Below are 72,089 nucleotides of genomic sequence, written 5' to 3' on the forward strand. Positions count from 1 at the left end.
AAAATCTACAGAATTTGTATACTTATCTGCGAAACCACGTGCTGAAAGGGGAACATATGTAAGCAGTACAGGCCTCACTGATAATCTACAGGATTCTGCAAAGAAAATAAAAATTCCAATTGCACTAATATGGAAGTAATGGAAGCACAAACAACAAAAACAAAACTTTCACAAATAACTACACCTGAGAAAGAAGTAAGTACAAAAAAACAAAGAACTGCAAAGCTGCAAGCAGAGAAGCAGACTGCCAAAATGGTGACTGAGCAATCCCTCTTACTGGAAGACCTCAAAACAGCTTTAATACCTCTGCAAGAAGAAATAAAATCCTTTTCCACAAAACTAAATGCCTTTGGAAGTACTTTAGATCAAATATCATCTAGGCTACAGAAAAATGAAGAGAAATCTCTAGAAAATGAATACAAGATAGAAGAAATCAAAAGAAGTAACATTGCCACAGAAAAAAAACAATATCTAAACTACAACAGAAAATAATAGACTTAGAAGCAAGATCTAGAAGAATAATGTGCTTATCAGAGGCATCCCTGAATCATATAAACAACTTTCTCTGACTTCTGCAATAACAGAAATATGTGAAATATTTTTGGATAAAAATGAGGCAATAGAAAACTTTGTAATAGAGAGGTCCCACAGAGCACTAAGAAAATCTCAAACAATTAATGTTCCAAGGCAAGTTTATGTGAGATTACTGAATGCAGCTCATGGTTCTACAAGCTGGCAAAACTAAAAAACAAATCATCTGGAAAGGTAATAGAATAACAGTTGCACAGAATTTGCTATTACTTATCAAACAACAGAGACAAATTATTTCACCATTTTGTGCATATTTAATAAAGAACAAAATAAAGTTCCAAATGAAGTATCCTGCTTTACTGCAATTCCAATATAAGGGGTCTGCATACCAAATAAAAAACAAAGAAGAAGCAACCTCAGTCTTCTTGAAAGTATTTAAAGAAATCCCTCCAAAATAATCAGGGAAATGTAAGTACTTTTATTCTGTCCCTGTCAGCATTTCTAATGCATTTATGGTATAAAAAAACCTCTCTGTCACATATCGTCTACTCTGTCGCATATCGTCTACTCAGAGGCGATCTCTGCTTAACATACAAGGCAATGTCAAACCCACAGCTGTTGGACATGAAATAGTGAAACCACGACAACTGCTTCGAGAAACCAGCAACCACACCAAGCCTTGGAAGTATATCTTTTAATATACACCGACTAAGCGCTTTCACCAAATGATTGGCTTCTTCAAAGTCAGTGTTACAAAAAAGCACAACCCTTTTATACAATAAACCTACTGACATCACAAACTCATTCAATTAAACAATAATTATCCCCCCATTTTTTAACCAAAAACACACCGATTCATTTTAACAATAAACGTTTCTCATTTTGATTTTTAAATTAATTTAAAATAACATTTAAAATATTACATATAACATTCACATCTAAAACATTACATTTTAAGCACTAGTGTGCCTGTTTGTTTACTTGGACATTGAACAAACATTAACTAATTATATAATACTGGCCCTATATTTCAAAACTGGTTTTATAGAAATGTAATCATTAATGCCCGGATGCCTTGTGGCATTTAATCTCAACTGCCACATTGTTTCCAACAAGGCTACTCTATTGCTAACATCACCTCCCTGCTCAGTAAACACCCTGTCTATAATAAAAAATACAAACTTTTGAAACCCCTTACAACTAGCACTATGAAGGTATAATGCATTGTGTGGGTCCTTGTTCTTAACTGCTCTAACATGCTCAATAATCCTTTCACGAAGTTTACGGGTAGTCATACCTATATAAAATGCATCACAGGTTATGCATGAGGCCACATATATTAAATTCTTGGTGTTACAATTACAAACACCTGGGCAAGGTAAAGTATGCCCCCACCCTTTTACACACACATATGTTCCCTCTGCTATATACCTGCAACATCTACAACAACCACATTTTGTCATCTTAGATGTTCTATTCCTTGCCTCCCTTTCCAAAATACCTTTCAAATTATCACCCTTACTAAAGACTATCCTGGGACTCATTCCTAATATCTCTTTCGTAGTGCTACTTAAACAATATTCCCACATCTTGCATAAAACCATTATAATTTCTGTGGCTCTTTCATTAAATTTAGTTGTAAGGGGTTTAAAAAGTTTGTATTTTTTATTATAGACATGGTGTTTACTGAGCAGGGAGGTGATGTTAGCAATAGAGTAGCCTTGTTGGAAACAATGTGGCAGTTGAGATTAAATGCCACAAGGCATCCGGGCATTAATGATTACATTTCTATAAAACCAGTTTTGAAATATAGGGCCAGTATTATATAATTAGTTAATGTTTGTTCAATGTCCAAGTAAACAAACAGGCACCCTAGTGCTTAAAATGTAATGTTTTAGATGTGAATGTTATATGTAATATTTTAAATGTTATTTTAAATTAATTTAAAAATCAAAATGAGAAAAGTTTATTGTTAAAATGAATTGGTGTGTTTTTGGTTAAAAAATGGGGGGATAATTATTGTTTAATTGAATGAGTTTGTGATGTCAGTAGGTTTATTGTATAAAAGGGTTGTGCTTTTTTGTAACACTGACTCTGAAGAAGCCAATCATTTGGTGAAAGTGCTTAGTCGGTGTATATTAAAAGATATACTTCCAAGGCTTGGTGTGGTTGCTGGTTTCTCGAAGCAGTTGTCGTGGTTTCACTATTTCTTGTTCTTCACCCTGGTTTGGGAGTTGTGGCTGTCAGCTGTTGGACATGCTACACGTAAAGAAATCCCAATCCCTCAGAGTCACACACTCCAGGGATCTAAACCTTGTCATCACAATAAACAAAACATGCTGGAGGGATAGGTTCCTGACCCAGAGACTCCCCAGACTCTGGAATAGACTGCCCATACATGTCAAGCAGAGTGCCTATTTGGCCCTCTTCAAAAGGAACCTTGACGATTGGATTTGAAGACAGTTAATGTTGAATAATAAAGTTACAGCTCTGGTAATCCATTTGTTACATAGAAGGAAGAAATTTTAAACAAGAACTGTGTAAGAAAGTTATGGTTTAAAAGATCCCTATAGAAGAAGAAGGCTTAAGAAGAAGATACAGATTTGGGAATGACTGTCAAAATAATGTTAACAGAATGACTATGTGCTCTCTCATCATATACATGTATATGTATATATATATATATATATATATATATATATATATATATATATATTTTTTTTTTTCTCTCAACAATGAACTAATATCAGTCGGAATATTAGAGGAAAGAAATAGTATATATACGTGATGCATGTTAAAGTGAAGCATATTGTGGAGATACATCTTATGTTACATTTGCATATGCCTAGTAATATATGGGGTACATAAGAAGCTTAAGGTATAAAATTATAAACATAATATCTTTACTTAACATAATATGTACTAGCAAGGTCAACTAATCAACTAAAAGAAGTTCTAATGTATGAACTAGCCATAAGAGTTCAGCTATAAAATGATATTTTTCTGTTTATCATTTACCTGAAATACAAATTGCGAACCACACTACCCCTACTGCCTACTTGGGTTAAGAACATACTACTTGCTATTTTAGTTAGGTTGTTGTCTGAGTGGTGTTTACCCTAGCAGTGTTGTGATGTTTTTTGGAATGCAAAATAATTATTGTATGATAGTTAAAATTGTAGATAGGGTTTGTTTTCTCATGTTTAGAATGCTGTTTATGTTACTTGTTTATTGGGTCAACCTTTCTCTTTCAGAGGCTAGAAGTAAGTGGTTAGGCACTAAGGAAATTTTGAAAGAGATATATGTCACCTTCTCCTTGCATGTTACTATTTATCAGTTCACAGTAAAACATACTCAAAATGCTCTGACAAGAATTCCCCCTAATACATATAGTTATTACAGGTATAAGAAGAACTAAAATAACATTCACATGATGGTTAATATAGCCTCATGGAATGTAAATGGCTTATAGGATAATAAGAAGAAAAAGTTAGTCATGCCCCTCATATATAAATCAAAAACTGATATAACCTTTTTGCAGGAAACACATATGACTATGGAACAGTGGGACAAGGGTACAGAAAAAAACTTTAAATGGATTCAGAATATAACAGCAGCTGGGGACAGTGCCGCATCAAGAGGCACAGCTATAATTATTAAGAAATCTTTTGAAGGAAACATCATTAATTATAACTATGATGATAAAGGAAGATGGTGCTATTTTACATGCTTATGACCAACACACAAAAATCCTGTATTATTGTGTAATGTTTATGGCCCATGCAACTATCAGCTCGATTTCTTAATTGAAATATCTATAATTAACTAAATAAGCACTCAAATCATCTGATTATAATTGGCGGGGACTGGAAAATAACAATTAATCCACTAAAAGATAGGTCGAATAAAAATCATACTCAACCTCCCCAAGCCACAGCATTCCTATCAGAACTAATTGAAGACTTCAACTTAATAGATCCATTTGAACTCAACAACTAAGACAGTCTAAGTACCAGATACACTTACTTTTCCACATACCATAAATCCTGATCTAGGATTGACATATTTTTGATCTCTCAATGCTTTGTTCATTATGATGTGAGCTATAAATCAGATCATAGATCACTATCAGACCACTCTAAAATAAATCTAAAAATAACACAAAATAAAATTGGAAATAATATACACACTACAGCAAACTGGACATTAAACACAAATTTGTTAAAAAATAAAGAAGTGGAACAAGAGATTATAAATTCTCTAACACATCTAAATTAAGTTTTTTTGAGTGATGATATCCCTCTGGACATTCAATGGGCAGCCTTTAAAGTTACGGCTAGGGGTACCCTCATCCAAAAAGCATCATATTTCAAAAAACAAAGAAGAGAAATATAGAGCAATTAGAAAACAGGCTAAGACATCTTGAAATTGAGCTACAAAGAAATGGAACTCCTACTATTGAGAAGCAAATAGCAAGCCTACAGAAACAATTAAATAAGATTATAAGACAACAATTTACATTTACAGAACTCAGAATGCTACATAAATATGCAGAATGGGTGCAAACACCTTTGAAAATGTTAGCAAGACTTATCAACATAAAGAACCCCAACTGTAAAATACAAGAAATAAAATTTAAAGACAATATATAAAACTCTGATATGGATATAATAGGGGTTTTTAAAGAAATTTTTCAAAACATTTACGACCCACAAGAGCATATTAATGAGAACCTATTCCAAACCTTTGCAAATAACTGAAAATTCCCTAAGATTAGTGATTCCCAAGCTAATAATCTTAAAAGCCCACTGACAGAAGATGAAATAAGTAGGGCTATTGACAAATTAAAACATGGGAAAGCTCCAGGCCCTGATGGATATGTTGCAGAATTTTATAAACATTTTAAACCTCAAGTAACACCAATTCTTTTAAAACTATACAACTATATTATAAAAGTTGGGATATCAGACCTCTGCATCAATAACTCCAAAACCGTGCTTATCCCAAAACTGAATACAGATCCCACAAATCCAGCGCAAAGAATACAAAAAGTAGCCCCAGTCATAATATCACCAGAACAGCTAGGCTTTATGAGTCATAGACAAATAAAAGACAACACATTAACTATAGATGATTTAACCCATTTATGTGCTAAGGACAAATCCCGAAGTATGCATTATCAGTTGACGCAACAAAAGCCTTTGACAGAGTAAATCAGAATTTCCTACTGTTTATACTAGATTCCCAAAGGAATACATAAAGATGATCAAAACATTATATACTAAGGCAACTACAACTCTTTATATTAATAAGAAAACTTCTAAACCAATACAAATAGTTAACGGTACTAGACAGGGGTGCCCACTCTCACCAAACCTGTTTAATTTGTACATAGAAACATTACTACTGCAAATTACACAGAGAACTTACCATCATCTTATTTCCGTCTCTAACACTCAAGTTAAATACACAGCATTTGCAGACAATCTCAATATTTACTTTCAATACCCCAATACTGATTTAAATAAAATCCTAACATCTATAGAAAAAATTTTCAAGGTATCCAATTACGAAATTAATCCCAAGAAATCAATCATATATCCAATTAACCCACTGGGACATAAGAAATTTTACTTTCCAGAGGCTAATATTAAAGTGCAGTACACCCTGAAGTATTTAGGTATAAATTTTAGTAATACACAAGCAGAAATGTTTAATAATAATATTGGCAAAACATGGTCAAATATAGTTGAGAATATTAATAAATGGGAAAAGCTTAAACTATCTACCTTGTCAAAAGCCTCAGTCATAAAAATGAACATAATGCCTAAAATGTTATACCATCTTAATGCCATATTCATAAAAATACCAGTTACCTTCTTTAATAGGATGAAAGTTAGACTAGCAAAGTTCTTGTGGTACCCAAAAAGTAAAAGAATTAGCTATAATAAGCTAATACACACAAAAGAAAAAGGACGCCTAGGCCTTCCTGATTTTCAGTTATACTATGAAATTATCAATGCAAACCATATCATGCAGATAGCAAATCATGACCCAGTAAGGAATGAGTGGTACCCACTATGGATTATATTACTGTACAGGGACATAATAAAATATAAAATCAATCCAAAAACAATTCCCTTCTTAAAACAGGAAACTCTTAAGACAATAAAAATTCACCCAATCTTAATAAACAACTGTGAAATTTTCAAAAAGCTACTGATTTCATTAAACTTAACGGACACAATCACCCTTTTGCAACCAATACACAACAACCCAGATATAAAACTAGCAAACAATATGGTAAATCTAGACAAATTTCCTTTAATAAAAAATTATACAGTTTGGGATTTTTCCCAAATAAGAATTTTATCAATGGAAAATATCACAAACTTAATTAAAGCTAGCAAAAAAATATAATATGATAATTAAACAAATCTTATACCTAATAAGCAATATAACCAAAGATATCAAAGTAGTCGAACAAGAGGTTAAGTTGGCACAACAAATTATAAAAATATTATTAAGTAAAAAGAAAATGATATCAAATACATATAAGTTGATAGTAACTGTTAAATATCAAAACACCATTATCTTTTCAAAGTTTTGGGAAAGAAAAGATAACACCATAACAGATAACCAAAAGGAAGTAGCTATCAAAAATACTATGAAATTGACACCATATAAAAAATTAATATACAGACAGCTCATGATTTTTAACAACGCATACCACACACCTGTACACCTTAACAAATTTCACCCATCCAAGTCACCTTACTCTTTCTTTTGCCCTAAGAAAGAAGCAGATATCCTTCACATCTTCTGGAGTTGTAAAACCGTCTATAAACTATGGTGTTCACTTAGAATCCTATTAAAGAAATCAGGGTATTCAAAATTTACACTCTCATGAGAAAAATCTATATTACATATATTTAAAGATAACATTAATAATGTATCTAAACATATTACAACAACTCTATGCACCCTTTTGAAAGCTTATATAGCAAAAAACTGGATTGATAGATCAAAACTAACTTGGTCAGAATACAAAAGCATGGTGAAAAATCACATATTAGCCAAGAAACTATACACAAAAAGTCGGAGAAATCAAACATACTACTAAATGTACTGTAAAACATTAATTGAGATCTTGTCACAAACACTTTGTTAAAATCTAGGTATTTTAAGGATAGTAACTCATCTGTGCTGGATTAGCAATCAAAGTATTAGGGTGGCATTTGTATATTTGTACATATATCTTTTTTTCCTTTATTAGTAGAGTAGAATATTAACATAAAATAAGTTGATGTTTTACATATAATAGTGCTCGTAGATGTTAATATGTTACAAGAAACTGCCTCATGATAATCTGTTTAATATGAATGTTAATATGTAAAATGGGCAATAACTACTATTACATATTTATGGCATGTACGATATAACATCAACTGTATTACATGGATATGACTTGTATTTATTTTATTTTCTCTCATGCTTGCATACTTAATAAATAAAAGAAATTTGAAAAAAAAGATATACCTGTCCCTCCAAACCTTCCTGTTTATTTGCAGAAGAGGTTTAAATCCCTATACCAAGTATTTCTGATGCCATTTGACTTGCTGATGTGAAGTAGGTCCATCACTATTGGATCAGAGAATGTCTTATATTCCAGACAAAGGTCACCTCTTGGCAGTCTGCAGGATATTGAGTATAGTGACAGGGTAATTAGGCTGTTTATATAGGACATGTTGTTTAGGCCCTGTATCCTTTTAGTAAATTATCTCTGTAGGCATTCCAGTTGTTATATGTGCCAGGACAGATACTTGCCAGAGGGGGCAGTATACTCAATGACTGGCCTAATGAGGGCTGAGTAAAGGGGGACAATGTCATCTCTAGATCTAGTCATAATCCCTTTGTTTATAAACTGCTCAGTATGGAGGGACTTTCTTATGACAGTGGATGCATGTTTTTAAGTTTCCTTATTGCTAGCCATCTTCAGTAAATCCATTATGACACACAAAAAATACAGTTTGATCAAGACATTTATTTATCAGAATAAATTGGCAGTAAATCTAAGCTAGACTAACTAATATGGCAGAACTAAAAACTCTAAGTACATGGAAATGGTATTGTGGAAAATTCTTTCCAAACATAATTTACATCCTTGATTGACAGTAGAAGTATGCAGTTTTTATTTTATTTTATTTAGTGTTTGTTGACTAGGCTAACCCCACTAGGCTAATAGCTTCTTTTCAGGTGAGACCTGAAATGGTATTTTTGTACTAGGAGAACTTTGGCCAAGCCATCAGGGAACTGTCGTTGTGAGTGGGACCCATTTTGCAGGGGCACTTCTTGTTTCCATTCCAGGTGCAGAGGTGGGCCAGAGAAACAAGGAGCCAGATGGAGAGAAAAGAAGATAATGGAGTGGTGAGAGAAACTGAGGAGAAAGCAAATACTGAGACCAGAGAATATGTGCAGGATTCTGAAGAGATGTTTCAAAGAAATTGAAATGATGGAGGTGAGTCCACAAATGGTGGATTCATAATCATAACCCTTCAATCTAGAGGGTTGCAGGGTTATTTACTTAAAGAAATTGTGATGCAGAGTGAGGTAGAAAATGAAGAAAATGTTTCCAGGGGGGGGGGGTTATGAAGAAAAACACAAAAGGAGGATACACAGACAATCTTGGAGACTAGTGGCAAGACGGAAAAGAAAACCTATGTAGAAAAAGTAGAAGAAGGCAAAAGGGGAGCAGCAAAAAAGAAGACAGAGGAAAATAAAAATGGAAGTATGTGGTAAGGATTCAAAGCAAAGAAGGCAAATAAATTGACCGGTATGAAGTGTGGAGCAATTTAATAGCTCCATTGGGTATAAAAGCACATAAGGAAAGAGCATTTATTCTTATTAACAAAGAGATATTTTGTGGCATTATATCTGAGACTTTTTTTTCAATGGAAATTTTTCTTGGAGAATATAAAAAACAAGAAAGAGTAACCTATGGAATGTTTATGTGATAAAAGCATTTAACAGGGAAACAAAAAAGCATATAATATAATATATCACTGTTACTTATTTTTGTCATCTGTATATTGTACATTCTACTTTCTGAGATACAATTGTTTTATGACTCTATGTACCCAAAAAATGCTGTTTGACAAGATTTACAAATGTTCTTATGTCTATTGTATATCCTTATGCTCACTTGCCTGTTGATCTATAGATGTACTAGTTTATATATGTTCTAGTGTTTTCAGTTTTTCTCTGTATATAATAGATGCTACTTCTGGATGTGTACCATTGTATACTTTCTATGTGTTATTGCTTATTTGACACATGCACCATTGTATACTTTCTATGTATTAATGTGGAGCTTTTCTCCCTGGGCCTCCACTGAAAAAGGACACCTTGTCCAATCAGACTATCCCAGTAAACAAATGTAAAATGAATGAATGAATGAATAAATGAATGAATGAATGAATGAATGAATGAATGAATGAATTAAAATTCAAGTACATTTTTGAACAAAGCTGGAAAGGCAAACTTTGAAAGGACACTTGAAAACTTTATGTAAAGAAGTACTGGATATTGCAAAGGTTTATGATAAAAGGGGTTTATGACTTGGTGAATGGGATTGTAATATTGTTTTAAAAATAGAAAGAGAAAAAATTCTACCTATACCAAACACGATAAATGTAGAGGTGAATAGGGGTGTTATAAAATACTGGGGACCACCCAAAACATGTTGTTTTTAGAAAAGAATGACATTTAATAAGTAACAGTGAGAAAAGAAAATGTTATATTAGCGGGGAAATGGGTCATAATGCAAAAGATGTGAATTGAAGAGTTATAGATGTAACAAAATCGGACAGTTATGGATGGATTGCAATGAAAATAAGAGTAAAGAAAAGTAAAAAGAAAGAGAAGAGAATGAGCAAAGAGACAAAATAGAAGTAGTAGAAGAAAAATTAGATGACAAAAACTAATAAAGAGGACATAGAATAAGGTTTTAAACTAAGTGATGAAGAAGGCATAAACTGGGAGGTAGTAAAAGAAAAAAAAAAGAATTATGTAGGTAAAAGGGTAAAAGACAGAAAAAAAAAATTAAAGGGATAAGTAGAAAGAAAAAAGAAAGGAAATGGTTGAAAAAGTATGCATACCACTAATGATTGTGGGTTGGTATAATGGGTAAGGTCTCTGATTTACAAACACAAAGTACAGTGTTTGATCCTCACCTTTAGCAGGAAAACTTGATATGTTTAGAATGGCCTATTAAGGTAGTTAGCGTAGTAATTAGTTATGAAAGTATGAAACCAACCATGAATCTAAGGAAAAGGGAAAATGAAAATTTTAGAGTACTTTCTGTAAATGTGAATAGTATTAAGAGTATAGTAAGAAGAATAAGGATTTTGGAGTGGTGTAATACATATGATATAGATGTAATTATATTAGAAGACTCAAGATTTTTAACAAATGAAAAAAAGATTACAAAAAGAGAAACCATGGGGAGGAAAGATAATCTGGAATTTGGAAAATGAGAGACATTCTGGAATAGCTGTATTCTGCAGAAATACAGTAAAGATATTACATGTCACTTTAGCAAAAATGGGAAGATTAACCACTGTGGATTTAAAATGAAAAGAACACGTATGTAGAATTATAACATTATATGCTTATATTAATTTTAAAGAAAGGGAAAGCTTATTTTATCAGATTTTAGATAATAAATATGAATATAATAACAGAAGACTTTAACTGTGGTTTAAGAGTAAGTATAAATAGAAAGAAAATGATATAAGAAAAATGTTAGAAGTTATAAGATGTGTAAGTTAAAACTTTGGGACAAACTTTCATAGACTTACAAAAGGAATACATATAGAACTGAAATAGATTATTTTATAGTATCAAAAGGTTTAGTTATAGGAGAATGGGGGTAGTTGAAACCAGATTTTCTGATCATCTTGCAATATGGCTTGAGATAAACAAAGATATTTTACAAGGAAAAAGAGAAGAAGCATTGAGTCACTTTAAGAGATTAGTAAAGGAAAAGATGGCAGAGTAATGAGAGGAATAAAAAAATAGGAAAAACAGGCAAAACTCAGGAAAAGATTATGAATACTGTAGTAAAATATGTACAAGAAACGTCTAAAGAATAAAGAAAGTAGTGAAAAAACATGGAAAGTAAAAAAAGTAAACCAAAAAAAGAATAAAGAGATGGAAAAGGAGATTTCTTTAAATGAGCTAGATAAAGTATTAGGACAGGTAAATATAGATTTAGATATGGGACCAGATGGAATAGTTGGGGGTATATATATATATATATATATATATATATATATATATATATATATATATATATATGGTTCCCTATTAGAATCCCGAAACACTATAAGCCTGAAAGTCAAAATCCTGAAAACTAATGACTGAAAATGCAAAATCTCGAAAATGCAAAATCCTGAAAGTCAAAATCCTGAAAACACAAATAATGCAAATATGTCACTATAAAGACACTAATATCTACCAACTGACCCTGACCCTAACCCTAACCCTAAGGTCCGTCACTATCGCACACTCACCTGACCCGCGCCCTAACCCTAACTCACTTAAACTGCCCCTAACCCCAATATTTGTCACTATTGCATACATGCCTAACCTGCGCCCTAACCCTAACTCACTTATACTGCCCCAAACCCTAACATAAAACCAACCGCACACTCACCCGGACCCAACGCATGACCTAACACCACAGGGCTAACAATAGCAAAGCCACAATGACGTCAGTATGTCCATTTTGTATTTTCAGGATTTTGACTTTCAGGATTTTGCATTTTCGAGATTTTGCATTTTCAGTCATTAGTTTTCAGGATTTTGACTTTCAGGCTTATAGTGTTTCAGGATTCTAATAGGGAACCATATATATATATATATATATATATATATATATATATATATATATATATATATATTTATTTATTTATTTATTTTTTAAGATTTTCAATGAATAGCTAAATGAAACTTTTACATATAAAGAATTATGTAGTGGAATACATAAACATGGAGCTAGAAGACAGTTAAAAAACTGGAGACCAGTAGTATTAAACAACAATTATTATAAGATCTTTATGAAAATAATACAAAAGAGATTTGAAACTAAAATGGAAAATGTAATGGTTGATAGTATATATAGTATAAAATGGAAGGGTTGTCAAGAATTATCATTGATTGTTAGAGAAATTGTGGATGATGTTGTGAATAGAAAAGTAGAAGCAAAAATCATGATTGGAGACATCAATAAAGCATTTGATACAACTGGACATGAAATCTTATGAATAATAATGAAAGACTATAATATAAGTGCTAAAGTTAGGAAATTATGTATGTCAGCATATAGTAATAATAAAATAAAAGTACATGTAAATGACTGGTTAAGCAAGGAGGTACATATGAACAGTGATGTAAGACAGGGATGTCCAATGAGGTGTATACTGTTTGCATAAGTTATGAAAGTGATAGTTTGTGAAATAAATTACAAAATGAAGGAGGCAGGGTATATAACACCTGAAGGGTTAAGAATTCCAGTTTTGTTAACACATGCAGATGACATTATAATAATTGCTAAAAACAAAATGTGGATAAAAGAAGTAAAAATTGGCAGAAATAAGTGTACAGAGGTGACGGAGATGACATGAAATAAAGAGAAAAGTAAAGGTTTAGGGTTTGTAATAAAGATAAGGATATACATTTTACAATGAATGACATTTCTATGTTAAGTATAAAATTTAGGGATAAAGATGTAAGTGGAATTTAATGGGGAAAAACAATAGAAGAAATAAAACAAACCTGTGTTTTCTGAAGAACATATAAATTATCTTTCAGAAAAAAAATGGCTTGTTTGCTAAATTCAGTACTGGTGGGAAAATATCATACTTACTAAGTTTATTTATGTGCCAACAATATTTGAAAATGAATTATTGCAGATATTTTTGTCATTTATATGGGATTCTAGATTAAACCTATTAAAAAGTTGTGTTTGTATGTAAATAAAGATGAAGATGGTTTAGGTTAATTAACCTAGTGATATATGCTGCTTCATTAAATTTGTAAAAGTGTTAAAGTGGATAAATGCAAAAGATGAGAGATTGGTTGTAAAACTGTATTTATACAATTATGGTAAATTTTAGGGTATGATAAAAAAGAATAAAAGAGAAAAACAGTGTATAAATGAAGAAATAAATGTTACCACAAAAAATATTTTTGTGGAAAATAAAAATGTACTTATTTATTTATTTAACATTTGTTGACTGGGAAAGTCTGACTAGGACAGAACCTATTTTCAGAGAAGTCCTGGGAAGAAATGCTCCAGATACATGTCTTTAAAATGTGGGAGGAAACCCACGCAAATGCAGGGGGGATATGCAGACTCCACACAGAAGGCACCCCAGCCAAGAATCAAATCATAGAACCTCTTGCTGTGAGGCAATAACATTAACCACTGTACCACTGTGATGATATAGAAAAAGATAGGAATGTGTAGTATAAGAATGTAATGATAAAACATTATTATGTAAAACTATGGGAAAATCTTCCATATTAAAAAAATAAGATATAAAAATAAAAAGCAAATGGTGTAATCAGAAAGTAGAATGCCATTTTTTTTTTTTTTTTTTTTTTTTTGTGGAGGCTGGTAATAGATCAATTACCAGTAAAAGTAAATAATGCCGCATAAAAAGAAATTGATAGAAAATGTTTAGATTGCCAATAAGAAGAAACTACTGAATATGTGTTTTTGAAATATAAAAGAGTAAAAAAGTTGTGAGGAAAGCTATGCAAAGATTATTTTTGCAATGACATAAAGGAAGTGGATAAAATGGATATGATTAAATATGGATATTAAAAAAATAGATAAAAAGTTATACGATGTTATATGGGTTATATGGAATATAAGAATAAACAAAATTATGTTTAATGGTAAATGGATTTTAGCAACAACAATATTAAGTAAAATCAGATGGTGGTTATGGAAAAAAATTGAGGGACGAAACTTAGTATGATTATAAATTAAACTATTCATATGTGTAAATATATTTATATATCTATACATTTGTACTTTTGTAAATATTTGTAAATATGTAAATACATTGTAAATAAGATGATTTTTTTGTACATAAACAAAGGACCCCTATTTTTTGATAGGTACTCTGGGAGCTTTTACATCCACCTGTGCTACTATCAATTCAAACAGATGGGGCCTTAGTTTAATGTCTCATCCAAAGGACAGTAAACTCAGGAATATAACACCCTCTTAGGCTGCACTGCAGTGCCAGCAACCAATCTAACTGGTGTGGGAAAACAACCCAAAAACTTCTACACTAAAGATGAATATGCTACCGATTTGGCCACTGACACTACTAATGTCATTATTCAGAACCTACCAGTACTGCTACATCTCTTCATATTCTCATCACAGTACTATGTTCCCACCATTTCATCCATGCAGTCACACAAACAAGGTCAGATTCATTATAAAACTTGTAACAAAATAAGGCCAAATGTTTCTTAGACAAATAATGTTCCATAATACTCCTTTGTTTCATAGCAAAGTAGTACTATGAGCTTTATCTAGCATGTAGTTGTTGTACCCATGGCTTTTAGAATATAAATGTGTTTCTGGTTTGAAATACAGAAATCAATGTTCTCAGTTGCAATGTTTGAAATAGTTTTACTAGATAAAATTCATTTTGACGCTTACATTTTCTGATATTTCGATATTATGCTCAATAATGTTGATTGAAAGTTAGGTCACTTTCCACATAAGTTTCCAAAGCCCTCATAAGTGGGTCATCTCTCAGGTGTGTATTGTCAATATGGTAGTTATCCAGGGTAGATGGTTTCCTAAAGAATATGATAATGCATTTTTGGCATTTAGTTTCAGTCCCTGATTATGGCACCAGTTATTTGTTTGGGACAAACCTTCTTGCAGGATGGCTAAGTTATTTGGAAATTCAATAATTGCACTTAGCTTGCAGTCATCTGCAAACTTAGTCAGCCAGAGCAATTTGGTATTGGCTTTTACTTCCAAGAAGTAGATGCCAAATAGGAGAGGTCCCAGCAACAAACCCTGGGAAACTCAACTGGTGACTAGTCTCTTTGTGGAGGTAGCTTTCCCTATTTTGATCTCCTGCAGCTTATCTGTGAACCAGCTGACAATCTAGTGTGTGACACAGGGGTTTCTTCCCAGTTTATTTAGCTTGTCTACTATATCTGAGTCAGGTAGTGTATCAGAAATGTTGTCTAGGTTGATGTTTGTGGTATGTACCATTTTACCTTCATCCATTGCTTTGTTGACTCTTTCAAAGAAGTCCACAAGGATGAGTAAGCATGACCTGCCCTTAATAAATTCAAATTGAGATTAGTCCAGTAATTAGTGATTATCCATGTCCTTATTTATTAGTTACAGTATATGATAGGTCTTGCCATGGCTTTGCATATAAGGCTGGTCAGACTTATGGGTCTGTAATTGCCTGGGTCTGTGGAAGGTCTGCACTTTTGCAGGGGAATGACTGTAGTTGTTCTTATTCACTTGGTAAAAAATGTAAGGAGGCTGAGGTTGAACAGCATTGTTGTGGGGGGCTAAATTGTGCTTCATGCTATTTAAGATATATCCAGGGATATTGTCAGGACCCATCAATGCAGCATTTTAGCTTTCAGGACTTGGTCTTGTGTGATAGCTGGGGGGGGGGGAGTCAGTTTCAGGTATATCTTGTGGGACAGATGGAGAGGAGAGAGGGATAAAGTTTAAGCTGAAGTTATTAGCCGGTAGGTTAGCTATATCTTTAGCCTTGGTGTAGATAACATCATTCACAATCAGCTCAGCACATTACTGCATTGTGTTTCTATGATTTTGAACATAACTACAAAAGGCCTTGAGACCGTCTTTGGCTTGGATGGCCATTTCTACCCTCAAACTTGGCCTTGGTTGAGTTATTTATTTCAGTGAGAAGGGAGCTGTCATTCTAGGAATTATTCTTCTTACTTGTGGCCAAAATTGCCTTCCTTTTATTGTAAAGCTTGTGGATATTATGCTTCCACCAAGGGGGGGGGGGGGTTGTTTCTGGAGTTTACCAAGTGCTTGTTCCGACAGAGTACAACTGCATAAATGAAGCTGTTTACATGCTAGTATAGTACTGGTGGCATACATTTTCAGATATTCAGAGGAGTTAACCAGGTTTGGTGGGGATTTGAAGCTTGCTAGTGTATCACTTAGGAGTAGGTAGTTTGTCTTAGAGAAATTTCTAAAGATACCCTGGGTGAAAGGTGTTTCTCGTTTCAATTTTATTTTGAAGGAAATGGCTTTATGGTCAGACCTAACAAGTGATGAGGATATGGAAGGGATGTTGCAAGATGCCCACCTATTAGTAAGAACAATATCCAAGATATTGTTTCCCCTTTGGGTACTCTGAATAATTGTTCCAGGGCATTGTTATTGATAAAGTCCAGGAATCTGTGTACTTGTGCACTAATGGTGGTGTAGGTTCTCCAGTTTATATCTGTATAGTTTAGCCCACCTAGGAAAATTGTGTTAGGTTTAATACTTACTGATTTCAATTCCTGTAGCTAGGTGTTGTGGCTTTCTTGGATCATACAGGGAGTTCCATAGCTAGCTAATGTATGTTACAGGATATTTCTGATGGTTATTTGGACATAAAGAAGCTTTAGTGCATCTTGCAGCTTTGATGTGAGTCTTGTTTGGATGAAGATTGAGACATCTCCAGCTTTTTTCCCCTCCTACACATCAGCGGTACTAAATTCATTGATGGTATTATAGCCCTGCACAGTTGGAGTACTTTCTGCCATATTAAGCCTTGTTCACTGCAGTGATGTCTACATCCTCCAGGGAGAGAAGGGCTTATAGGAGTGGAGGTTCTTCTTTAGACACCTAGCATAGATCAGTAATACCTTCATTTTTTTAGCTCTTGCATCAATATGTTGATAGGTTTATCAGGCTGGCATTGCCTAAAAATGCACTATGACGATGGACAATGACCTTGCCTGTAATCAAAACCCAAGAGGAGAGATGCAGGCCATTCCTGGTGAAGCAGCATAGTCTGTCATTCATATCTTTCCAAGCTGAAAATATTGTACCCCAATAAATGACACCCAAAAATGCTCACATTGTGGAATCACACTAGAAGAACATGGAATGTTGCTTAGAGCTAAGCTCATACCTGTCTGGGACACACAGTGTGAGAGCTTCATCATGTCTCTCTTCATATAGCCCAGGGCAGTACATCTCAAATAATTGACACACACATGTACTATGACAGAGTCATAGTGATATTTACTGTTCATGGACTTCAGTGCATGTGTGATCTAATGGAATCTGGCACCAGATAAACAACTAACCATCACTCTTTCTTTGCTCTGCCTGGTACAGGGTACATCTATATGTTACTGCATGTGCCACATAGCTTATATGCATATATGTCTTACAATGGAGTCACTTAAAACTACAATGTTTTGTTGGATCATGGTTGCCAGATGTCCCTATTTGGGCGGGACTGTCCCAAGATCAGCAGTCTGATCCCAAGTCCCGCACTGCCAGTTTAAATGCTGGGCAGCCTCCGCTTTGTTTTTTTTTTTTTTGATTGGCCCGTATACTGGTATACGGGCCAATCAGAAATCGCTAAACACAGAGCTTCTTGTGTTTAATGCGGAACATCACAAATTAAAGACCGTGGTGTGAAAGACCTTTTTTTTTTAGTCTTCAATTTGTTTGTCCCTACCTAGTCAGTTGGAAATCTGGCAACCCTCGGTTGGATAGATGCCTGCCTTACTGGCTCAGCTTCTGTGACTTTGGGACTCCTTGCCCTGTGTGGGGTCATAGACTTAACTTGCTAAGTGTGCTTTGTGTCTGTGCTACATTTTGGAAGTCTCTGAGGTTTTGAAAACGTAATCTTTACAACCTCAGTATATGATGGAGTTTGTGCATTGTGATGACTTTGGTAATGTTCTGTGTGCGGTTCACTAATGACAATTTTGGTGTCTGAGTTTACTGTGTATGAGATTTTTTGCTTCCAATAACATTATATATGCACATCTCTCACACAGAGAATTATGCTGTTTGAGTAATAGATGTTGACCAGACCGCATAAGACAATTCTTAAACTGTCTCAGAATCCCCATCTCAATCAAGCTGGCTACAGTAGTTGTGGAGAGATGCTGGTCCATGGCTTTGACAGTAATAACTTAGGGGCACAGTAAACTATAACTAAGAGTGCAGTCTTTACAGTACTGTGTGGGTAGACTAAGTCATGGGGAAGTGTTTATTTATTTGTTTAAGGGTGTACTTCAGCCTAAGTTGTGTTCATTTGCATTTGGTGTAGGTTATTTGAGCATCAGATCTAGATTTCTAAGGTTGTATAGATCTTGCAGGGGAAAAAAAGCTCTTGCACAGAAAAATCTGGGTTCAGGCACCTAGGCAGTGTGACATTTCTCTGTGGTACATTTGGTTGGGGACACATAGCTGAAGTGACATTCAGCTGCATAAAAATGTGGCTGTTGTGAACTCCCTGTGGGCAGAGAGAAGCACACACTGCCATGCCCACAGATTTAATAACAAAGTGCATGGGGGCAGAAGAAATAATGAGTGCTGTGCTCAGTGTACATGCTTATGTAACTACAACATGTAGAAGTGTGCTACATATGGATGAAATCCTGCATGCTACTGTAGTCACATTTATGCTCCAGTATGCTCCAGTTTGCATTTTAGGTAATGTTCCCTAGACACTGCTGTGATGATGTGAGGTAGTGCCAGCTATGCCAGAGAGAGAGAGAGAGAGAGTAGGACAGTGCATGTATAACATATGCCAGCATAGCTAGGTGGAGTTTTGTAAATAATTTTATGTCATTTGCATATCAGACTGAGTTGTACATATGCTTGTGTTAAAAATGTATTTGCAAAGCTGCTTGTGTTAAAAATGTATCAAAAGTGGGTCCTGCTAGACAGAAAGAAAACATACATGTTTGTCAGGCTGTATTGTAGTAACTGCTAAAATGTATATATGTTAACACATTATGCTGCAAGGGAAGGAGTTAAGCTCAACCCAGCTTACCTTAAGGAAAATAGCTTGAAATTAACTGATTTGGTTTAGGTCATAAAGATTTTATCTCACAGACCTGAAAGCAGCTAGAGATGCAATGCCTGGTCTGGGATCCTGCTCTTATTGTCCTTAGTGGTGAACTAATCGCTACCCTGATTTGCCAGAGAATGGCAGGTTAGTCTCTACAAGAATGATGAAAATATTGGAATTGTTTTACAGTCTCTATATGCCTTAGCATAGCTCTAGGTGTGTAATGTGACACATCTGTGCTAGATTCCTATTCAGCTTCTAATCATGGGATAGAGTGGGAATCATAGAATCAGATGACCAGATGTGATGTCATTCTATTTCCAGCACTGAAATTATTTTAGATATTAGTGAGAGATGTGATAGTGACACTAAGTACTCTCTTATTGGAACTAACAACAAAGACATTCACCTACTTCAACTTGCCTTACTTTTGTAAGTAACTTAAGTAGGGAACAGTAATTCTTCAGTAAGTTAGGAAAATATAGTAAGATTAGTTAAATATTGTTTTTCTGGATCTCTCTCAATCTTTCCAACTGTGTTGTTTTATATTTAGAAAATATGTTACAACATTCTTAATGTGTCATATAAAAACCTTTATATTAACTTTTCTATAAACAGTGGATAATGAAGACATACCTCCAGTATTATACACTATTTTTAAACTCCTTAATTTTAGAAGACATATAATGTTACAATGGTCATTTTATTATGTTGGATTTGGTCAATAGCTTTAAAAGTAAAGTTATGGCCTGGGTACATTAACTTGTGTCTAGCAAGAGCATTATCACTTTTGTTAGTATTCATGGCATAAACCAACATAAATCACCATTCTTGAATTACAATTTAGGTTATGCTTCATATAAAATTTCCTACCATTTATATTAAATGTATAACCTGTGTTAATACATTTACACATACTATAACAACCACAACTAGTCATACCTGTCAGTCTGTGTATGTTCTTATGGTTTTGAGCTAGACACAAGTTAATGTACCCAGGCCATAACTTTACTTTTAAAGCTATTGACCAAATCCAACATAATATTCGGGGTGGGCCTTTTAACTTGTTACTTGAGGAGGGTGAACTTTCATGGCAAATAAGATCTAATGCCTTTGTGAAAACATTATATGTCTTCTAAAATTAAGGAGTTTAAAAAAATAGTGTATAATACTGGAGGTATGTCTTCATTATCCACTGTTTATAGCTGGAAATGTATTATATATACTTTTCTAGTTAGTGTCAAGAAACTTGTTATAATATATCATTTTATTATTCTTCATATATACACACTTTTACTTGTTATATATGTAAAAGGAGGTCTTTAGTGATATTTTTAAAAGTTAATATAAAGTTTTTTTATATGACACATTAAGAATGTTTTGACACTCTTATATGAAAGTATCTGATTAGTTAAAATTAAACCTGTTTTATTAAACTCCAGGAGACCTTTGTTGTTTTTCAGTTTATAATTTATCCAGTTTGTTTTTGTGTCTGCTATGGCTTCGGGTACTCCTACTGATTCCAACAGTCCAGTGTTGTTTATACCAACTCAACCACAAGATGAGCTGTTGACTTTAACAGCCCTTATTAATGCGTTATCGCAACACGTAGATGCTTTGTCTGCTCATTTTGATGAACAACAACAACCAACAAGACCAGCTGCAGTAAATTTGGCTAGCAACACGCCTTCATTTATAGCAAGCGACCAGCAACTTGAACCAACAGAACTATTGGGTCTCCACCACTTAATTTGAGTAATGGTGGAACTAACAACATTCATAACAGTGGTAACTTGAATGGAAATAACAGCATACCGACTTTGGCTCATAATATATCTACTAATAATATAAGCAGAGTACAAAACAACATTGTGGAGCTTAATAGTACCTTTCAGCTACAAGAGTGGATTAAAGACACGCGGAATTTGTGCTTTAATCAAGATAACTTAGAAGGGCAACGAGCTGACAACGGTAACAATGAGCAGGTATGTTCTGCCTTCATTAGAGATAATTTGAAACTGTTAGACATTAAACTTTTGAAACTCAAGAAATTACAACTTGAGGTTAATTACTTTCAAGAATGCATTAAAGAGCATATAGTTCCAAAAGGTCTGCGTCGACATATATACCCTACTGGTCTTATCGCAGACTCTTTATTTCATTTAGAATTGAATACGTTGTTTGACCAGCAGGGTTTAGCATTAATGGACCTAATGCTCAAGCATTATAACCTACAAATTTCACAACTATCACAAGAAGTATGTGAACTTAATTCTTTAATCATCTCCCATTCTGATTTTGGTCGATACAAATACGACCATGAGAGATGTTTTACTAGTATTGAACAACTACTTGATAGACTCAAACTTAATAAAATTATAAAAATTAATAGGTAAGCCACCTATATCACAAGTTGGGAGGGCAACAACTAATGTGGCAAACAATGGGGGAACCAATGCAGAGAACTCGAAGAACTTAACTGATGTGAACGATGAAACTTCTAATGACACCATCAGGTAGTAACAATAAAGGAAGTTCTAACCATTATGAAACATCTAACACTTCTAGCCACAACTCGAACAGTTTAAATTTTCACAAGGACTCCAATTCTGGAGCAATCCCGAAAAAAACCAACAAGTACTCTCAAAAAAACAAAAACTGCAGAAACAGCAAATACAAGCATTAACGAAAGACCTGCAACACGGGGTTGCGATTGTTAAAAACAAGACTGGTGACTTTCACATTTATAATTATTCTTCCATTGAGATTGATCCAATTTTAGTGGAAGTCCTAGCTAAAGGAAACACTTTTGTGCCAAGTCGCCAGATGGACATAGTCAGTGCTGTGAAAGACTTAAAACTGTTTGTAAGGAAACTTAACCTTAAAGTTTTATTTGGTAATTCATTGGGAACAACTAATTGTCCACCTTCCGCTTTTCGAGTTCCCAGTACTTTTAATCCTCCTCTACACCCTTTGTTAAACATGTTTGAAATGGTAACTGAATTAGACTTGAGATTTTTTGCCAACAATTACAGTAGTTTGTTCAACAAACGTGAAGCTGCAAATATTACTAGTGAAGAAATGACAGCACTTAACTTAAATGACAAGCTTTAGATCTATCCAATCATGTTTGCTTGCAGTGTATTTAATTTCAGCTTTGCAGTTGCTTGTTTAACACTGAGGAAGGCTGTGTCTAGTTTACCAGCCGAAACCGGTTTGTGCATACTCTCTGCTTTAATTTTTACATGTTACAATAAAAGTATTTTATTGGGTCATGTTCTGCTGGCTCCTGCTTTTTGTTTTGTTGAAATCCACCTTTTAGACCATTAATTGATGGTCGAGGATCTATTACATACCCATGTGCCAAAATAGTGGATGACATCTTAAAAAAATTTTTAGCAACTGAATTCCAGGTTTGTAAAGATTTTTGGACATTTTTACAGAAGATCAACGAATTGCCCTTCGATCCCCTTAATAACTTTTTGACTATAGACATTAAAGACTTGTATACGTCAATCCCCCATTTAGACGGCGTGGAATGGACCAGCTTATTTCTTCATAGTAAAAAAGCATCGAGTCAAGAAATATACTTAGTTGAAACCTTGTTAGACATCATTTTAACTAACAACTACTTTTCATTTCACAATGACATATATTTGCAAAACAAGCTTTGCTAACACTGTGATGGCATATTGGGAGAAGAACTATGTGTTCAATAACTGTAATCGTATGGTTAACATTCTTTACTACACCTGGTTCCTGGATGATATTTTCATCATGTTAGAGGCAATTTGGATTCTGCAACTAAATTGATGGAATATCTGAATTCTACAACAAGTTTCCTTAGATTTACATATAATTTTCAGGAAACCTGTATAGATTACCTGGATGTACACTTGCCTAAAGACAAGGTGAAGGAACAGTACTTTTCAAGAATACATCGTAAGGACACATATTGTAGTGCATTTTTGCATTTTTCTAGCTCCCACCCTAACCCACAAAAAAGATCCATTGTTAAAGGTCAAATGATCAGAGCTGCTAGAATGGTGTTGAGGGAACCTGACTTTCTTGATGAATGTAACCTATTAATTAGCATGTTCCAACAAAGAGGGTATCCCCCGTCTTGGATAGAGTCAGTTTCCGATGAAGTGTATAAGAAAAGGACAAGAGGACTTTTAAAACCGATTTTAGGGGACGAAGGAACGTTGGATACACTAGACCTTAGTCCCTTAAACTTGGATTTTAATAATGACAACTTAAGCAGCAACCAAATTACCAAGTTAAACAAAGAGGAGAATTTTGAATATAGTTTCATTACAACATTTAGTACAGACAGTATAGTTGTAAGAAATGTACTATTTAAGAACTGGGAACTGATAAAACAAGATAAATTATTGGCGGAAAAACTAAATTTGAGACCAAGAATTATTTTTAGGAACGGCAACAACCTAAAAAATATATTGGAAGCTCAAAATCATAAGAACATACACAGACTGACAGGTATGACTAGTTGTGGTTGTTGTAGTATGTGTAAATATATTAACACAAGTTATACATTTAATATAAATGGTAGGAAATTTTATATGAAGCATGACCTAAATTGTAATTCAAGAATGGTGATTTATGTTGCCCTATGTTCCCTTTGTAAAGCATTCTACATAGGGAAAACTGAGCGAAGGCTTAGAGATCGAATATACGAACATATTTATGCCATGAATACTAACAAAAGTGATAATGCTCTTGCTAGACACAAGTTAATGTACCCAGGCCATAACTTTACTTTTAAAGCTATTGACCAAATCCAACATAATATTCGGGGTGGGCCTTTTAACTTGTTACTTGAGGAGGGTGGACATTCATGGCAAATAAGATCTAATGCCTTTTGTGAACCTGGGTTAAATGACCATTGTAACATTATATGTCTTCTAAAATTAAGGAGTTTAAAAAGATAGTGTATAATACTGGAGGTATGTCTTCATTATCCACTGTTTATAGCTGGAAATGTATTATATATACTTTTCTAGTTAGTGTCAAGAAACTTGTTATAATAACGAATACAGAAATATGGCTTACGTTATTATATCATTTTATTATTCTTCATATATACACACTTTTTACTTGTTATATATGTAAAAGGAGGTCTTTTAGTGATATTTTTAAAAGTTAATATAAAGGTTTTTTTATATGACACATTAAGAATGTTGTAACATATTTTCAGAAATTTTTGACACTCTTATATGAAAGTATCTGATTAGTTAAAACTTGACCACATGATGGTCCCGCTTGTTATTTAAATGGTCTTGTGAATGTAATGTGAAATCTGAAGAAGTTGCCTTAATCAAGGTGACGAAAAGCGCTTTATTAAACCTGTTTTATTAAACTTGTTTTTGGATTGGTGTGCCGGGAGACCTTTGTTGTTTTTCAGTTTATAATTTATCCAGTTTGTTTTTGTTTTATATTTACTTTGAACTAAAATTCTGGTGTTTATTGTAAATAGATATTCAGTATTTTCATGTTTTCTATTTTATTATTTATTATTAAATATATCTATACCTTTCGTTGTGGCTGTTCTTTTAGAAAATATTTTAACCTTTGAGAGTAATTGCATTTACTTGGTGACACTGTGGGCTTCATGCTCTTGAAAGTCTTGCTGTTTAGCTTGGAAACACTACCATTTGTATAAATATTAATTTTACTAAGAGTAATTGGGTACCTTGGCAAGAGCCTTAAAGTACCTGGCTGGTGGCAGTGAATCTACCTTATAGTCTGGGTGAAGGGGGTATAGAGGGTAAATCTGTACCAGCCTTTCCCAGGTGTGTGTGTGTGTGTGTGTGTGTAAAAATCAAATCTCAAATAGTGTGTGTATCAGCTGCTAAGAACAGAGACATGGAGCACTGGTTTCTGCAGAGAGAAAAGTTAAGTCTTATTTGGGACCTGAAGAGGAAAACACAGCGACAGGTCTGGAGTGTGCTCCCTGTGTGCTCTTAAGGAGACATTGTGCTTGATGAGACAGCTGAATCTGAAAATACTGTGTGGATCCATTTTTCTTCTAAGTGGACATTCCCCCACCAGTGTCAGTGGTGATAATTGATGCTCCTTGATTACTGGCCAAGAAGAGGGACATCACATATTGGTGAGCAGTGGTGTGGATATTAATTGAACTTCTGTAGCTTGTAAGCAGTTGTCACTGAAGGTGTGTTTACTCTCAGCATCCACAAGGTAAACACACAGTTTCATTTTCACAACAGTGTTATTTATTTTTGTTAGTTTAGTTTAGTCAGGGAAAGGAGGCAAAGATGTCAGTGAGCATTATGGTAAGCTGACAGGGAACCAGCTGGCTAAGCTGTCCAAATCGAAAGAACTGGTGTATCCCAGTCTGACCAAAGAGGAAATGATTTCCACCCTTAATCGCAGCTGCAGCACGGACCAGCAACCAGGAAGACAACAAGTCTAACAATGAGGATGTATAGCCTTCAGAAACAGAACAGTTCACCTTTTTCTCAGATGATTTAAAAACCTGTGGAGTTAAAGACACTTGAACTGGAGGCCAAATGTTTGGAATTAGAATCTGCAGAGAGATTGTGGTGTTTGGAGGCTGAAGAAACTAAGAGACTGTGGTATTTGGAGGCTGAAGAAAATGAGAGCAGCATCAACATGAGAGGGACATGCTGACTCTTTGACAGGAACATGGAGGTAATGGTGAAGGGAATAACTGAATCCCAAAAGCAACAAAGGTCAGTAAATTTCTTCCACAGTATAAAGAAGGTGATAATTTTGATAGTTTTATTCATATATTTAAAATAGTATGTAGACAATCTGATGTTGACCAAGGGCTCTAGGTACAGTTATTATAATGTTTCAAGTTAACACCTGAAGCTTACAGAAAAAAAGTTTTGTGAGCACAAATGTAAGGCAGATGAAAGTATATGTGATTATATTGCTGAGCTAAGCACTTCTTTTCATAGTTGTGTGAGTGGCTGTCAGGTCACCACTTTTGCAAGGCTGACAGACATTTTGGTGAGGAAACAAGCCCTTAGCACTTTGTCTGAGGTCATGTGAATCTGGTTGGCAGACCGGGAGTGTAACTCTGCAGATGAGCTGGTGAGAATAGGGAATCTCTACTTAGCAAGCAGGGCACCACTGCACAAGTAGGGGATATCCAGCACTGCCCATGGATATAAGGGAACCCATGGTGGGCAGTCTACACCACCCCAACAGAGTCTACCAGTAACAGGGGAAGCCACTAGGTCAGGTACATGGCCAGGATCAAGGTTTAGATGTTTTAAATGTAACCAGAGGGGTCATGTAGCATACAAATGTCCACTGAAGCAAGGTGGGGAACAAAAAGTGAGGGAGCCAGCAAGTGGGAATAACAGTAGGCCAGTGATAAGTTTTCTGGAGACAACAGGGATCCCAAACTATCACCAGAGTTTGTAACCTATCTTAGTGGGTATAAAACAGGCCACTGCTATGAGAGACACAGCCTATGACATGACCATTGTGAAGCATGCAGTGGTTAAAGAGGAGCAGTATGTGCTTGGGCAGTCCACTCCAGTCAGAGCTGTGATGCCCGTGCACTGGCCCAGTAATCAAGGAGCTCAATCCTCACCACTAGTACAAGTGAGAGGCATCCACATTGGGAGGATAACATATACACACACAGTAAAGTACAATTTCCCTTAAGAGGACACAGAGATCACAGTCAGTCTGGGGCTGGTTTCTCCCTTTCTCTCCAGATCCCCAATAAGACTCCCCACAGGCACATATATAGGGTTCAGATCTTAGCAGAGTGGTCAAGCCAAAACCTCCAACACCCTCTCTGTCCAACCAGTGCTTCGTGTCCCTACTCAAGTAGCTGACACACACACACACACACACACACACACACACACACACACACACACACACACACACACACACACACACACACACACTCTTTGAGATTTGAGTTATATACAAACACACAGACACTCCTGGGGATGGCTGGCACAGGTTCACTAGCTATACCCCCTTTTGCCCAGACTATAAGGTAGTACCAACTGCCGCCAACCACTACTATCAACTACTATAAAGACCCTTACCAAAGGGTGTCTAATTCTACTGTGCAATATTATTATTAGCCAATTAGTAAGTTTGACTGAGACTTGAAGGCTATTTAGGAGTGACTTATACAGTATTGCCAAATACATGCAAGTATGCTAAGAGCTTAAATATCTCTACACAAAACAGCCACAGTTAAAACTTTAAAAATATTTAATAATAAATAATAAAAACACAAGACAATACTTATTAACTCTACACAATGACATTAGAGATTTCAGAAATCACAGGAAAATACTTTAAAACAATATTGTAGGACAGTCTGGCATAAATATAGAAAACGGCTAGACTAATCTGGTTATATTCCTATCTATCTCTAAGAGAAATACTAAGATGTAAATAACTTTACTTACAGAGCAAGGCATAGTACTGGCGAGTTGTTAACAGGTCTGAATACATATACAAAATGCTATCCTTACTTTCTCAGGTAGCCCTTAAATTGATAATACACATTACTGCTGAGTCGTTTCATATTACATCATTCTTGTTACTTCTACTTAAGTTCCCAGGCTCACAGAACTTAAAATTTAACATTTATTTTTGTAATCTGTACCTGCCAGGAAGTCACAGCAATAAAAGACACTTTACATGTGAAACCTAGCAATTATCTTGTCTTAAAACAATAGAAAGAATTTCTAGCTGCTGATGTTCTGTCTTTGAGCTTGAGATCAAACACAGTTGTAAAATCCTTTACTTATCAGCTTTCTTCCAGCAGTGATTACATTTTTGAAGCTTAGCACATAACCCAGTTTTCTTACATTTGTTAAACAAGCCTGTGGATCATATTAATATTTGCAAGGACATAGAATTAATTACAAAATTCTATCTAGCTAGGCTGGCAGCCTTCACAAGAACTTTAGGAGGGACTCCATTCCAAATACCTTTGGCCAGGGTTCACCTTGCCTGGGAGGGTAGAAAAGGAAGCAAGCAAGTAGGTGTGTTTGAGGATATCCCTGCAGATGTCTTGATAGGGAATGATTTTGATAATGCAGTACCTTGTGTGCATGCAGTTACATGTAGTCAGGCTTGGAGACAGGCATGTGGGTCTGGTAGCCTGGAGGAGACCCAGACAGACCCCATACCTGAAGGCGAGGCTGGTGATGTGGCTATTTCAGGGAGGGAGCTATCCTGTAGCAAGTGAACTGGGCATGAAGGTGAGCCACAGCTGCTGATAGGTACTGATGTTTCCTTGGACAGAGTGACTGCAAGGGCAGAGGTGAGTGGTAGTACTCAGGCTGACAGTGACACACCACTGTCAGAGGATACCAGACTTCCTGTGGAAGGCGAGCCTGAAAGTGTCACAAAGGTAGAGTTGAGACAGGCTCAGCTCTTGGACCCTACATTACAAGGCTTGAGGGAGGTAGCTAAGGAGGCACCTGATTCTCAAGGAAAAGGGGAGTATGTAAACTGGAACAAAGGGTTACTGTATAGAGAGTGGACCTCTTTGAGGGAGGGCGAGAGGGTGAGGTAATACAGCAGTTGGTAGTGCCTAGAGCCTACCAGCTGGCACTTCTAGCCATAGCCCATGACATTCTTTTGCAGGTCTTATGGGCATAAAGCATACCAAGAGACTTATTATGCAGAAATTTTATTGGCCTAGAATTGCAAGGGATGTAACAGGGTACTGCAGGATCTATGAGTGGTGTCAAAAAGTTGCCAAGGAAGGAGACAAGGTAAAAGCTCCTTTGATGACTTTGCCTGTGATTTAGGAGACATTTCAGATGGTAGCTATGGATATTGTGGGGCCTCTAAATACCCCAAGTTCAACAGAGAAGTGATATAGCCTAGTGGTGGTAGATTATGCTACTAGATACCCTGAGGTGGAGGCTCTGTCCTCCACTGAGGCAAAAAAGGTGGAAAATACTTTAATAGAGATTTTCATCAGGGTAGATTTCACAAGAGAAATACTAACTGACAGAGATGCCAATTTCATGTTAGACCTGCTGACTTGTCTGTGGGAAGGCTGTGGGGTGAAGCACCTAAATCCTACCCCCTAACACCACCAAACTAATGGTCTAACAGAAAGGCTAAACTCTACACTAAAGACCATACTAAGGGCATTTGCAGACCAGTTTAAGAGAGAGTGGGACAAATAGTTGCCCCACCTGCTGTTTGCATACCAAGACGTACCCCAGGAATCCACAAGTTTTCACCCTTTGAGCTACTGTATAGGCATAGGATGAGGGGGCCCTTGGATTTGATTCATGATGAGTGGGAGGGTGAGTGTGAATCCCACAAGGAGTCTGTTGTGGCATATGTCCTAAACCTCAGGACAAGGCTTAGGGAACTCATGGGCTTGGCCCAGGAGAACCTGGCAGGAGCCCAACAGCAGAAAAAAATCTGGAATGACAGGAATGCTTGAACCTGAGAGTATGTGGGACAGTAGGTTATGGGTCTCATTCCTGTCAGATACAATAAGCTGTAGGCAGCTTGAGAAGGACCCTTCAAAGTGATAAGGAAGGTCAGTAATGTTAACTGCATGGTAGAACTGCTAGCCAAAAGTCAGGGGCACAAACAGTACCATGTTAACATGATGAAGCCATATCATGATAGGGAGGCCCTTGTACTAAGTATTTGCAGTGGATGGCAGGAGGAGTTTCAGGGGGATCTGGAGACTGATCTCAGTAAGGCTTAGACTCGCACCTCAGTGAAAAGGGTAGCAATTTCCCAGTGGCTCTCAACTACCCAGGTTCGAGAAATCCGAGCAGTGTTACAGGAGTTTGGGGACATGTTCACTGGGAAACCTGTGTGCACCCACCCAGGACAGCACCATAGTGAGTCAGCAATACCAAGGCAGATGGGATCTCAAGACAGGGTATGGTTAATGTGTTCCCAGACAGGCTCACTCCTCGCAAGCAACATTTCTCCAGAGTCACTTGAGAAACTAGCTTGAGTCTTCAAAGGGGGATGGGGAGATGTGATTATGTGGGGTAGAGCCAACTATGCCAGAGAGAGGAGGGCAGTGCATGTGTAACATATGCCAGCATAGGCTGGATAAACAAATGGCTGTTTAATCCAAAAAAACATACAAAATAGCATTTATAGATTGTAAATCAGATTAAAAAATGATGTATATATGTTGTACTGATTACCAGTGATCTTATTTAACTTTAATTTACTTTCTGGATGAAATAATACTTTGTCTGAGTACAGTCACTGTACTTTTTTCTAAAATTGGCAATGAAAATTTGATTCATGGAAAAAATCTTGATGACAATATGGCCAGTTAAAGAGGTGTCAGGTTAAAGGGAGAGCAGATAAGAGGGAGTCTGCTGTATATCCATGCTAGATTTCTAACTGATATTCCTCTTGAATTTCCCTCTGACATTTATGCTTATCCCCAATTCTCAGTTGCTCCCAATATCTTTGTTTTGCTTCTTTCTCCATCTCCATGCTATTGTTTCCTTCTTGTCCCCAGCTTCACTACCACCAAATGGCATCACTTTTCCTTACTTGTCAACATTTGGGGCCAAGTGTGCCTTGCATATCTTTCATTCTTTTTAACTGTATATTTATTTTGGCAGCTTCCCATAAGATTTCTAGAACATCCCCCCCTTCTGTTCCATTCTACCTAATTTTCTCTTATAATCTTTTTGCAGGCCAATGTATGGTCTACATCCACCAGTCTTAAAACGTTAGCAGTCATTTATGTCTGTAATTCTGTTTTCTGGTTTGGTGTCCCATCAGTTATACTATTATGCTCTATACCCAAGAATTCACTTGCTGCACACAGATCTATTTGCTTTATACAATGCCAAGACAGTTTCCGTTACTCTTCCTGTGGATTGATCATTTTTTTATTACATACACAATTCTATCTATTATCAATGAATTACACACATTACAAAACTAGGTTTTGTGCTGTACGTTTCAGTCCAGTTACATAAGCAGCAGTTGACACCTGAACCCCTTGAATTCTAGTGAAAAGTAAATACCTTAGATATGGTGGCTTCTTCTTTGCTCACATTATGATCCAATTTATTTTTGAAGACAGAAAAAGTTCCTCTCCCTCTTCCTCCTTATTTTAAGAAGTTTTAATTCCTCAGCTGTGACATGAAGGAACATTACACATTATGTTTTTGTTTGTTTTTAACAAGTGCACTCACAGTGAGATGCAGCTCATATCTTCAGATCCAAAGTTTCCAAATTTCTGAGAATTTTTTCATGACGCTTCAAAGCTGATGGCAACTGTAATGAAGATATCTCAGGCCAAAAAAATTGAAGAACTGCAGGTGTAAACAATGGTGATTTAGTGAGGCATGAAAATTAAACAAATGTATTTCAGAGCAAGATTTGAAATTGCTCAGTTTGGAAATAAATCTTCAACAAGAAAATTATGAAAATGTGAAAAATGAGACTTCTCATAAGTTTTTCATAAAAACGAGAGATTTACAGTTGGCCTTCCACTGTTCTTGGATGTGAACATGCAGAAGCTTCCTTGGTGAATCATGAAAAGGCAGAAACAATATAAATAACTCAAAATACAGATCCGATTGAAATCTGAGTATCTGGTATCAAATAAATTTAAATCAGACACATTTAGTGTATCTCTAGATAAAAGTACGGAGATTATTAGGATGAGTGGGTAAGGGACAGTAGAGATGGCTATTAACACAATGAGGCTTTACTTCATGCTGACTCTGTATGTAATTTTATGTGACACACCAGTCCACAGAGCAGTATATCCCTTAAAGACACAGAAGTGCTAAACACATTCTTCACATGTATCTATATGTATGACAGCCCTGAGGTTCTGCCCTTTAGAATGGGATGAGCAGCATGAGCACCACATAGGAAGCCCTCCACTATTCGGCACCCATGTTTGTGGCCTTATCATTTCTCTATGCACTTTTCTTATGTATCTCGAGTAATCTGATACACGTCATCAGTCAAAAGGTAATGCTTTCAGGAGATTATGTATCCTCAGTCATCTGAGCTGAGACTTGCAGGAAAATGTAGGACTCACTAAGCTCCTTACTGCTCATTTGCATGGCAGTAGTTGGTTGCCTGCTTGCCTTTATGAAAGCGCATTTCAGCCAAAAATGTTAAAAGGGCAGGTGTATGTGTTAATTTAGAAAACTACTGTGGTGGCATTTCTATTAACAGGATTCTAACATCTGTGTCTTGTTTGAAGAGAAAAAAATACATTGTTATTAACTTTCACTGAACCACTGCTTTAAGTATTACAGCAATTTTGTGTGCATGAGCTTTTCCTTAAAATCATGCACTCTCACTGAGGCAAAAAGCATCGTATGTTTGCAGACTCCTGTTATATATGTTTTACACAAATGATTTCTGACTGTGTTACAGTAATCTGTCTTCTTTGCCTTTCAAAACTTCAAAGCAAGGATATCTTAATATAACCAAGGAAGACACAAAAGGATAGCTTCAGGCATTAGACATTGACTGTATTTTAATCAGTGTCACAGGAGTGAGTTGGGGAAAAGAAAGGGACAGATATTAGAAAAAAGGGGTAATACCTACAAGCTTGATTTCACTCATTTCACCTCACAGGGTGTGGGAAAAGAATCACACATTGAAATAAGTATGTATGTGTGTGTGTGTATATATATATACACACACACACACACACACACACACACACACACACATACACACACACACGCATATATTATTGCGGAATTAATGGAGGGAATAAAATACTTTATTTAGGGGAATTAAGTTACAGAATGCCAGCTATAGTTTAAGACAGAATTATTTCCTAATGTTAAAAGTTTAACTAAATAAAATGAAAATGAAAAAGTAAACATTAGTTTTGCCTCCTTGTCAGGCCTAAATAAGGAAAAAATATAGTGAGGATGACTTTCTGGAGTGGGGGGTCCTTACATAACCCTCAAGAAGACGTGAATATAGTAGATTAATAATATTAATAAATACTGATGCAGTGGTGCAACAGTTAGCATTGTTGCCTCAAAGCAAGAGGCTCTTCGGTTTGATTCTCAGCTGGGATGCCTTCTGTGCAGAGTCTGCATGTCCTCCCTGTGTTTGCGTGGGCTTCCTCTGGGTGCTCTGGTTTCCTCCCACATTCCAAAGACATGCATCTGGAGTGTTACTCCCCAGGCCTCCGCTGAATATGGGCTCTGCCCCAGTTAGACTTTCCCAGTAAATAAATGTCAAATTAATTAAAATTTGATTTGCAGTTACCTAATCAGGTATCTGGTAGAGCTGCTAATGTCCTCCTTCTCGATCATGTACAAATAAAAATGTTGAAGCTTTGGGAACATCTGTCTTCAGGACCCAGGGATGACTTAGAAGGGATGTATGAGACTGAGAACTTGTATAAAACATCTCTAAGAACTTACGGCTTGGTTAAATAAATCATTTCACATCTTGAGCAGGTAGACATTCTAGGTACCAGACCTAACACCAAAAGCTTATTTGATATATTTACTTTCAAATAGAATTTGTAGATTCTGATGCTATAACTTACACAAATGCATTCACTCTATGACGTGTATAGGGAACTGAACCTTTACTATTTATATGTCCTAGAGTGATGTGATCTTGCAAGCAATTTCTACATTGAAATAATTGTCTTAGGAGGATGAGGAGGAGGCTAACGTTCTTGTTGCATTGTTGACTGTATCAAACGTGCCCCCCACATATATGCAAATGTGGGTATTATATTGATAACTGCAACTTCAGATGTGCTTTATATAGGGTTATGCCCAGAAAAAAAAGTTTTGACAGAAGAGAGAGCTTTAACGGGATGAAGTACCAAAATCAGAAATCTCCCCATCTAAGCAAGGTACCTTTCTGGAGAAGTGTCTAAGTCAAAGAGATGAAAGAAAAGGGAAAGAAGTAAGAATTGTTAGCTAAAGTGACACATGTGGACCCTGAATTTGGGTTTTGGGGTGCTCAGAGTAAGAAGTTTTCCTCTTCTAACTGGCATAGCCAGGGACAGAGGTCTACCTTTCTAAGGCGGGCTACCATGGGAAGATTTTCTGAAAGGAATACATTTTTAAGAAGAAAGGATTCCATGGCATACTTCATCATTTAGTGAAAATCCCTTTCTGTGTCTTGCAAAAATGGATCAAGTAGCTTACTCATGAGGCAACCATACCTATACTGTAAGGATGGTCCAAGGTATCCCTCCTCTGACTCTGAAATTATACCTGATTATTTCATGTCAGTAGAAGTTGTTATATGTATATAAAAAATGAAAGTTAATAGGAAAAAAATCCATGTGGCTCAGAGCTCTTTGTATGAGGGCTATAACACAATTTTATTTTAAAAGAAGACTCAACTTGGATTTCAAAGCTAACTTGGTCCGAGATAGTCAAAATAGGGTCTTCACCGAATTCTGCAGTATGAAAAGAAACAATAAACAAGGCCCTTTCATTCTTTGAAGGAAGGTAGTTCTATTAATATCTTTTCATAGGAGCAAAGAGAAGAACATCAGTGAAGGCCCATTTCAAATCAGTCCAGTTTAAACAAGCATCTAATACTTCCACCAGGTTTGTAGAGTGACATTATTACTGGGCTGCTCCATTCACTTTTCGACTACTGTTATTCTTAGCTTGAGCATATTTTGAACTTCTTTTACTGTTTCTGTGACTCTGATATTCTGTAAGGTCTTAAGGTTAACCTTCATTCCAGGTGTTGCCTCTGTATTATGTTCTATCAGTTTAGTTCTCCAAGGTATGCCTGAGAATATTCTTTCAGTTCTTAAGAGAAAATCTCTCCCCTCTTGCAGTTGTGCTTTTGATGAGGATTCCTCTAACTGCATTAAAGGCAGATATTCTGTGGTCTCTCTTATATGACGTTCAGCTCACAAGCTCACTGCAGAATTTTTTTACTTCCTTCAATGACTTCCATACATTAATGTAACCGATTTTCTCCATCCTTCTCTTTGCTGAATAACTATCCTTATGGTTCATTGCACTTATTCTTTCAGCCTCAAATGGCCTTTACCATTTAGCCAAACATTTCTTTTCCATGGAGTGCACTAACAGTAATACCCGATCTCCTTCGTTAAATTTGCTAACAGTCATTTTATTATAAATGTGTTGCATCTCCTAAGCTGTCTACATATGCTCCTCCACTATGGGCATAACCAGCTATAGGCTATACTGCAAATTAGCATAGTTTCTATCATACCCAGTTGAAGCCTGTGACAACTCTATCATAGCAAATAGAAAGTAGGGGAAACAACTGGTAGCATTTGTTGCCATCTGCAACAACAGTTTACCTTAGCATGGATTTCAGCATTTTATTAAACCTATCCACTAATCCATCATTCTTTGAATGGTAGACTGATGTCTTCATCTGTTTTTCTTTAAAGAATTAACATGTAGTAACCTTGACATAAAAGGAGTGCCTTGTTCAGTAAGTATTTCCTTTGGAATATGTTCTCTAGAGAGGAATAGTAGCAGTTTCTTGGCAGTAGCCCTAAAATTAATTTTGCTCAATGGCACTGCGTCTGGCAATTTTGTAGTACAGTTAATTATTACTAGTATATAGTGAGACCTGCTGCTAGATTTTACTTCTTGTTCCACAGTGTAAATAACAAAGTATTGAATTGGCAGTTCTGTAATAAATGTTTGGATCAAGGGACAGTGATATCTAGAATGGTGTAGAGTTTTCTGGCATTCTGGACAAGAAGCACAGAACTTTCCTTTTATTATATCTACCTAGTACAATCCGAGTAGTATTTTGCCTTAGTCATGTCCATCCCCAAGTGTCCTTCCAATACATGACTATAGGCTGATTTTATTACTAGTACCTGTTACTAGTTGTACTACTAGCAACTGATGTAGAATTTCTTCACAGTCTTTACTTAACTCTATATAAAATGTAATCCTTTAACTCAAAATAGGGATACCCCACTATAAACTAACAGACCTATGCAACTAACATCAAATAATCTCAATGGTTACTCAGCTTGCTAATTTCCTTGATTAAACATTTCTGCAACAGGGGTGGTAATTATCCTGACCATGTCTTTATCATCTTCTCCCCTTCCTGTACTACCCATAACATCACTACTGCCTTAGTAAAATCTTACTGCCTATCAGTAACCGTCTCCCTTGAAACTCATCAACCCCCCCCCCCAAGAATCCCACAGTACTTCATGGTTAATCCAAAATAAACCTCCTCCTATTTACAAACCTACTTGACAACTATAAGTGGTAGGACTCTCCAAATAACTCAGTGCCTGATGCCATTGCATACTCATTTGGAGTCTGCTCCCTTATGGACAGATGAATTAAGGAGGTTGTTCCCATCTGCCATAGAAATAATGGTAATAAATCCATATGGTATAATTCTCATATGAACACATTTAAAACATATTCCCACTCTCCCACTATATTAAGAACTTAAAACTAACAAGTAAAATACCCAAGCACACCATCAAGGAATGCAAAGCTATGTATGAATTTAGGATCAGTACTAGTGCTGCGGTAGCGTGGTCACCTCACAGTAAGATGCTGTCTGGTTTGATTCTCAGCTAGAGCGTCTTCTGCATGGAGACATGCATGAATGGGCGTACCTTCATTGAAGGTTGTGCATCAGGGCTGACAACTCGGCATGTAAAAAATCAACTGCCAGTCATTAGGGGACCGGAGTTCCACTGTGGCGACCCCTAACCGGGAAAAGCCGAAAGACACAACAACTAACTCAAAACGTAACCACAAGGTTTTCTTCAGTTATATTATGAAACTTAGAAATTATGCCCATTACTATACTGAGCCTGTTTCTAATGGAGTCTCCCCCTCTGATCCCAAAAGTTATTGCTATTATCCTCCATGCAAGTTCAGTGCTAATTTTACACCTAACCAAAGCCTCCAAAATCACCTTGGAAAAGGTTATATCTGCACTATCCAAACTAAAAATACTGGCTTCATGGGCCAGATAATATCCTTGTCAGTCTACTAGTATCAAATACAGATTACCAGTCCCCTCTTAAACCTCTGCAAGTTAACTCTCTTTGGAAGTTATGCTCTTGAAACTTGGTCACGATGGTAGTACCACACAAAGGTGGACTCATGATAGCCCCAAGAAACTATAAACCCATTAGTCTCACAATGATCATTTATAAAATTATGGAACACATAATTGCTAAGCTGATAAACAATGATATTAGCTGATTTCTTCAAAAGGGTCACCGGAGTCCTGGATGACAGAGACCTTTGAGACATCCCACATGCTGGTATCATAAACTCTCCCAGTTTAACATAACTGTATGTAGTCCACTGGATAGCTATTTGCTTTTCTGCCAGGACTGACACTGCTAGGGTAGGGAGTACATCCTTCAGCTAGATGAGTGTCCCCAGCAGGGTGCCACAGCGCTTTGTCTTGGGCTGTCTCCTGATTGATAAATCTACTTCTCAGAAATGAAAGCAGATGTCAAGGGACTGTAGGTAAATAAGTTTGCTGATGACTGCAGCCTTGGTGCAATTGTCACATTTAACTCAGATATTCAGACTCTCCAGCAGGGCTTGGAACAGACCAGAACCTGCTGCATCAGTTACCGGCTTACCTGTTCAGTACCTGCTGTGTCAGTTATGAGATTACAGTAATTGCCAAAGTATGCTGCCTTTGGGAAAGACATTACCCCTGCCTCTTATCACATTCTGGTACACATCTCACAAAAACAGGTATCTGGAACTTGGGTGCCTCTGCAAGTAGCAATTTTTATTTTGAACACAATTACTTGGTTATAGTTAGAAAGTCCTTCTACCTTGCTCACCTGATCTGTAGGAGTATCTCCTGTAAGTCCCATGCTGTCTTGTTCCCTCTACATCAGTATTAAATGTATCCTTGAATACATCTTGATCAATGTGAAAGCTCCCAGAGGATTTTGATCAGGAACGTTTCTGGAGAGGAATTTAAGGAACAGGCAGTGGAATTTTTTGAGAGTTATTAGGGAAGATAGAAATATCTTCAGAAGTTATAGCTAGTGAGTGGGCAAGAACGGAAATGGAGTTTAAAAACAGGGTAGAAAAAAAAAAAGAGAGAGAGAGATTGTTACAAAGTTATAGGAATTACTTAGAGGGCTAACAAAGGTTACAGTATTGCAGAACAAGGGGACTCTGACAGAACCAGAAGTGCAAACACAGAGTGTTAAAAAGAAAATAAGGGAGTATCTGGATAATATGCACGAGTTTAGAAAGATTGCAGTTAAACAACTATTTCTGATAATAACTCCAGCGCACAAAAATGTTTAGCACAACAATGTAGGCAACATAAAATAGAAAGGGTTATTGCCAAACTATAACAAGAAAAATAACCAGCGATACTGAATATGTATTGCAGACAATTCAAAATACCTATGGAAATTTTTATAAAGCAAAGAAATATGGAAATCAAGAGAAAAATAGAAATATTTATGGAAGACTTAATTATGCAAGGTTAGAGGTAGATGAAGCTTAATAACTAACAGTTAAAATAGGAGGATGAGATGAAAACGGTGATGTGAAATCAATCTTCAGAAAAATCCCCAAGAACAAATGGCATTCCTGTGGAAGTTGGGAGGGAGGAAAGTGTTAAAGATCTGGAAGATTTTAACAGTATTTAAATGGAGGGGAAGCACTAACATCTTGGAGGAAAGCCTGGTGGTTGTATTACTTAAGGATGATAAAGACACATCAGACCTAGCATCATATAGAACCATTTCAATTTTTTTGTGGTTCTTGATGCAGAGAAAGCTTTCAACAGAGTAAGCTAAGAGGATATATGAAGGACTGGAGGTAAGAATTAAAGTGGGTGGGCTCCTCTCTGGTAAGTTGTGCTTGAACAGAGGAACCAGAAAGGGGTAACTTCTTTGCCCTTGTTATTTTCTTTATATTTAGAGCCACTGGTAAAGAAAATAAGGAATTCAGCAATACAAGGATATAATTGGCATGGTAATCAAAAAATGTTGCCTTTATTTGCAGAGGATATTATTTTGTACCTGATAAATCCAGGAAAGGACATCTTAGTGTTGTGGAACAAATTGAGACAGTTATGAGTCTTTTTGGGATATAAAATTAAAGAAGATAAAACAAAGGTTATTGCCATAAATTATGTACGCATACACAAACTGGTTTAGCAACACCCATATTTATGGGGGCACAATAAGATAAATTATTTATGAATATGGATTAAAAAGGCTTCTGTTATAACAGCTAAGGATATGTGGAAAGAGACTAAACAAAAGATAATACAAAAACTGAGAAACTAGAAGCTCTTCTTTATAGATATAGATAGTAAGATACAAGCAATGTAAATGTTTTAGTCCCTTTAGTTTTTATATATGATCAGACATATTTTTATCAACCAGAGGAGAAGCTGTGAATACTAATTAATTAAGAGTTGAAGGAATTTAACTAGGAGGGGAAAAGAGCAAGACGTATACGGGATAAGATGATCCTTCCAATAGAACAAGGTGATTTAGGATTACCTCATATGAAGGGATATTTTAGAGTTACACAGTTAAGGCTCATATACATAACACAAGCAGAAGGTTATAATTCAAAATGGAAAGGGATAATGATAAAACGTGCGGGGAGGGGGGTTCAAGAAATAAAGAGAGAGTAGGATTTTGGACCCAGGTCCTTAAGGAGAATAATAACAGCCATACAGAATATTATAGTCATAACACAGCAGAAAATATTCTAAGAACTAAGCAAACATGAGGATGGAGAAAACAGAGTTTGTCAATAGGGATGACTGCAAGTAAGTGTACAAAAAAACAGGAAAGGAGGGATGGAATTTTCCTGAGAAAGCTCAAAAAGAGACCAAGGTATTCTGAGGAAAAGACATTTGTACTGCAGGCTAGAGACTGCCTTCTGTACCAGGGAGTGATAGAGTATAGGCAAAAAGAAAGGGATAGAGGTACCTTAAGTGAAAGACCTGCTGTGGTCGATTTTTTAGTTGAATCTAGAACAGAAACTGCTGTTAAAAGAGTTAATTAGTAGAGCATAGAAAGTATTGCAGAAAAATGATAAGAATCAGAGCAGGTTAGAAAAGATTGGGGAAAAAGACTGGAAAAGCAATTTGCAAGAGAACAATGGGAGGACATATGTATGGCTCCCAAGTATGCAACAAAGTCCAGAAGGTTTAGGAACTTAGCTTAGAAGTATTTGCATAGGTATTTTTATACCCCAAGAAGACTTCAAAGAATTTTTCTTCAGGTAGATAGCAATTGTTGGAGGTGAGATGGGGAAGAATGAGGTAACTAAGAATATATGTTCTGAGAGTGTAATGAGTTGGCAGATTTTACAAATTCCCTATAAAGTACTCGGTCAAAAATATAGAAATATTGGGTGAGCAAATGGCTATAACTAAGGAAACATTTTTGAGCTGGGACAACAAATCTGAATTGCCTTCACATAGTAAAGTCTTATCAAGTTTAATTCTGTTGGCTACCAAAAAATAAATTACTAGAAAATGGAACTCAAAGTCTAAACCAACTGTATTTAAAATATTAAATATTATAAAAGAGATAGAAATGGAAGAGCGATCTTTCTAAAAGGGATGGAGCAAATCACATAGAAATAAATGGAAATTGTGGGAACAACAGCAATTTATGAAATGCTGGACTGATGATAGTTACAAAGGAAGAAAATATATGTGATGTATAATGTATGTACATGGAAAAAATGGTAATATGGTTTGTTTTGTTTTCTTTTATGTAATGTGTGTTGAACTATGTCTTAAGTGATAATGTAAAAAAGGGTGTTTTAAAAAATCAAAATATAAAAAATGCCGGCATTACAAATGGGTACATTAAAGCAACTTGTATGACCATTACAAATTTCAAATGTAGGGAAAAAATAATATAGAAGGTTTATGAACTACACAATCTAAGTTACACCAAGACTAAACTCCTTAGATCCTCTATTCTGTCTCATTTAGACTCCTGAGGGATGATCTCTCTTAGACTTTCAAGTCCTGAAAGTCCCTATCACCTTCCACCTTCACAGAACTTCTAACTTTCATGCCAAAGGCATTAAATACCTCTACAAGATCAACAATACCTTCTAGCATAACAGATTCATAACTCCATGAATCCTTTCTTTAAAATAATTTACCCGTACACATAACTACTTTCAAAACTAGACTGGGCAGTTGGATGGAAGACCATACATTCCTGCAAAGGGAATGTCCCAACCAACAAAATAAAACAATGAGTAAAAAAGTCACACAGAAAAAAACAATCAGTAAAAACCAAAGAAAAGTCTAGCAAGGCTAGACTTTCCACTGTGTGATTCCTTAAACCTCTTCTATTAGAGACAACATGGGATGTATGCAAATTACCCTTTGAGAACATCAGCTGTTTCAGCTATATGGCAATTCTGAATGTCCATGACTATTTTCTTAGTAAAGGGTCATTTGCATATATCTCATGTTGCCTTTAATACAAGAGGTTTAAGGAATCACACAGTGGAAAGTCTAGCCTTGCTACATTTTTCTTTTGATTTTTACTGCCTAGGAAATTTGAAAATAACTCACAATAAAAAGGGAGTATCACAGTTAAGTTTCTTGATGGTCCTGCAGGCTGATACTAGTTTGTTCCTTGTAAGCTTAAAAAAGTAGGTACAATCATGTATAGGGCAGTTTTGGAATGTTGATTGAGAGGTAACAGCTTCATTCATAGCTGACTATGGGCTACTATTATATCAACATTACAGACAAGATCAGATTTCTCTTCAATAATTGCAACACTTTCAAAATGTACATTTCAAACTGGAATTCAGGGTTCATTCTGTCAAAACTTTCAGCTTGGTATTTTTATTCCTTCTCCTGCATTCTAATATTCTAAATTATATTATTGAACTTTTAGTTATTAATGAATTTGTCAAAAATCATTTTTTTTTTTTTTTTTGCTGTCCATTATGTCTTTATATTTTTATTTTTTATTTATTTTACATTTGTTGATGGAGAGAGTCCAACTGGATTACAAGTCCATTTTCAGTGGAGGCCCGGGGAGAAAAGCTCCAAGAGAACAATTTTTTACAAAACATAGTTTTAAGGACAGACTTTTGACATACAATTTCCATAGAAGAGACTTTGACATACATATTAACTAACAGATAGGATACATTCGTTCTCTACAATATAATATTAAATTTTACAAGATATTACTAAGTTTAAGATTCCTGTGATAGATTTATTATCAGAGTAAAAGCAGAGAGATGTAGAATAAGGCTCCGAGAGAGCAGATGATGCTCGTTATAGTTGAGAAGGATAACAAATTGATTCACTATATGTCTTCGCCTAGTTTTAGTTGAGAAGGATAACAAACTGATTTACAATATGTATTCTCCTGGTTTTAGTTGCTTATTGAAAGCTCAACATTGCTGGGGTAGTTTTCCCTAACTCCTGGTGAGATGGGATGAGCAGTAGATTAACAGTCCTAAGTGGGTGCAGTACTATGATTGGTTAGCTTAGCAGAGTTACTTAAGTTAAGTGACGTATTCTAATGAGTCATTGGCCAGGGGGGATACATGAGCACAGTCAATTATTCAAAAAGTGAGTTTTAACAAGTTTCTTGAACTGTGATGGGGATTTGTTGTCAGTTATGTGGGCAGGAAGGGAGTTCCAGGTTTTTGCTATACATTGGCTATAGACAGACTTACCAGCTTCATTGTTATATTTGGTTACTTTGAGGAGGTTTTGTGTGCTAGACCTCAAGGGCCTGTCGGTTGTATAGGGTTGCAAAAGATTTTGTAGGGTTGTGGTGTTTTTAGAGTTATGTATTATTTTGGGGGATAGTGATAGTTGATTGAGTTGAAGTAGTAGTGGTAGTTCTAGCCAATTGTTTTAGGCATTTACAGTGATGTGTTCTGATGGGAGAGGTTGTAGCGAATTTGGCTATCTTATTATAACAACTATCAAGTTTGTTTACATCGGATTTGCGGAGATTTGTAAGCACGGGGAGGCATAAAGTAGGGTGGATAGTAGGTGAGTCCTCACTATTTTAGTTTTGGAGTGGTCAGTGAGGAATATTTTATTGCGATACAGTAGGCCAAGTTTTTTATGTACTTTTTTATGGTTATAGAAATATGCAGGTCAAATCTAAGGTGATTATCTATTTCAACCCCTAAGAGTTTGGTATGATTTGTGGGGGTGATTGTGGTCTTATTAAAGGAGGAGATGAAGAAAGAATCAGTGGGAGGTGTGGATCTGCGGGAACTAAAGAGTATTACCTTTTTTTACTTGGGTTCAGACTGAGCCTTTGGTTTGTAATCCAAGTTTCTGCTAGGGAAAAGCATTCTTGTGTTAGGGAGTGAAGGATGTCAATTGATTTGGCTGCGCATATTATGGTGGTATCATCTGCATATTGCACTATTGAGGCATTAGGAATACTGTTTGGGAGATGATTGGTGAAGAGGGTAAAAAGAAGTGGCCCCAGGATGGAGCCTTGGGGTACTCCTGGGGAGACTGTTAGGGAGGGGGAGAGTTGGTTTTGCCACATAACAGCTTGTTTCCTTCCTTCTAGGTAGTTTTTGAACCAGGAGATGGCAGGGGTGGTAAGGTTTAGAGTTGCTAGTGAAAGAAGGAGTTTAGTGTGGTTAACCATATCGAATGCTTTGGACAAGTCAAGGAAGGTGGCAGATACAAGGAGTCCGTTGTTTCTGTGAGTATTGACAATGTTGGTGAATTCTGTTCGTGCAGTGGTGTTGCTATGGAAGGGTCTAAAGCCATGTTGTTGTGCTGCTATTAGATTATTTTCTAGGAGATATTTCATTAGTTGCTTGTGTATTAGCCTCTCTAAAATTTTAGATAAACATAGGCAATAGGGCGGTAGTTATTGAGTTCCAGGGAGGTTCCCCCTTTATGTAGAGGGATGATATGTGATATTTTCCATAGCTTGGGTACTATAAACTTGGAGATGGATCTGTTAATTAGGATGGAGACAGGATATGATATGGCTTCTGCAGCCAGGTGGAGGTATTCAGCGGGTAATTTATCTGTGGCTGGAGACATTGGTTTGAGCTTGCAAAGTAGTTTTGCAATGGATTTGGTTGGTTCTGGGTGGAATCTGAACTTGGGGCAATTGTTAGTTGGGGGTGGGGGGTGGATTTGCATGGGTGGGGATGTTGTCATAGGGTTGGTTGTTTGCAAGGGTCTGGATGGTTTTTGTAAAGTATTTATTAAATTGAGTGGGATTGTCTTCTTGGTTGTTACCTATTTTTGAGGTTGGGGTAGTTGTTTTACCTGGTTGTAGAATAGAGTTAATTACTGCCCAAAATTTTTGTGGGTTGTTCCTGTGCTTATCCTGTAACTTTTGGTAGTAAGATGTTTTGTCTGTTTTGGTGAGGTTTTTGGCTTTGTTACGTAGTTCAACGTATATTTGTTTGTTCATTTGGGATTTACTGTTGAGGCAGTTGATCCAGGCCTTGTTTCTTTTTTTGAGGAGAGATTTTGTGTCTGGGGTTAACCAGGGGGCATATTTAGTTTTAATTCTTGTTGTTCTGGAGGGGGAGTGATGGTTAAAGGTGTTTAAGAAGGTAGTATTGAAATATAGTACAGCTTCATCAAGAGGTAGTTTTTTTAGGGGGGTCCAGTTGCACATTTTAGGTTGTTTATAAAGTTGGAGTGGTTAAAGTGTTTTAGGCACGTAGATATTTGGGTCAGTTGTGGTGATTTTGATCTGAGTAAGAATGTGACTTGGTGGTTACTCAGGGTGTCTGGTAGACACCCTGCTAGGGATATCAGTGATGGGTGTGATACGAGTATCCAATCTAGAGTGGATTGGTGTTTGGTTCTCTTGTCTGTTCTTGTGGGGGAAGTAATGAGCTGGGTTAGGCCATGTAAGTTAATATGGCAGAGTGGGTTATGACTGGAACAGTTTTGCCAGTCAGTATTAAGGTCTCCTAATACTATGCTTTCCTGGGGGAGGGAGTTAGATATCCATTCTAGGAATTTTTCTGTAATGGGGATAGTGTTGCCTGGTGGGATGTAGCATCCTATGATGTTGATGTGTTTACTATCATTAAGTTTTAGTTTTGTTAGAGTGAGTTCAACATTATCGAGGTCTGGGGTTGTTAGGCCTACTTTCTCAAGGATGAGGTGAGATTTATACACTATAGCAACCCCCCCCCTTTTACCTATTCTATAACTACGAATTATATTGTAACCTGGTGGAATGATTTCATTGTTGTGGTTGGCTGGTTTAAGCCAAGTCTCTGTTAGTATGACTATGTCAGGTTGATAAAAAGAGAGTAGTGCATGAAGGTCATGGACTTTGTTTAGTATACTTCTGACAATTAAATTTAAAATGAGGAGTGTGGATTTGTCTCGGTGGAGTAGGGTATCATTCAGGTTGAGGGTTGGGGCTCCTAGATTTTGTGGACCTGGGTTTGGGTGTATATCACCACAGCTAATGAGTTGGGTTCTGAGGTAAAAATAGAGTTTGAGTAGTTTGTTTAGGGTCTTAAAGTTCTTTATAGTTGTTTGGGACTGGTAGTGTGATGGCTGTAATATGTGTGCATAGTGGTGAATAAAGAAGGTTTGGTAGTGATATGGGACTAGTTGAGTAAAAGGGTGTGTTGTAATAATATTAGTGGAAGTAGTTTTTCTTGGTATGTGGATAAAATTAAGTTGTTTTTGGTGGTTGGTGATAGAAGTTAGCAGTGGGAGAGTGGATACACCTAGGAGCAATAGTAAGAGGTGTATGTTTGTGGGTTTGGGTAGTTTGGGCATGGTTTGGTTGGGTTTGGTCATGAGTGAGAGATCTGCTTGGGATGGGGTGGGTGTGGTGGATGATGAGAGGTGTTGTTTGTGATTGTAAGGTAGTTAGATGGAAGACTGTGCTTTACAGGATGTGGAATAGTGGAAGAGAAGGAAATGGGTACAGGGATGGGGCAGATTCAGTGATTGGTGGTTAGCATGAGGGGAGTGGCTAAGTTTAGTTGAAATGTAGCACTAGTGGGGGTGGGTAGGAATAGGGGGCAGGGAAGGGAGCGGAGTGAGCCCGAGCACAGTGAGAGCGAGCTCAGCGGGGCTAACAATAACTCCAATTATATCCATGGGCTTACTTGTTTCTTTTCCAATCTTATGAGGAAAGTACTGTTTAAAAAAGTGTACAGGGTGTGGCTTTGGAAGGATTTTTTATCTTGCTAGCATAAAAATATTATATTTGAGTGAATCCCTGCTCATCCTGCTAAAGCTCCATTTGTGCCTGACGGAGAGTGCTTCTTAATCTGAATTACAGAGCTACATAAGGTGTGGCTTTGTAAGGATCTTTTATCTTACTGGTATAAAAATATTACATTTGAGTTAATGCCTGCTCATCCTGCTAGAGCTCCATTTGTGCCTGACAGAGAGTGCTTCTTAATCTGAATTACAGAGCTATGTAAGTATATTTTTGCACTTTATCTAATTGTACAGTGTTTCTTATCAGCACTGCACTGGTTGTATTTATTTGCTTATCAATACTGCATTGTTTCTTATTTATTTGTGCAACAGTTCTGAGTTTACTGCACTGTTTTTATTTATTTGTTTGATGAATTATTTACTTTTCTGTGTCTCCATTTATATATTTGGTAATCTGTGGTTGAATTTTTGTTTTCTCAAACCCTCTCACCCAGTTGCTGTTATGGTCTTATAGTTTGTGGCTTTTGCTGTTGCCCGCCCCTACTGTAAATTTGATAAGGAACACTCCTCCAAGTCACATCTCATTAACTCATTCTACCTAATACAGAGATCATTTGGGAAGGTCAAACCCCTTAGTTCCTTAAAGCTGAATTTTTTTCTGTTCCTCCTCTCTCCCTTTCCACTTTACTAACAAAAAACTTTATTCAGCTTCTTTTACTGTATTTGTGTTTCCTCCTCCTGCTCAATTACTTCTTCTTGCTTTTTCTGCTACTTGCTGCAGCTTGTTCTCTAAAGTGTTTAATTGCATCTTTTCTGTTGCATTTGTTACTGCTTGATTATAGCCTATTTAAATTGTAAGTGTTATTCTAAGCCTCTTAGTTTTGGTTTAAGCACTTGGGCTTTAGGCTAACCCCTTAGTTCTCCCTGGTCTTCTCTCTCAGATTCTGAAAAATATGGATAGACAATTCCGCACAGTTTCTCCTGCCAGTCTGGTTGATATGGGCATCCTGAGACTGTGTAGGAACTGCCTTATGTACACAGGCAAACACCTACTACTACCACCTAGGACACAATTTGTGAGAGATGCAATTACATTAGGAACCTAGAGTCCATGCTCGCTACCTCACAACCCAGTATATGTCTGGCACTGAGAAGGGTGTCAACACAATCACTACATCTGAAACACCACTCACACCTACACAACACACACCCACATATGTTGAGGTCCTCAAGAAAAACATACCCAAACAAAGGCGACCTGCAAGGCAAAAGCACATGCGATCTCCACAGCCCTCCACACCACATACCACTCATAGCTCACACACCTGTGTCTCACAGCCACTAAGGTTTAACCATAAACCCAACATATTAGTCATAGCAGACTCCATTGTGAGACACACAGATGTGCCTCTCAACAGGCTGGATAAGGAGAAAGTCACGGTTAGTTGTCAGGGGCCAGAATCTGCCATATCACAAACACACTGAAATCTCTCAACAACAGGTACTGTTATGACTCTGTCATAGTCCATGTTGGTGTGAATGACTTGAAACATACCTCCTTGGACTATATGAGAGGAGACATGATTGAACTTGCTGAATATGTGTCCCAAGCAGGTATGTCCCTAGCCTTAAGCAGCATTCTACCGTCACCCAGAATGATGCCTCAATACAAACAGAAAATGATTGACTTTAACATTCGGCTTAGTTTCTGGTGTCCTTTTAGGGGGATCCAGTTCCTGACAGCCTGGGAAGATATGATCAACAGACCATGATGCTTTGCCAGAGATTACCTGCATCTGTCTCACTTGGGCTTCAGGCTTCTGGCAAAGGCACTTGCATCCCCATAGTGCCTTTTTTAGAAAAAGTGATGAGGTTAAAACTACCAGCATAAAAACTTCAACCCAAATTAAAGGTCATGCTGCTAAATGCTAGGAGTCTAATCATGAAACTGCACTCATTACAAGCATTCTTAATCCTGGAAAATGCTGCCATCTGTGTAGTCACAGAAACTTGGTTCAAAGCTGCAGCGAGCACCCCCAGCCATACCTGGTAACTCATCCTATCATACATTCAGACCCCAAACTGTGGGTAGTAAAGCCAAAGGAGGTGGAGTTTCAATATATATTAAAGACATACACACCTCCAGGCTGGTCAAACAATATGATGCGCAGGAGACACTCCAGGTGCAGTTAACCATTGACATGACCCCTATACAAATCATAGCTAGCTACCAACTCCCAAATCTGACCCAGGATGCCCAAACTGCCTATCTAGACTTCTTCAAATCTATCAAGATTCAACCCTTTACTCTTATCCTGGGTGACTTTAATTACTCAAATGTAGACTGGAAGAACTACTCATGCCAGAACACAAATGCCCAGAGATTCCTCGATTTTGTCAATGCAAATGCTTTGAAACAGCTACTCGATACCCCCACAAAAGGTGATAATATCTTGGACTTGGTATTAACCAATATGAGTAACCACTGCAGCATCTCTGCAGTATCATCCTCCATTGTAAGATCAGACCATAAAGCGGTCACGTTCGAAGTCACCATCTCCCCTGACCCCCCTTCTATCTCGGGTCAAACAAAAAAATGTTTCCAAAGCTGATTACAGCCTCCTGAGGGATAGCATAAACAGCTTCACAGCCCCGTTCCACCTCTCTAGGAACTGGCACCAGTATCCAAAACTATACCAAATTACTATACAAACATTTATATAGATGCATGGAATCAGGAATACCTGAAAGGACTAAATCATCCTCTGCAAGGAAGAGTAAACCTGTCTGGTGGACATCTGCAATAAATAAACTCTATAACAAAAGAAAAAAAATTGCTGTCCAGGACCAAGAAGGAGCAGGTGCCCAATTGGAAGCAATCTCTCCTTAGCCTAAGCAAGCAAATAAGAGCACTAGTGAAATCCTCCAAAGCAAACTTTGAGTCCAAATTGGCTACATCTACTAGAGACAATCATAAGGTCTTCTTCACATATGTCTGTAATCTTAAAGGTAGCACCCAGATCTGTTCAGAACTGGTGGTCAAAGACACCACATACACAAATGCCATAGATACAGCAAACTTGCTGGATGACAGATCCAGTGAAAATTTCACCCCTCTGCCCCCCCCCCCCTCAGTAAATCAGGACATTCCCAATACCTGCCCCCTTCCCCTTATATCTAGGGATCAGGTCATCACTGCTCTCTCAAAGGCATAAATTACAGCCTCCATGGGACCTGATAACATCCCAGGCTGCATCCTACATGAACTCAGGCAGGAACTTGCAGCACCATTAGGTGCCCTATTCAACCAAAGCCTGAGTACCGGCTTTGTCCCAGCTGAGTAGAGGACAGCCACTGTCATCCCTTTACACAAAAGTGGAGCATCCACTGATCCGGGAAATTATAGACTCATCAGCCTAACTAGCCCGATCTGCAAGGCCATGGAATGGATTATCATGGACCTCATTAACAAGGACATTGGCAACCTCCAAACACTTGATCCCACACAATTTGGCTTTGTCAAGGGGAGGGCATGTCTATTAAATTTGGTCGACTTTTTTGAGACAGTCACCAAAGCCATGGATGAGGGGAAGACAGTGCACACCGCCTACCTTGACCTGGCTAAAGCCTTCAACACTATTCCCCACTCAGGCATAATAGATAAACTCTCTCAGCTAGGCATCAATCCATATGTTACCAGATGGGTAGCTAACTGGCTCACTGATAGAACCCACCTAGTCAAAATAGGGGAAGCCACCTCAAGCAGTAGACCCATATTGAGTGGCGTACCCCAGGGTTCGGTCTTGGGGCCTCTGTTATTTGGGATATACTTTTCTGAGGTACAGGCCAAAACCAGTGGGCTATGGCTGACCAAGTTTGCAGATGACTGCAAGCTGGGAGCTGTCATCAATTCCCCTAGTGATGTGGACATCCTCCAAGAGGGTCTCGCACAAACAAATGACTGGTGCCAGAAACATGGCCTCAAGCTGAATACAAAAAAATGCATCATCATCTCCTTTGAGGAGAGTGATGTCCCCACAAATCATCACATTAATAACAGTGTCCTAAGAACGGAGTCTGTCATGAGGGATTTGGACACCCAGATTGATAGCAACCTGACTTTTGATCACCGTGTTGCTTCCATTGTATGGAAAGTTTCTACATGGCCCACCTCGTAAGTAAGGGTATCTCATCCAGGGAAAAGGAGGTCATAACATCCCTGGATTCCTCCCTTATAAGGCCCATTATTGAGTTCATCGCCCCATTCGGCATGTACCTTGCAAAGCACATGCAGCAGCTGGAGAGACCACAGAGGTTCCTCACCAGGAGAATCCAGGGCTTCAGAAATCTACCATACACAGATAGGCTAAAAGCCCTATCCCTCTACTCTGTTTCATACAGACTCCTTACAGGTGACCTCTGTCTGGCATACAAGGCAATCTCAGACGCCGCCTTGACGGAACTGCTGCATATCCACAAGTCAAGCTCTACTCAAGTAACCCACACTTGCTGCCTCAACCTCGTCTGTGACATCAATAGGACTCATTGGCAGGACAGATTTGTGTCCTAGAGACTCCCCCATCTATGTAATAGACTCCCTCTCCATGTCAAGCAGAGTACCTCTTTAACCCTTTTTAAGTACAACCTGGATAACTGGATGGGAAATAGAAAATACATCCCTAGGATTCCACCCATGTTCCTGCTGGACAGGGACATTGGGTGCTGATTTGTCTATGCATGGGCTAAACTCTTGTCTAGGCTTATAAGGGCCTCAGGTCCAATAGCCTAGTAACATCCTATGATCCTACGAAAATAGCATATTTTGTGAGTTGAAGAATTTCTCATAGCTCACTTTAAATCTGCCCTCTCCATCTGTTTTTAAGGCTTGTAATTCCTACAAAAATACATTATTTTAAAGTTTATGCTCTATCTGTTGGTATAAAAACAAGCTACTGAAGGATTGCTTGGAGATTCTAATTAGAATTTACTTCAGTTTTCTTGAGGTTATAACTTTGTAAACAACTTCCACTATGTATAATTAATAGACACAACAATAATACTGCCCAATTAACAGCATGGGTACATTTCATTACGTTTATTTTAAAAATCCAAAGAATTACTGTACAACGCTGCTCAGAGGTCTTTAACATCACTAGCAGAGTATGCTTTATGGTTTTATATGAACACTAGAATCTTCAGAAGTGTAATCAGCATCCAACTCTAGCTGTGGTTTTCCTAAAAAAATAAAAAACACAATTTAATTTTTACTAAATGTAACATGTAGCTGCAAATGCTGAAAACTCCTGCCTACAGGCAATATATGGTTATCTCTGCAACACCACATTTCATGTTAGTGTGTGAGTCAAATTAAATTTGAACTTGTTATAGCTAGGCAGGGCCAAAATGACGAGGTGAAAATTCCTATTAGCACATTTGGGAGTATCAGCTGATACTTCTCTGGCACATATTCAGAAAACACACAAGCAATCTAAGTTTTTAAAGATGTGGGGAAACATAAAGGATGTAAAGCAAAGAGCAGAGGGTAGCAGATCATTATGATTAACTGCTGTAAAAACTGCTTTATAAGGACTGTTTAATAAGAGCTATAATAAAAATGAAAAGATGTAAAACATTGCAACTTCACAATGGAAAGTTTTAATCAAGCAGATCTGTTTTTTAATTAGACAATTAGAAGTGACAATCATGGCTTGTCTGGATTTATATAAGGCCTTTAAATCCATTCAGTAAAAATATATCAAAGAAGATGCTTGCCTCTAGAAATTAAAGTAGAAAACTATGTTAAAATTGGTAGAAAGAAGAATAAAAATGGAGGTAAACTGAGCTCATCTTAAGAGAAAGATTGTGACCAATAAGTTATATTAAAATGATGACATAAGAAAATCAGTAGAGATAATTTAAACACACAGAGAATGTTGACAAATTCCTTTATTCTGAGGATGGTCTTTATAACCCCTCCCCCCCCCGAACACGCACATAAACATACCCTACTCCAGCCATGCTTGCTAATTTAGCTTGAGGTAATAACCCTCAAAATGGAAGTACAAAAAAGATACAATAACCTGTGTTCTATCAACTAATGATCATTGCTCACAAGTCAGATGTTTTGTGTACTGTTAAAAAGTTCAAGTTAAAATGTTCCTGAATTTGTTCGTGAGGGATTTATAAAATGTATTCAAAGCTGCTAAACAGAATAATGAGTCCTGCGGAATGAGACGCATTCATTTACTTGAAGGTGAGATAAAACAGTACTTTTACACTGATGATTTATCTTAACATATTCAGCAGCATTATATTAATATCAAAGTGCCTCTACATGCAAACAGAAAAAAAAATTGAAAAAGAAAAAAAATACATTGCATTTGTTTCAGAAACACTGTCAGAAGATTTTAACCCCAAACCTTCTACCTAATGAAATACCTGTTCACATTACCTTTTACCCCTTTTACACCATACCATGTCAGTTTTAAGAAGCTCACCTTCCTCATTAACAAGCCAAATTTTATTTTAAGCAGCTTGCAAATGGGATAGCAACTCTTACCAAGGTTTTACATTTCTCTCTCAGAAACTGAAACTGTAACCTCTCCGTGAAATTGTAACATCTCCAAAACACAAACCTATGTATAGTTCCATAACTGCATTACATGACACCTTTAACTCATGCATAACAAGTTTCATTTTGTAGTAGCTGACTTCTTCATTCAAAGTATTGAGGGAGAAATGTTTGCATTATTTGTTCTAACACAGCAGTGAACTAAAAGAATATGACTATTTGAGACTAATGCTATATCTTGCTTTTTTTTAACTAGATTAACCCAATGGGCACAATTGACCTTTTTCATGTGGGACTCAAGAGCACAATCTGGTTAAATGATTTGCTCCTAGTCACACAGTAGGCAAATTGGGGCAGAGGTATTAAAACCATGGTTTACAGGAAGCACCTTGTTAACAACCCATAGTGTTAATCCTCTGTGCAAAGTGCTAACTGCCAGGCATACATTTTCAAAAGTGAGAGGCTGTGTAATGCGAAATAGATGGTGTCTGGATGCCATCTAGGTTTACTTTATTCTGTGAACACATAGACCTTCAGAGTGAAAGTATGTATTTTACCCTAAGTAAAAACTTTTGAGTCACTTCACTCCACTAGAACAGATTGTGGCTAGCCAGTTCTCAGGATAATCGCCATCACTAGCAAGAGCATGTCTGTGTTGTCACTGTCATTGAGCAGCAGTTAGTTTATAATATGCTCGACTCTCCACTGAGAGTGTATTTACTGTTGAGCTCCATGCTGCAAGCACCTCAGAGGTGATGAATAGTAGAGGTACAATAAAATTTATTAAACTGGAAATTAAAGTCGAAAACTGGGTTCAACTTGGTAGAAAGAAGAATAAAACTGAGATAAGTACATAATTCTGTCATGTTTACTGGATGTGTGAAGCAGCTGTCCTACATGCAGTAGAGAGTCGATTATCCAAACAGTCAGTTATCCGAACCCACTCTTCCAAATTTTTTTGGTAGGAAAAATCATAAAGTCTGAATATGTAAATGTTATACATATCAGCTTGTGCATGTTTTTTTAACATGTAGCCTGTTTCTGTGTGAAAAATATTCTTTATTATCCACTAGACTTGCTGAATGATTAAAAAGTATATTCCCTGAGTGCAGAAAAAACAAGATTTTAGAAGTTTTTTATGCAATTCAATGTATGTTTCATTATCCGAACTACCCTTGATCCTAATTAGTTTGGATAATCGACTCACTACTGTATTAAGTTCCAGTCCTACCCTCTGTGTCATATAAACCAACATTATAACAGCACTGACAACATTACTGGGAACTGTCCAGATGAGTGGTGTTTGTAAGCAACAGCCATATAACAGTGAGTCCACAGTGCTGGAAAAATAGTTTGAGGCTGCAAAATTAGATATGTCATCTGCCAGACAAAGCTAAACATCGGACACTTTTCATTAACAAAAAACAGAAAATAGCAGTGTATATTAAGGATATGGTCTGCAACTTTCAGTCACTAATATTAGTTTTACAGGCTGTGTAGATATAAGATGCTTAATTAGTTTTATAAAATATGTGTATATCCTTGAATATATTTTAATATATTTATAGTTATACAAATTATTTACTAGGTGCCAGTGTTTTGTTAAAGTGTATACTCTTTAAGTCTGTGAACTGCAACCTTATATATTATTATTATTCTGCTTTCACTGTTTGGTTTATAATGTATCAAAATGTGCTTCTCTCATGACAGCTTGTACTGTTTTTCATTTATTAACCGATGCAAGTGCTTTGTACATTTATTTTATTGTACAGATGTGACATTAGTACGCATTATATTCTATTACTTAGGACTAAAAATGATTACCCTCTCCAGATGTAATATACATGTTTCAGACAGCTACTAACTCAGTTCACATTTTCACTAAATAAACCTCCTGTGAATCAAATTACTGTTGAAATTTTTAGATTAATAAAATTACTTTGAGCAGGATGACTTATAAAGAGTTTGAATCTGTACCAACAGACTAGTCTTAAAGGACTTCAATTGAATTACTTCTCGACATCAAGATCAAATACAGTGTTACAGTGAATGAAGCATAATTGGTTCAAGCCAAGCTGGCTGTTTTCCAAGGATTATGTCCCAGAAGGATAAGTAGAAAGCAAAAGTCAAATTTTCTCCTGCACTGTAAAAGACAGCAACACTATTTCTTTCACTTCTAATTACAGGTGTAGCTGCTACCAGGAGTATTTAGAATTAAAGAGGGGAAACTAAGCACTAAATTTGTTCTACTGCTAACAGGCTAACAGAGTATCATATGTTTTAAAACTGGCAGGAGAACAAGGAAGCGAAGAAAGCTACACGACTGAACTGGCATTATAATGTATTGTTACTTTTCCTTATTCATATATTTTACCCTAAATAAAAAAGTGTGAGTTGCTGCACAGCAGTGGACTAAGAATACTGCTAAGCTGTTCTGTAGTGTAGAAACCTTTTAATCAAAATTCATCCACTTAACATTTACTTTTTTATGCTGCTAACTCCAATCCAGCACAGAATGGCACTGAAATACATTCTACATAGGTCCAGTTCCAAATCTTCTGTTACATCATATTTTAAAACCTATAAACCAAGCCTCAGCTCAGTGGATGAAACAATCATTTGTTTATCCTGTCTGAAATTCTAATGACTTCAGAGACCTACTGAGCTTCTCTGAGGTCCCCTGAATGTTCTTAAAAAATATCAGACATTGCTGTCATCTTTTTAGATGCTTTCTTCACTAGCTATGCTTGATGATGATGTCATCCAGCCTTTGTTTTTTCTTTGATTCTGCTGGCCATATAAATAAATAACCTTCTACAACACAAAGCATGCCAGACATGTTGCCTTAGGGATACAGTGTTCCGATTTATTTTACACATCATGTGCTTGTGCTCATGTCTCAATGCTTACTATAATGTATTACATTGCTTGCATAATACACTTTAGTGTTAGTAGGCTGTTCAATTGATAGGCACTTGGACAGTGATATGAAACTGTGTGACATGAACTCGATCAGTGGAGGTTGCTACGGGGGGGTATCCCTTTGTCCAAGGGCAGTGACCCTGAGTTCATTACACTAGGAGGTCTAGGGATGAAACCTTCTATATAGGGGGATGTGGAGGGTAAAGTTTCCCATACAGAATGTACTTTTGATTTATAGTTTTCACATTGTGTTGTCATTCAGAAGAAGAATCAATAAAAATGTCAATCAGATGTCCTAAGGCATTGTTTACCTGTTTTATTACTGTCTGTTTTCTAGTTACTGCTTTGAACAAGACCATCCCCTGTCTTCTTGCCTGTGTCTTAACTGCTGGACGTGTCCACCTAATAACTAATTACAGGTTGCCTATAAACCCAGGACTTTCTCACTATCTTTGAAAAAAACATATCCATACTTGTGTTCTGTATATTTATAATTCTCATTTCACTTTGTCTGAGAAGTTAGTAGCGACAACTAGAACTTTCATTGCCAAATGTTGGCTTTTTTGCAGAAGACATTTTTATCAGTTATAGACAGTCATGTCTGCTGCAACACCTTATGTCATGACAGAATATTCAAATATTGCTATTTCCTTTTTTTGTTTTTTCTCTTTCTTTCCACAGATGGTCAGGGGAACATATGGACCTTGCTGCACATATTTTTACCTGACCGTTTATTTCTGTCATATGAAGGTAATCATTATTTATTTATCTATTTTATTTATTTATTGCCTGAACTAATATAGAAGCTCTTTGGGGTCAGGTCACGGCACTTTATACTCTGAGCTTTACAGACATTTGTTTGTAACAGATGTTAAGAGAGGACTCTTTGTAAGTACAGCATAGAAGATAAAGCAGACAAATAGCTCATGACATTTCATATAATTTTCTCTCAGTATGAAAATCTGCATAAATGTGCATATGAAACAGCACAAAAATGATGTGAAGAAAGAAAGATTGCTTAGCCTAGTTGCGGTCTATCTCTCTCTCTGTCTTTCTCCAATTTCTCAATTACTGTTCATCTCTCTTGACCTTCCTTCAGCATATATTAAGAAATGCTGTGCCCTCCTGGCTACCCAGGAAGGCAGCTGTCTAATTGTACAGTCTCTATGGCATCTGACCCCTCATTAACATCTATGACATATTTCCCAGATTATGCATTCTTTATCTCAGGAGAGACCCAAAGCTGTATTCATACTGACTAGGAGAAATTTGCTGAATGCACTGGGAGAACATCCCAAACTCTTTTTGCTATGTGCCATAAAATCTTTTACAAACATCTAGCTATTACTAGCTCAGGCAGGCGAGAAACCAGTTTAGCATCTCATATTAAAGAATGGCACACTGAGGAATGAAGTACCCATCACATATAAAGGATGGTACACTGAGGAATGAAGCACTCATCTCATATTAAAGAATGACACACTAAGGAATGAAGTACCCATCACATATAAATGATGGGTACACTGAGGAATGCAGCACCCATCTCATATAAAGGATGGTACACTGAGGAATGTAGCACCAATCTCATATAAAGGATGGTACACTGAGGAATGCAGCACCTATCTCATATAAAGGATGGTACACTGAGGAATGCAGCACCAATCTCATATAAAGGATGATACACTGAGGAATGCAGCACCCATCTCTTATAAAGGATGGTACACTGAGGAATGAAGCACCCATCACATATAAAGGATGGTACATGGAGGAATGAAACACCCATCACATATAAAGGATGGTACACTGAGGAATGCAGCACTCATCTCGTATTAAAGAATGGCATACTGAGGAATGAAGTACCCATCGCATATAAAGGGTGGTACATTGAGGAATGCCACACTCATCTCATATTAAAGAATGGCACACTGAGGAATGCAGCACCCATCTCATATAAAGGATGGTACACTGAGGAATGCAGCACCTATCTCATATAAAGGATGGCACACTGAGGAATGCAGCACCTATCTCATATAAAGGATGGTACACTGAGGAATGAAGCACCCATCACATATAAAAAATGGTACACTGAGGAATGCAGCACTCATCTCATATAAAAGACTGTACACTGAGGAATGAAGCACCCATCACATATAAAGAATGGTACACTGAGGAATGCAGCACTCATGTCATATAAAGAATGCTACACTAAGGAATATAGCACCCATCTCATATAAAGGATGGTACACTGAGGAATATAACACCTGTCTCATATAAAGGATGGTACACTGAGGAATGCAGCACCCATCACATATAAAGGATGGTACATGGAGGAATGAAGCACCCATCTCATATAAAGGATGGTACACTGAGGAATGCCACAACCATCTCATATAGAGTATGGCACACTGAGGAATGCAGCACCTCTCCTTATATTGCACTGCCTTGTCAGTATTGGAAAATGAATCCAAGCATTTGGTGTTGGAATACAGCCCATAGTCTTTTGTACTTCTAGTGTCAAAGGTGTGCTCTACCTTTTGAGCCACTGACAAAGACAACTGATATTCCTCTTAAAAATTACCGGAACTGAGGAATCCTACCATAACACTATGCTATTATTTTAATATATAACACCCCAAAAAAATGAGCTGATATTATTAACTCTGGTCAAGCTGACTATACTGAAAAAAGCAATGTGCAACATGGAACAGTAAAATCTAATAAGTAATCTATAATAAAAGACTATTTATTAAATATTAAGACTGGCCAAGGCATAAATATTGAGAGTGAAGATATTTGAAAAAGTGTGAGAAATGCTGGTATGTGATCACATGATTAAATGATTACATGGCAGGATCTGAGGATGTCCCATTTCACCACAACTGAAGAAGGAAAAACTCTTGCTAATATAAAACTTAAAAGCTTAAGGATTTATTGGTCTGACTCTTTCATGAGTAAATTCCAGAGGGGGGCTGTTTCTGCTGTACCCCCCTCAACTTTCATGTTGAGAAGCCAATATAAAGGTTTGTTCTTAGTCTGGCTGATGTTCCGAAACTATGCAGCAAGCCAGATCCTGTTTCTGTCTCTTTTTAAAACTGTAGCAGGCAGCTTGCTACAACTTAGTTGTAGCCCTCACTGTAAAAGCAGAATTCATTTCTGTAATGATCGAATACCAGAACTGCACTACTGATCTATCAGCATCTCCCAATAGCACCTTCTAACACCTTGCACCTGGAGTGGCTAACCGCTTTGCCCCACCTAGCTATGCTTTTGAAACAATGAACAGTACATAACTGAAATATTTTTAAATGTATCTTAAGAACACTTCATTTAAACCTGTAAAAGAAAAGCATGTATGTTCAATTTCCATCTGGTCTCAAAAGAGACCGATCACTAAAGTCAGTCATTGTACTAGGGATTATGAAACATGTTAAAAAGGAATGCTATGATATAGCACAGTACATATAGTCAAAGCAGGTTTCTTCATAGTTCTGGTTGATTGTCTCACATGCATATATTGCATTGCTGGAGTGTGCGCATCTCTCTACAAAAACCTTTTAGCACCCCTGGAGTAAATATCAGCTTCCCCCCAAATCACCATTCTCTGGTCATGGTGTCTGTTTCATTTGCAGCAGTAACCATGCACCATTTAATGTCTTGTATCACATAAAGATCTGGGTGATATGGGTGAACTGGTAAACTGTAGATAAACAAGATGCTTGCTGGACTCATTCCTATGCTAGGGAGAGTAGAACTCTTGTAAATTCTCTGCAGTATTTATTCTATCAGTCTTGCTAGTAGTGCTGATATTAGCTGTGAACCTTTTATCATACCATTCAATCAAGGCTGGAGTACAATAATCCACCTGTGTTGTGTTATGACATTTTGATGAAAGTGTTTAGAACTGATACTGCAGAAAGGTGATTCATTGCCTGAAATTACTACTTCTGGTATTCCAAACACAGAGCAGATATTATCTACATGTGGGATAACTCTTCTGGCTGATGTGGACATCACTGACTGTGCAATAGGGAATGTGGAGTGCTAATCCACAATGACAAATATAATGTCAGATAATTAGAGGTGTTTATAGGATTACAGAAATCATTGCTGACTTCCTGCCATGGGCTTTTTGGACACTATCTGTAGGTGTATATCATCAGTACTGGCAATGTTGGACTGGCATAGCATACCATTTTTGAGGAGTTCCTGTTGTAAAATATGTTTCAAGGAACCATATCTTCTCCCTTTCAGTACCCAAGATATGCTTCATAAAGTATGTTTGTTACCATTCTTTGAAGTGAAATAAGAAGATAGAAAGACTAGTCTAGGGCCGTTTAACATATATCTACCACTCTTTGAGAAAGCTGATTCAATCGGTTTTTGAATTTATTCAGAGTGTCTGTCTTTGGATCCTCTTTGATTATTTTGTACCATTCACCTGTTCTGTAGAGTTTCTTTGTTTTTTGTGACACTGTCCCCAGGATTTGATAAAATCCATGTAGGCTCCATGTAGAGCCTACATGGAATGTATCCGTGTACATGGCCATTGCTTAAACATGCTAATGGCTACTTTTGTTTGTGCTGTCCTAAGCTGAGCTAACCCCCCCAATTGTGCGAGTTTTCACACTGCTAAGCTGCACTTAGCTGGTTTGCGCAATGCTAAGCAACGTGGCACATTTTTGAATGTTGCTCAATGATGTGTAAGGGTGTATATTAAGCGCAATAGGCAGGATTTCTGCAACAGTCTTTGAAGTCATATCTACTGTGGATATGGCAGGCGGTCCTGGGGAAGGTGTGAGCTTTCGTGCACAGAGATGGGGTATTCAAGAGTCCAGGGTCTTTGTTGGGCTCCTGGTTAAAAATCATGAACTTGGGCTGCTTCAGGGTGGTTTCCAAGGCTTGGAATGTAAGACAGAGGCCTGGAACCAGTTGGCCAGGGAACTCACCAATGTTACTGGTATCCCCCACACAGGTGAGCAGTGTCACGCCATTATGATGACCTGAAGAGGAGAAAGACTGGAACCTTGGACACCTGGGTCCAAGCAGCTAGAGCAGGGAATGCCCCACAGATATGTAAGTAATTTTTCCTCTGTTTTACCAATATGCAAGCTGAATGTCTGCAAAATTGGTATGCATAATGATGTGTTTCTCTCCCAACAGCAGCAGCTGCTAGGGCTCACAATGCCAAGTCCATGATGGGTGCCCAGTCAGGTCATGCTGAGTGTGGTATGTATGGATTTATTATGCTGACTGTAGTGCAATAAGCAAGAAAGAGTAAAGCATTTACTGCAATAAAGTATACACCATAAAAACTGTAGTGCAATAAATGGGCAAATAGAACTGTAGTGCAATAAATAGGCAAGTAGAGCTGTATTGCAATAAATGGACAATAACAACTGTATTGCAATAAACAATAAACAATACCAATAACAGTAAGCAAAATGGTGTACAGCAGGATTATGTTGTCATAACCATTTCAGTAGAGTTGTATGCATTACTTGCCTATGGTAAGGTTGCTGCGTCAAGTGTAACACTGTAATAGTTCTAGAATGTAAAATGGATTCAATCACATAATGTTCTCCTTTTCTCCCACTCCAAGAACAAATGGTATATGGTATATAGTTGAGATGGCCCATGTTGTGAGCAGATATGATTGTGCTAACATTTCACAGGTAGTCATCAGCAATGCTAACAGAGTTAATTTTTTTAGAGATGTCCCCTGCAGTCACAACTATTAGGTTCTGTTCCCATGCTTGCCAACTAAGGCATGATGGATGTCTAGATTATGTACTGTACACAAACATGCCTCTCAAGTGTCACAATTTTGTGTAATTTAATTACAACTGTCTAATCCATCTTCACAGGATTACCAGAAAAATGTTTACCTGGAATGCAATGTATTACCAAATCTGCTTACAGAACACGTTGGTAGTTATAAACGTTCACATTATGTGAAAGTGTTCTGTTTAGTAGTGTACCTGCATTTGTTATTGCTTGGACCATACTGACCCATGCTAACAGATTGATAGGTATGTATGCGCTACATCAGTTATTGGAGAATTGTAGTCACTGTACTCAGAAATGACACTACATGCCTGTAGAGTATTTATTATCAGTGTTTTCAGGGATATAGTCTGCATTGTCAGTAATGGATTGTTTCTCTCTCTCTCTCTCCCCACCCCTTATCTTTATTTATTTATTATTGTTATTTATTATTATGATTTAATATTAACTTACGTTGTTAAGCTATGTTTTGAAAAATGCGATATAATATTGTTATGTGTTATTATGAGCCACTATTAACATACTTGTTAAACTAACTACAGCACAATGGCACTAAATATACAGAACCAACCGATATTGCCAACATCCTGGCAGATAGGTTCAGTGCTAACTTTACCCCCCTCTCACCCTCCAAAGGGCCCATCTTAATACAGGAAGAATGCAAAGCCCTATAATCACGGATGAATAAGTAAAGACCGCACTCTGCAAAGCCAAGAACACAGCATCAATGGGACCAGACAATTTCCCAGGCTGCATACTGCATGAACTACAGAACGAACTGGCACCCCACCTAAGCACCATATTCAGTCATAGCCTCACCTCAGGCTATCTGCCTACTGAATGGTGCACAGTGACAGTTATCCCACTCCAAAAAGGGGTGCCACCACGGACCCCAGAAACTACCACCCCATTAGCCTGATGAGCCTGGTCTGCAAGGCCATGGAACGTATCATCTGGGAGCTTATAAACAAAGACATAGGTAACCTCCAAATCCTGGACCCCACTCAGTTTGGGTTTGTAAAAGGTGGATCATGTTTACTAAACCTGATTGACTTCTTTGAAGCAGTCACTAAAGCTGTAGACGAGGGCAAGGTAGTGCACACAGCCTGTCTTGACCTTGCCAATGCTTTTGATACCATCCCCCACTCTGGAATTATAGATAAACTCACTAAACTGGGCATAAATTCCTATGTCACAAGATGGGTGGCCAATTGGCTCACTGACAGAACCCACACACATTATGTGAAAGTGTTCTGTTTAGTAGTGTACCTGCATTTGTTATTGCTTGGACCATACTGACCCATGCTAACAGATTGATAGGTATGTATGCGCTACATCAGTTATTGGAGAATTGTAGTCACTGTACTCAGAAATGACACTACATGCCTGTAGAGTATTTATTATCAGTGTTTTCAGGGATATAGTCTGCATTGTCAGTAATGGATTGTTTCTCTCTCTCTCTCTCCCCACCCCTTATCTTTATTTATTTATTATTGTTATTTATTATTATGATTTAATATTAACTTACGTTGTTAAGCTATGTTTTTGAAAAATGCGATATAATATTGTTATGTGTTATTATGAGCCACTATTAACATACTTGTTAAACTAACTACAGCACAATGGCACTAAATATACAGAACCAACCGATATTGCCAACATCCTGGCAGATAGGTTCAGTGCTAACTTTACCCCCCTCTCACCCTCCAAAGGGCCCATCTTAATACAGGAAGAATGCAAAGCCCCTATAATCACGGATGAATAAGTAAAGACCGCACTCTGCAAAGCCAAGAACACAGCATCAATGGGACCAGACAATTTCCCAGGCTGCATACTGCATGAACTACAGAACGAACTGGCACCCCACCTAAGCACCATATTCAGTCATAGCCTCACCTCAGGCTATCTGCCTACTGAATGGTGCACAGTGACAGTTATCCCACTCCAAAAAGGGGGTGCCACCACGGACCCCAGAAACTACCGCCCCATTAGCTTGATGAGCCTGGTCTGCAAGGCCATGGAACGTATCATCTGGGAGCTTATAAACAAAGACATAGGTAACCTCCAAATCCTGGACCCCACTCAGTTTGGGTTTGTAAAAGGTGGATCATGTTTACTAAACCTGATTGACTTCTTTGAAGCAGTCACTAAAGCTGTAGACGAGGGCAAGGTAGTGCACACAGCCTGTCTTGACCTTGCCAATGCTTTTGATACCATCCCCCACTCTGGAATTATAGATAAACTCACTAAACTGGGCATAAATTCCTATGTCACAAGATGGGTGGCCAATTGGCTCACTGACAGAACCCACACAGTAAAAGTAGCTGACTCCATGTCCGACTTCAGACCAGTGATGAATGAAGTACCACAGAGTTCGATCTTGGATCTTCTCTTGTTCGGCATCTACTTCTCTGAAGTGCAGGCCAACACATAAGGTCTTTGGCTAACAAAGTTCGCAGATGACTGCAAACTGGGAGCCATAATAGAATCACCTAATGATGGAGACATTTTACAAAAGGGCCTCACAGAGACAGATGCTTGATGTCAAAGTCATGGCCTCAAGCTCAATGCCAAGAAGTGCACTGTCATCCCTTTTTGGAAAAACTCGGTACCCATGAACTACCACATAGGCGGTAGCTCACTAAACACTTTAAGTGTGATAAGAGACCTCAGGACACAGGTGGACAGTAGTCTCTCCTTTGATAACCACATCGCCACAGTAGTCAGGAAATCCTTCTACGTGGCACACCACATCACAAGAGGGTTCTCCTCTAGAAAAAAGGAGGTCATTGTTCCTCTCTCCTCATCCCTCATCAGACCCATTATAGAGTACAATGCCATATTTGGGCATGTATCTCATAAGATAACTACAACAATTGGAAAGGCCACAGAAATACCCCACTAAGAGGATTACCAGCCTCAAACAGATGCCATACGCAAACCATCTCAAAAACTCCAGCTCTACTCCATCACATATCACCTACTCAGAGGCGATCTCTGCCTCACATACAAAGCTATGTCAATCCCAGAGCTGTTGGACAGGCTACACTTAAAGAAATCCCAATCTCTCCGAACTACACACTCCAGGGACCTAACCCTTGTCACCACAATAGACAGAACATGCTGGAGGGATAGATTCCTGTCCCAGAGACTTCCCATACTCTGGAACAAACTACCCATTCATGTCAAGCAAAGCTCCTCATTGGTCCTCTTTAAGAAAAATCTTGATGACTGGATGGGAAATTGAAAATTCACCCCGGAGACCACTTCTGCAGCACTGCTTGACAGGGGCACAGGAAAATAATTTTCTTGGTTGGAGAAAGCCAGGGAACCGTTTTGGCTAGGCTTATATAGGCCCCAGGGCCAATAGCCTAGTACCTTCCTATGACCCTATGAACCTATGAACTCTTTTGTTGCCCTTAAAGTTTACTTCTTACTGGCATGCTGTTACCATACTGACTTTTATGTTATTTACTGTTGTGTTACATATACTATACATTAATATATATGAATTAAAAGGATGTTCCATTCTGTTAATATTAACAATGGTTTGGTTATTATTAACCTTAACTTATTGCTATACCTCTATCACCTCAGCATGTCAAGGTAGGCTGGTTCCGGCTGATACTACTACCTTGCCTCAATCAGCCATGGCACAGAGTCCCAGTACATCTGGGACCCAGACCAGTGGTGCCCCCTCTGCTGCCCCTGGACTACCTGTGGCATCGGTAGTACCACCCCACTGGAAAGGGCCCAGCCCCCCCTCTGGGAGTGGTGATGGAGGGGGTGTTGTCACCATGGATGAGCTGCTGGTCTTGGTGTGCAGGATAGGCTACCATGGGTTTGATTACAGTCAGCACCGGATTAAGGGCATGCTGGACAACCTGGTGAGGCAGCCTCTTACCAGTGCCCAGCTTCCAGCACTGCCACCCTCGGGGCAGTGAAGGAGCAGTCCCAACAGTCCCATGGGTGGGATGTGAGTCATGCTGCTGCTCTCTGGAGGCACATGGGACTTGGATTCCACAATACCCTCCATATCCAAGGTGTTCACCTCCCCTCACATGTCACACACTGCACCTGTCGGCTGTCTTGTCTGTCTGCAAATGCATCCTCACCTATCCAACTTACCTTCCCCATACATACCTATGTCCCTTCCCCAACATTCTGCTCTCATCTTAAAAAAAAAAATGGGCACCTGTCCCAAAAAAATATCCCATACATAGCTCTCCATTTTGCACATGTGCCCACTGGACACAAGTAATTTGGTCCAATTGGCTTGACAATGCAGTTATGTTGTCCTCAACCCTCTCTCTGGGGTTGAGAATTCAAAGTCATGTACAAATTCTGTCAATGTGCCCAGTTATTGCTGTACAAGAAATGGATAGCTATGGTTCTTCCCTACACCCTTCCTGGACATCCCTACCTGCCTTTCACTATTTCTCCCCTGCTTTCACCACATTTCACCACTTTCCTATCTCCCCATTTTTCTTTTCTTTATATTTTTTAGCATGTTGCTGCACAGCTCATTTATAAACTTGTAATACATACTTACAAAATAAACACCTCTCCCATATTTTGAACCCAAGACCATAACACATACAGACCACTGCATTAACCTGCCATGCCACACAACTCTTACTTAAAACAGGTGGTTTAAATAAAACATAGTAATTGCCAGTTACAGTCATTAAGCATGTTTCAGTGGATCTGCTTGCCATGCTTAAAGTAAAAAGATTAAAAATGGGAGTGTAGCTTGGACTCTGGTGCAATAGTACACCACCAGAAACCCAAAGACAGAATAATGGATGTAAGCGAGGCCTGTGATAACAGGTAAATGTGCCTTCAGCCGCAATACGTAGAAAGACGCCTGCTAAGGCATTAATGGCAAAATATATGTTCAACTTGGACCCTGGTGCATAGATACATCCATATAAAGCCACACACATACTGATGGATATAGAAAATGTATGTCACAGCCTGTATGTGTGCACATATATCTTGCAAATATACCTGCTGCAGTAGTGACTCAGTAGCTCAGTCTGTTAATTGCCTTACAAATGGTACATTTTGCCACACACAGGTCTAGGTTCAAATCTAGTGGTGTGTAGAAGTGAATGGCATAATTGCAGCACAGGTCTCCCACTGCTATCTTCCCACAGTATGACTGACAGACACTTGCTTATCCACCAGCTGACATAACACTCTGTACATGACATACACAGTTTCCAGCAAGGCCTGCTGGCCTAATATTGTCAAACACCTTTTCAGGGCATGGTTGGTGAATTGAGACATATGTCCACCATCCATTGCAGTAGTGTAACATGCAATGGGCTCCACTGGTTATAGCTGGTAGGCATGATCTGGCCTTGAGCAAATTTAACAGTGTTTGGTCCAATGTCACTAGGTGCATGACAGTGTCAGTGCTTGTATCCATGCTAACTTAACTGCTATCATGGCATTTCAGGTGACATAACTCAGAGATCTGGGGACACTGCTTGGCAGTGCCTGCTAGTTGTCCTCCGTGCAAGTAAGTGCTGCAGTCACTTCCAGCATGTTGCAGGAAGAGAGTCATGCAAGGTGTCTGTACAGAGCACAGACAAAAATGTTAGGGAAGTGTAATATGTGTACACACTGTGTTGCTTAGTCATGCTGTGGCTCTGTTGCCAAAAGGATGGTCCAGGTCCTTACCTACAACACTCTGCAACACTGCCATGACATCCCCACATGGGGAAGGGAACAAATGTAGTGCATCATGTGTTTACCAATATGGGTGACCAGTTCAGCCCCCCAATGTGAGGTCCTCCCTGGTGGGATCTGGCCCAAAAGTTAGCCATTAAACAGAAGGGGACTCTGCTTATCATTCTTCTGTCAATAAAGTTCATAAAGAGACTTTGCCAATGGAACATTTTCCAATATTCCAAAGGAAAATGCTTGAGTGACAGAAAAAAGCACAGGAATTGATTAGAAGAATCAGGAGTACTTTCGGACTTGAACCAGAATCTGGTGCTGGGAGATGGAGATGAAGAGGAAGAAGACCAGCAGCACTGTAATTAGTAAATAAATGTTGAGCTTATAAAGCAACAATCACATTTGTGAAATATGGCTTTGGAAAGAAAAAGTGGCTAAGAAAGATTGTACTTTTATTGACTTTGTTAAATTTGTGGGTAGACTGTAAAGCATATACGTCACTTTATGCCACTAATGTTTGGACACAGAAGAGGATAAAAGTAACTGTAAGTAAAACTGTTTTTGTTCTTAATAGTATATTTATAAAACATTTCATGATATAAACTGCATGTTATATATTAAAGTTTTATACAGTTATTTTCAGTGACTGTTACATATGGTAAACATATTAAAATAAACAGTACTTTTTAGGAAATATATGCATTACAATGTAAAAAGAGAACAAAGGCTGGACAAAAGCAACTTTAAGTTACTATGTTGTAATCCTGGGCTGTTGGGGGATGGGGTGTAAAGGTGCACTAATCATATTACATATAGAGCTGAGATGTATCTCATTTTTGCATAGGTGAATTCTGGATTAATGCCCTTAGCTTAATCTAAAAAAAGTGTTTTTTTAAACAAGTAGACTTGAAAAATAAGATAAAATGATGAATGCCAAGAGAAGTGCTAAGTTTCTTTCATATGCAATAATGTCAGCTTTCCTTTAGCAAATATTCAGTCCTTTAAGAAGTCTGCATTTCCAGGGACTTGTACATTCTGATGTTCTTCATGTTGATCACTGCTGCAGTAGCCTTAGCTATATGGGTTATATCTTGCCAGCTAGCTTCCAAAGCTTCAGGGCTCCTTCCACACTCCTAAACTGTCAAGCTGCTCATGATAAGCAGACTAAAGACAAGTTCGGGAGGGAAACCCTTCAGAGCTTTACTGCTGCTGAAGAGTATGCTCAACTGAGGCTTTTGAGGATCGATGGTTGGCTTCTGCTTTACTTTGTTGGACAGATAAGTTCCCTTTGGGGAAAACACTTCCATTTTCTTATACATACTGATATTTCATTATTTTCTTCTTCAGGAAAGTTAATTTAAATCTAGGGGTTTTGTGTTTTCTTGGACAATCTCGAGACTGTAACATAGCTTTAAATGGAACACTCATTTTTTTCTCAGTTTTAAAGTATTGTAAACTAACTGATAACATATTTTATGTGGAGAAATTGTGTTGAACTTTTCATTTTGGGGATGCCATGGTGTTTGAAACTGCTTTTTACTGTCTGTCAAAAAAGTAACTTTTGCGAATAGGTAGTTTTACTAGCATTTGTTGCCTGTTTTCCCAGGGAAAGAGGCACCATTTTCGGCTTGACCATGAAACAAATTGTCATTTCCATGGTTGGTCCTTCTTCCAGCCATAAAATGCAAAAGTTAACCAAACAACCTTTACCACCACAATAGGCCAACTATTTGCTTCAAGGTGGGTGACTCTGCCATGGCCATTTGTTGTACCTCAGACCACTCATTTTTCTTTTACCCTGAATCCCTCTGGTGTAACACTTACAGCCACTCTGACTGGGGGTTAGCCACATCCTCTGTGGTTGTTGGGGTTCCCTCAGTGGACAAAGAAGAGCCACTCTTGTCAGTTCTGGGTAAGAGAACAGGGAAGGATTCACTATGTCAGAATGCTGTGCCCATTCCTGGAGAAGCAGAGGCTGCCAGTAGTAACACAGTTGGCCCCATTTTTCCTGTCAAAAAGAAACAGAAAACCAAACATGTATCTACTCCTCCTCAAATTTCTTTGGATAAGAGTGGTTTACTGGCACTGGCTTTGGGTTTAATTCAGGCTATTGATCCTTCTTGTAGAGTAGTTTCTAGTAAAATAAAGAGGAATACTTCTTTTTCTGAAGAGATTCAAAATTCTGAATCTGAACAGGAAGAAGCAGGGACAGATTTAGGGTTCTGTCCTCAGATTTTTGATTCAGTCTCAGAAATGAGCTGTTTCTGATTTTTCCTGTAGGGATTACTCTTTCTCTGACACTATTGCTAGAATGTCCCAGTTTATTTTTTAAGGGAGAACAATGAGGTTTCTCAGTCCCTCAGAAAATACTATGAGTTGTTACAGAAGGATTTTCCATAACCTACACATGTTCCTCCTGTTCTGCCTGCTTTATTGGATGTGTGTTTTACTGCTTGTGATTTTCCTGATAGTCTAGTCAGCCAGCTGTCCCTAAAAAGGCAGATAAGATTTAAAATGTTTCTCACTATTTTTAATGTTTATACACTATTCCCAAACCTGACCCAGCAGCTATAGCCTTAGTTGACTCCACTGCTGCTAAGCACTTAGTTAATTCCAGTCCTACTCTTTTTAATAAGGATGTGAAATTCATTGATAGTTATGGGGAAAATTGTATACTTCTGCAACTTTGATTTTCAGAATTTTAAATTGTCAGGGTCATATGTTAAATTTTCTTCTGACATACTGTGAGAGTATGAGGAATAGTTTTCTACACTTTCTTCTTGTGAAGAAAAAAAAACAGCTTTAAATAACTTAGTTTCTTCTATTGCACAGGTCACTACTCATTGTTCTCAGCGTGTGTTTGATTCTGTTGATACTTCTTCCAGTACTATGGCCACTGGTACTGTTTTAAGGAGGTTTGCTTGGCTGCATTCTTAGAACCCCCAGATGATTTAAAAAAATGAAATTTTAAATTCCCTCTCTTAGATAGAGATTTAGCGCTTGGCCCCAATGCTGCAGAGGTGATGAAAAAGTGTGATGAAAATGGCAAGCTGATCCAGGGAAACTCTTAAGATTTTTCAGCCCTCCTTTTCCAATTTTCCAAGGTATCATCTTTCTCCTCATCCAATTTCTGCAAAAAAAAAAAAAAAAAAAAAAACAGAATAAACAGTCTTAGCAGAGTTCAGGTAAACAGACATTTAAGAAGAAGTTGCAAAAACCAAGGACAGTCCAACAATTCTGAATGACTATTCAAGAGCTGTTGTAACCTCCTCCAACCATGGCCCTTACTCTCTTCCAGAAAGTCTGAATCTCCATTTTTCTCTTTGGCAACAGATTTTTAAGATCAATGGGTTCTCAAAATCATTCAGCAAGGATACAGATGGCAGTGGGAGGAAATTCCTCCCTTCTAGGGTGTCATTCATCATCCTGCAGATCAGACTCTTTTGTTTCCTCCCATTCTTTATCACATGGTGTCCCAAGCAGTGATAGATCCAGTTCTTCTTTCCCAGGTCAGGTAAGGATTTTTTCAAGGATGTTCTTAGTGCCAAAAAAAAGAAAATGTATGGAGACCAGTTATGCATCTTTCTTTTCTAAACATATTTGTGATAGTTCCCAAATTCAGAATTATGTCACTTCACAACCTGTTACCTCTTCTTCCTCTTTCAAGTTTCCTGGTAACACTAGACTTTAAAAAGATGCTTATCCTCACATCCCTATTCATCCAGACTTCAGATGTTTCTTAAGGTTTTGTGTATCTGGATCACATTATCAGTTCTCTGTCTCACTCTTTGAACTATCCACTGTACCGAGACTGCTCACAAAGTGTCTGGCTTTAATTGTAGCTCCTTGCAGGCTACTGGCTATCCACATTTTTCCATATTTAGACAACTTGCTTATCTTTGCAGAGTATTTTTCAAAATGTCAGGAACCTCTGACTTGGGTGAGAGATCTTTTACAGAAGCTGGGATTCCAAGAGAACATTCAAAAGTCTTTCTTTACTGCCTCACATAGGATTGTGTTCATGGGATGTCAGCTAGACACCTCAGTCCAAAGAGATTTTCTTCCACTGGAAAAAAAATAGATCTTTATATAGATCTATTTCTAAGGTTATCCACTCGATTTCAGTTATTGTGAGGGGATTGCCTCAGAATTTTGGGTCTCATGGCATCTATGATTCTCATGATACCCCTGGCAAGACTCCACATGAGAAAGATAAAGTGGTATCTGAAATCTCTTTGGTCCTAGCATCTAAATCTTTTATCTTTTCAGATCACAGTAACTGGGGTTTGTCAGAACAGAAATGTTTTGGTGGAGAC

This window comes from Protopterus annectens, chromosome 3.part0 (genome assembly GCF_019279795.1).
Source record: "Protopterus annectens isolate FY-2018-M chromosome 3.part0, PAN1.0, whole genome shotgun sequence".
Taxonomy (NCBI): Eukaryota; Metazoa; Chordata; order Ceratodontiformes; family Protopteridae; genus Protopterus; species Protopterus annectens.